Source organism: Elaeis guineensis, chromosome 4 (assembly GCF_000442705.2).
Source record: "Elaeis guineensis isolate ETL-2024a chromosome 4, EG11, whole genome shotgun sequence".
NCBI classification, from domain to species: Eukaryota; Viridiplantae; Streptophyta; class Magnoliopsida; order Arecales; family Arecaceae; genus Elaeis; species Elaeis guineensis.
The window spans coordinates 3,308,647-3,380,735 of NC_025996.2; the positions used below are offsets into that span (position 1 = coordinate 3,308,647).

Here is a 72,089-nt window from a genome sequence, read left to right on the forward strand (position 1 = left end):
TGACCTCCAGTTTTTCCACCACCGCGACGATCGCCACTATCACCACAGCCTCGACTACCATGCCTAGGCTAATTTGGATGACCATGGAGATCTCAGTAAAATGCCTTGGTGTGCCCAGGCTTCTTGCAATGAAAGCATACCTTCTCATCCAACTGCTGTGGCTGCACAGTAAGAGCAGATCTCATAGAGCTGCTAGATTTGGAGGTCACTCGCCATCATATCTCTTCGCTCAAAACAGTATAGAAGACTTGACCCAAACTAAGCAACATATCTCTGGCTAGAAGCTGGACTCTAATCGACTCAAATTCTGGATTCAGGCCATACAGGAAGTTCTGAACCTGTTATACCTCTAAATACATTTGGAACCCATCAACATTAACAAAGTATTGTGGAAAAAAAGTTCTATAATGATCTATTTTAGACTAGAGATACTTCAACTCGGTGGCATACTCTGTGACAGATAATTTCCCTTAACGGAGCTGACACAATTAAGAACGTATCTCACATGCTTGGATGAAATTCTGCTTTTGTGAGAATATTTGGGCCACCATCTCCCAGACCTCATGCACAGTCTCCAGTAGCTGCACACTCCTGGCCACACTCTGTATCATGGTATTGAGAAGAAACGCTAGAACAATAGAGTTCTCCATTCTCTATTGAGTCATATCCTGCTCACCATTAGCAGACTTTCTCTTCATGCCGGTGAGATATCCTTCTAAGCCTCGCCCTTGAATAAGCAGGTGAGTACTCCTCTCCCATTGCAAATATGTTGCTGGGCCATCAAGTTTTATAACTACCTAAAGAGCATTCAGTGACCCACTATCTCTTGATGAATCACTAGATTAAGTGGCCACTGTAATAAGCCAAATTAGTAGACTTTCAAGGTCATGCATAGTAATTGGGTTGGACATCTCCCAAAAAAATCACTTATAATCTCATCGACACACTATCGATCAGTCACCACAAACTTCTCAACTATAAACTGTCAAGCATCCAGCCATAAAATTGAATAATTTTTTTTTTTTTGAAAAAAAAATTGAACTAGAAATAGCAGAAAAGACAAAAGGGGCTAGCATTTCCTTTCTTACCGATAACATGGTTTCCTTCCTTGCTGATGAAAATCACCCGTGAACCACAGGATTGCCAGTGCCGGAGGGCACAGGGAGGAAAGGAGAGGGAACGACGGTGGGGCGCTCGAAGAGAGGCAGCGGCAGGAGAGGCTCGAGATGGAAGGGAACGGCAGCAGCAGCGGAGGCTCGAGGTGAAGGGGGCCACGGAGGTCACCGGGGGGGGCACGAGAGGCGCAAGATGCGGCGTGGGGTAGTGTCGATCTGCGATAGATAGGGCTGGGCAAGAGGTGCTTGGGGTGCGAGAGGCACTTGGGGTGAATGGCGACGAGCGGAACGACGATGGGCATTTGGGGTGGTCGGACGCATGGTGCCAGGGAAAGAAGGACGGCGACGGGCGGGGTGGGTTGACAGAAGGTGCAAAGGGGTGGTGTGGGAGTTGTAGGTGGGGTGCGGGAGTCAGAGCCAAGGAAGGGAAGGAGTTGGTGGCGCCGGAGTTGAGGAAGGGAAGAAAGGGGTTGGTGGCGCCAGATGAGGGAAGAGGAAGGGAAAGAAAGAAGGGAAGGAGGAAAAAAAATTTATGGATTAGAAGCCGGAAGCTCTGATACCACGATGAACATGGAGAGAAGGATTTATTTTTTCTCATTAAGAGGATATACAAGAGGGCTATAAATATAAATATATAGATCTAAATATAGAAAAAAAATAATAAAAATATATCAAAAAATAATATTCTAAGATCTTTAATTAGATATATTTTTAATTAGGTCCAATCTTTCTAACAGAATCATCATGTTTATGGTTGGTGGTCCAATAATTCAATTTGATTTTCAAGATGTTTAATCAAATTTTTATGGATTTTTCATTAGAGGTGGTTGCAGTTTTTTGTCTATTTTTTGGATTTTTAGTTATAGTCCCGGTTTGTTTCCTTTTATTTTTGTTTTGGTCTTCTATTTATAGTCATTTTTCTCAGACTTCTCTATGTAAGGCGGTCTAAGGTTTCCTTTCTAATAGACCTTAATTAATTATTAAGGTCTCCAACACAAATGAACCAAAATGTCGTAGAACATCATGTTCCTTGCACACCATGGAAGAATTGTTTGCAGCCGAAATCTTCTCTTTAAATTGGGTTGGCCTTCTTGACGAATTGAATACTAAATATATTTTACAATTATATAGGGCAGAATATTGGTGAGAGGATTGTCACAATGTTATAATTAATACGAGTTAATGTTGCAATTTATTGTTGGATATTCCATATATGGTCATAGATTTTATATATGATTGAAGACTTCTACATATGTATACATGTGATTGAAGACTTCTTCTACAGCCATGAAAATGATAGCTTTTGATTATGAAGGGGAAACAAAAATCTTACTTCCGAAAACTGTGCTTTACTTCTAAAGAATTTTTTTTAAAAAAAAATCATATGTCAAATCAAGTGTTTTATTCTTCATTTGTTTCCGTAGTCACTAAAAGACTATCAGATTAGTAAAATAAGGAGGCATCTTTCTCATTAAAAATAGAGGAGATATGTTTGCTCCTCGGCCCACATTAACCTTGTGCTAAATGAAAAGCTAGAAGGTAAAATGACAATGCTCCAACGGGCACCCAATTTCTTTTTTCCACATCTTACAATCCTTAACTTGTTTTTGAAACTTAAATCATAATGAGTAATAAATTCCTTTATTTTTTTCTGGAAATAGTGATGAATGAAAACACTTCAGACACATTGATGGTGGTAGCAATATTAATAGCAACTGTTATATTTTCCTTCCCAGAGGATTTGTGCAGGATGACGGGCATCCAAGCCCTTTCATCACCAACAACACTAGCACTGAAATTGGAGCAAAAAATAAGCACGAACCTGAGCAAGCAATTCTTGGCGACAAACTTTTTCGTTTCTTGGTGTTTGACATGGTAGGATTATTCACATCACTAAGTATAATTTTGCTCTTGATCTGCATGGTCCTAGAGAAGAGGAGGAGGTTGATGAAGTCCTTAAAATGGGTTATGTGGATTGCTGTCTTCTACACAGCGTTTGCATTCACAAATGCCCTCTACGAAATGTTTCCGAATTCTTCACCCCTTCACAGCATTTTCACTTTCGGTTGGGATGCGATCTTGGTAAACATGATGGCTTGGTTATGCATTGATTCACCATCTATTTGCTAAGGAAAGCTGGATGGCTAAAAAAGAAGCATTGTGATGGATGAAGTAATAACATACGGATGGGAGCTGCCACGGCTGTCAACTAAACTGTTGTATTTGTTGGTGCCTCTGTAATGTTAGTTCTTACTGTTGTGGTCCCTGTTGGTGGTCTTGTTCTCGAAGTTCAGAGCCACGTAGGTTATTATGTTGCAATATGGAGAAATCAAATCGTACTTAATCCCTTTGAAGGTCCAGTAGTGTATGTACCATACGCAACATCATTGAACATAAAACCCTGTTGCATTATCATTCCATCACTTTATAAGATTGCAAAACGTACCCATCTTTTAGATTATTACAATATATTCCTCATACTACCTAAAAAGTATCTAAGTCGAACATTGCGCACTATTCTTCTAGCATATGCACTTATACATATATTGAGTTACCATTTTACCGAGCCGGTAAAGCTCTCCGTACCTGACTAATTGATCACGAATAGAATCCAACATTTACCAAGATTTGGAGAATTAGAGAGTATATGAAAGAGGGCTACCCACAATTCCATGATCTATTGTTATGCTGCAATAACTTAAAACAACGTGGATTTGCATTTGGAAGAGGGCTACCCGAGTCTATGAAACTTTGTGTATTTCTTTTTTTTTTATTATTATTATACTACAATAACTGCTCTCCTATGTAATCTGTCTAAGTTATGTGTATCGCTGCCTTCTACATAGCAATTGCATCTGTAAATGCCCCTATGTTATCTGTCCTCAGCCTTCCACCATGACCAATGTTTTCATGCCTGGCCACGATAGACCGTGAAGAATGGGGAAGATAACGTTCATGTGGTACCTGACGGAACTGCCCAAAGAGTTCTGACAGTCTGATTGCTATCATAGTGATTGCAGTTCACACTGCTACAGCCCTTATAAATATGGCAATAATTTGTATGTATGTATCTATGTATCAACAACAAAATTATGACAAGCAATCACTCTTAAGCCAAAATTTTCTCCTTTCTTCAAATTTAAAAGCTCCCTTTCAAAACTTGCAAGCTGATTTTAGACTCGATTAGATTCCCAAAGAATGCACAAATTTTGCCTACTGAGTTCTCTTAAAATAATATTGCAGTTCCTTATCATGTCAGTCTAATCCCAATTGGCTTGCATAGGGGCATATCCAGGCACAGCACTACGAGGCAACGAGTTCAATCTCTTCAGCCTGCCTTACTCTGATTGTCATGTGGCCATTAAGCTGTTGCAATCGATAGGATTGAGGCCAGGTCACTGGTACCCCATGTTTAAGAAACAAGTTTCCACCTCCTTCATTACTTCACTAAAGAGTATACATAGCTTAGATACAATGCAAGTGTAAAAAATAAGTCCAAAACAATATATAATTCGCCCATGGGACACATCACTGCACATCAAGATTCACTATCTTCATACCAGACCCTATATCGATACCATCCTATTACAATATCGATATGCGGTATGGTACAATAAGACAGTATTGGTACAGAGCAGTATGATGTATCAGTATAGGATCAGTATGGTATGGTATGCCCTGTACTAAGCAGTACGGGACAGTACAACAAACACAGACTACGCATATATCATTACCTAGAACCTCCTTCTGATGCATGATCCATCTTAGTCAACACTATAATATCCTTTACAAACCTTCCCAAGTCAAATTACAACTTATGAATGGCATACCCACATATATGCTATTCTTCATGTTAGATCATATGCATCTCTCGAATTTAATTCTTGTTAATTTAGCAACAAATTTTAGTGTCTGTTCCTGGTATCTAGATATATTAAGCCTTAACCCACTCAACATCAAAGATTACCATGGACAAGAATAGTACTCTAATTATTGTATAGAGGGCAACAGCATTTTAAAATGTTGTACAACTTACAAGAATCGCACGCTAATTATTTTATAGAGGGCAACAGCATTTTAAACTGTTGCAACAAGAAATTCATTGATGGAGACCTATCATCATCATTTATAGCACACATTTGAGTATTTGACTATGCTCCTGGTATACAGATTTACTGCTAGGAACTAGACTACATGAAGCTGCAGGAACTGACCTCCAAGCCTCCAAGAGAAAGTTCCTCAGCTATTTGAGTTCTGCAATTTTATTCTGATAAAAAGCTTTTCAATAATACCTCATAATGATTGAAAAATAAGTTCCTTCAAACCAAAATAGTTATAGCATCACTGGGGCAAGAAAGTTACCATTCTTCTCTTCAAATGTTTAGAAATTCCCAGATACTAGATCTCTAGCTATCATATATTATCTAAACTTTCCACAATGTTCATGACATGCTTCAATCTAAAAACTAATATTGATGCAGTTGTAGATATAAGCTCATAAGAATAATGAAAAGTTCAACCAAAGCCAGGAAAAATACAGAATATATATGTGGGTATATGGAATACAATACAACTAACACAATCCAACTGAAGAAAGAACAGGAAAATGCTGACCCATCATTTCAGAAGAGATCTTGCTAGATGCTCTCTTGCTGTAGCGAGGGCTTGAGATATCGTCTGGCAGGAGAAGATGAGACAAAATAGAAAGCATTTCAAGTAAGTGTAGAAGATACTGAATTAGGGTAGGGTTCAGATTACAAAAAATGATAGATCAATTCTCTGAACTGATCCAACAAATTACCTGCTCGGAAAATGGAACAGCACCATCAACAGCATTAGTTGCAACCTTTCCAGCAATGGTGTTTGCATCTGTTTCCAAGATAATCCTGAAATTGGGCAGAAAAAACTGAGTCTAGACACTATTCATATGCTTAACAGTTTCCAGATTGATGTGACAAGGATGATGAGATAAGCTATAAAATCAATCTTTTATTATCAATTTAGTTTATAATCACATGTTTGTCATCTATTCAAATATATAGCTCTTTGGACATGCACGCACAACGCTATCCACCATGAGCAAGTAAAATGGGTCTTGATTTGGCCTATTTGCTATGGTTATTCTTGCCAAGAACAGGATGATTTGTGAGAACTGTTTCAGGAACCTAAATAGATGAATGAGCATTTTCTGTGGACAAAGACAAGCAGCAGTTTATTGTGTGTGTGTGTGTGTGTGAGAGAGAGAGAGAGAGAGAGAGAGCGAGTAGGAAACTCCTGGAGGAAAAGAGATGGCTAGTTAAATTGCTGGAAATGAACCCTTATTTACCTAAAGCAGGAGCGGATTCTGTCACAGCTGTGAGGACTGCAGGTTTCTAAAATAATATAGAATAAGGAGTCACTCAGAAAGCAGGTGCAGGAATGAGTTTCCACAGAGAATACAAAGCTGGTACATATCCTAGTAGAAATTTGCAACTACTCACAATGAGCCAATGTATGCCGTCTTAGTACCCTACCCTGTATTGGTACCAATCTATTATTGTATTTGTATGCAATACAGGTGCGGTTAGGCATACCAACACTCGGTACACCGCCAATACCACATACCAGTTTAATACCGGTATGCTACGGTACCATTGGTATGCACCGGTACTGACCAGTACAGCATTCCTTGGTACTATGAACACATCACCATCTTAGCCATATCAACAGTGTAGAAATTCATTCACAGCTAATAGAGGTTTGATCCCAACCTTAACTTTGCAAAATCAACCTAGCTAAATTGAACAGAATTGCCACTGAACAACAATTTCCATCATATAGTACCAAGCTAATATCTACCGACTGGAACAAGCAATCTATGTAAAGCAGTAATTCAGAAACAGCCAACTAATCTTTCCATGGTAACCAAACCCTCCCCAAGAATTAGCTGTAAGGATGGTAATTGCATCAAAACACCCTGCTCTTTCCATGAAACAACCAATGCCAATGCTTAACTTCTATCATACCCCTTATTTAGTTCACTTTCCTTACAAGCCAGACAGATGTAAAACTACGCAAAGTAACAAGGTCTCAAAGCATAACATCCATACCCTCCATCAACAATTTCATCAATGCAAAGAAGTATCAAGTCCAAGTTCTCAAGAGCGGTCCTCTTCTCTACATCATTCCTGGAAAAAAGGACTTTCAAAGCAGGATAAAATTGGCAAAAGAATCAAAAGCAGGATATACAGCAAGTGATTACCAAACAGACCTGAGAAGAAGTCCAACTGCATCAAAGAAGCCCTGAAGAACAGATGCTAAGATGAGCTCATTCTCATCATCTCCCGCGGTGACAAAAAAGTGCAGGTCATGAACAAACTTATAGACAACAACGTAACCGTCAAACATTGTTATCTCCACTGCATATGACAAACAATATCCATATAATACATCAATATGAATATCAGCCCCCAGGTTATCTCCTTGAAAAGGTAGAAATTTAGCAGAATACAGCAAACACCGATCCGAAGTTTTCACACAATGCTTCCAGACTGTAAAGTATCAGTCGTAAAGACTAAGTATGTCATATCAAAGGCATTTTAGAGGCCAGCACCGAAAATAAAAAAAATGGCTATTACAGTTTCTCTATATAATTTTATCAAAAGCATTTGAAGAAAACATAGTTTGGGAGGCTTTCATAAGATGACTTCTTCAGCTCCTTGCATAGACACCGGAATTACATCAAGGATTAGGATTATGAAGAGAGTATATTTACTTCGGAAAAAAGTAACAACAAAAATTTGTGTTACATATGAACAGATCAGAATTCATAGTTCAACAGATCAGCAGGCTTAATCAGTTGTTCTACTTACATCCACCAATGCTATCTGTAAATCTGAACATACAGTACTTCTATATGTACTCATACATTGAAAGAGTATATTAATCATTCATCCCTTTAATCAGTAACCATGCAGACGAGATTGTGATGATACATAGTGATGTTGATGCATACCAATGCTCTCCCACTTTAAACCTATGGCATTTCACAGCTTGTAGAGTAGATTACCTAAGCACCTATCAACCAGCAATAAGCACAACATATAGATACTTAGGATGCTAAATTTTAGAGATTAGTAAAAGTTACACCTTGTCTGCCTAAAAGTGATAATACAATTAAAAAAGATCAAGGCACTAACCTCAGCATGTGAACTGTTAATATCGAATTGTGTAGCAGCCCTTAATTAGTATAAGGGGATGGGCATGATTTGAACTACTCCAATTGTTGGTATATGGAGCAAGAATGAAAAGAACAAGATTATTTATGTACTTAGAATCTACAAGATTACTTTTTTTTGCTTGTATTACCATTTTAAAAAAATAATATTCATACAATGCGAAGGGAAGCTATGGTTTTATTCTGGCAATGTCAAACAGGACATGTTTTATGAACTTTGATTCTCAGCTTTAGCTAAACTCAGTAATAGAATGATTAAAACTAAGGTCTTATGCAACTTGTACAAGCCAATTTTTTGGCAACCACATTCAAAAGTACATTTAAAGTACCAACATAGTTTTGGATCATGTACATAACAATAATAACATTCTTAATTGCGATTTTCACAGAGCAATGCATTTATTAATCTAATTTAATTCTTAAGCATCAAATTGGATATGTATCACCTTCCGAGCGTGCATTTGTCTTCAGAGTTTTAGCAAACACAGATTTCTCAAATGCTAGCTTTGCACTGTGGGTGGCCAATCATCTGAGAAGTATTTGACAGCCACACGTTTCCCTTCAGAGTCTAAAAGTAGAATGTTCTTCACTGAAGGGCAAGATTCCTGTGTAGCAAAACATACTGGATTACCATCTCAAGGGAGAAGTAACAAATGAAATTAGCATATGTTTAAATGTGTTTCAGTAAGATTATTGCCATATATTTTGAAGAAAGGAAACCTTCACAGATGCTGTCCTTTATTGCTGTACTGTAACATGCTTTATTCTACAATGTTGCATCAAAACAATCATATATAGGCAGAATCTCAAAATATGTTTTATCGCATTGTCTACAAATGAATACACCATGATGTCTAGTGCTAGCCAGCTAAAGTTACATATGCTCCAAGGACCCAAATACCCAGCTTTTGTTCTGGCCACATAATTCATTTCCCAAGTTGCAAAAGATCAAGAAGCTCGATGCATGCTGCACTACTACTAAGCACAGAATTTGAGAATGAAGGAAAGACACCCAAAAAAAAAAAATCTAAACTTATTGAACACAACATAAAATAGAAGATGGCCCTTCTTAGATGGTAGAAATTCTGCTTGACAAGCAAATATTTTAGTTCCATCTGAAAACAGATAGAGAATACAGCCCATACTTTTCTTTTAGTTCGCTGTAAAAGCCTCAAGTAACAGTTCACATTATTGGATCCAAGTTAATCAAGAAGCCTGAAATTGGTCTACCCAATTATGAAATTATAACTGTTCTAAAAGTGAAGTATGAGTGAGTAAAGGAAACGATAATTCACTGCAAATTGCAAGACAAAATAATAAAAATGTTTAACCTACTGGTCAACGCTATAAGGTTGACATCATCATCATCCAAACCTTTCCCCATAAAACATGGAATTAAGCAAATTTTTACAAAGAGTCAGCCGGACAAGAACCTTGTATAATCGTGCCAAATTTCTGGCAAAGCAAAATTAGGCAGGAGAAGGACCTGCCAAGAAATCTTATTGCTTTGTTTCAACTCATGCAATCAAGATGCAGGTGTACAAAATTTTTATGGACTTGGATAGAATTTAAACTAGGAAAAGATGATAAAATGGCAGCTCAATAGGGCTCCCGGCTCCCACCATACCAAGTCTAAGGATGGTCAAATTATGTGGCCTTACCCCATGTTCAGACCCATGACCTCCAAGTCACAATAGAGCAACCTTACTGTTGTGCTAAGGCTCACCCTATTTAAACTAGAAAAGTTGATAAATTTTTAGACATCAAACTGTGAACATCTGAAAAGTATGAGATTGTCAAATGGAATATTCATAAATTATATTTTTTTGAAAGATATCCTGCACAAATTTCAAGTTTTCCAAATTAAATATTGAAATCCCTATTAAATTTAGATTAACTATAAAATCATCAAAATCAAACATGCATGATCATATGGTAGATCTAGAAATTGGAAGGGTAAAAAAGGTGTAAAATATTCAGACATGGTACAAGAGTCTTTAAATGGGGGATCCTCAAGCATGAGGTTGTAATTTTCATCAAGCCAAGCAGACTTGAGATGCACCATCAGACTAACAGAATGATCGAGAATAGCTATCGCACATAGCAAACTTGATCTCAAATGTCAACAATTCATTTAAAGGAATTGACTTGGTAAATATTACAAAGGAAGTGCTGATTTCTATGAGTAAGTTATTGACACAATGACAGGTATTTAGACCCCTATAGATGTTCACTAGAGTATAGATGGTGTAAGAGTAGGGACTAGAATCCAAATGTCACTAAATTATGGCGTTGAACTATGCTCCAACTCCAATTTCTTATGCCAAATAATATTGTGGAAAACAAATAATCCTTTCCCCCATATAAGCTCACTTTTACTTTAAATCCCATAAGCTCACTCTTACTTTAAATCCTGGCTTCTAAGGGAGAGTACCATGTAGGTTGTGGCCCTGGGATCAAGATTTGGACAGATGGATGGTGTACGTAATATTTTCTCCTATTGTAGCGTTCATATTTGTTTGTTATTTATTGGAAGGCCAGGATGGTTTTGGGGTGGGGGACGGGGAAGCTGGTAGACTCTCAATTTTAGAATGACCAGAAAGTAAAGTTGAAGTGCATTGCTTCTAATCAGAGCAGACAGGGTTCTGCAGTTCTTTTCGCAATAATAATAAAATTGGTAGCTAGCATATGAACTCGAATTGCCACCTGAAATGCAACCCTTTTTATCTGATCTGAATTGGGTTGTAGTACTAATGATTGAAATCATCTCAACCACAGAAACAATTTCAACTGAACGATACATCATGTCTTTTGCCATATATTATAAACATTAATCTCCTCATGACATGAAAACCTACAGACCAAAGAAAACAGAATAGAAGCTAATGGTCTTTGATCAGCCATTATTGAACAAAATTCCAACACAGGATTCAAAAATAAGCATTAAAATCCTTGAAATAAAGTATAAGAAACACGGAAATTGCTAGTGAACTTAGTAAATTTACAGTGTCAAACCTTGGAGTAATCTTTGTACTCATGCCCCATGATCTTCGATTCTGGAAAGGAAAAATAATAAACATAAAACAGTATTCAGAATCAACACCGAAATTATACAAATATCGACCAGATTCTCCATGCCTACAGTGGAAATCAAAAAACCCTATGGAAAAAGAGAAAAGAATTGCAGATCGAAACCGTAGATCCGTATCCATTAACTACACTGGTATGGATCTGCAAGAATCAGATCAAAAATGTTCCCGATCGAATAAAATCCAAGAAAGTCGAACAAAACGTTAAACAATAATCGAGAACGCGAGACCTAAAACGATGATTCTAACATATAAGAACAAGAAAGAGAGAGATGCGTACATTGAATTCAAGGGTTTCCTCGAGATCCAGGCGCTTCCTTCCAATGAGAGAGAGAGAAGAGGCCGAGGAATGGAAGATGAGGCAGGCCGCTGAAAACGGATCCAATAGGGATAATGGGCAGTGTGAGAAGGCGGATCTGAACCGGCGAGTTGGGTTCGGTTTAGATTGGATTTCTCCGCATTTGGTTCAATTTTGGTTTGAAATTTTTTAAAACCAAATAAATTGATTTGATTTTGATTTAAGTTACAAAAAAAATCAACTTAAACCAATCCAATCCATATATATAATAATCAAATTTAGAATGGATAAATCTGACTAGAATATCAATCACACTCGAACCAAGCTCCAGCAATGGTGCTCGATGGTTGGATTTGTGAAGAAATTTGTTCAGATGGGAAAGATAGTATGTAAAAGTTGATGCAGGACTCAACGAAACTGGCATCTTTTAATCGCAATATGTTAAAGTTGTCGGTCAAACATCAACAGCTATAGAATCATGATTTGGTGTGTTTGTGTGTATGAAGTAATGATTTAATCCAAAAATCCCAGCCATCAAACCTTCTTTCTTCGTCCTTCCTCTCTTTTTCTTTCTCTTTCAACTCAATAGACCGAATCAAACCAAACCAAAATTTTCCGATCAACTTGAATTGGTTTTGTTTGCAAGTCAATTCGATTTCAGTTTTAATTCTAGAAAATTTGGTTCGATTTCAAAATATCTGAAAATCGATCTTGTTGGTGCAAAAATCCGCTTGCGCCGGAGAAGCTGGAGTAGAGGGAGTCGCGGTCGCCGCCGGGACCTGCAAAAGAAGTCTAAACCGGAGGTGGGGGTGCTCCGGCAAGACCCTCAGACGCTCAAGTCAGTTCTCTGCCTCAACAAAAATAGAGTGCTCGAACGAAAATTTTAGCAGAGTTTCTAGGTAAAAAATGAGAGCTTAGAAAATAACGTATCTGGGATCCCCCTTTTATAAACGGAGGGAGCAACAGACTGATAGCGATGTCTGTAATCGTTTGGTCGTGGGCCGCCCATAGTCAGAAAAAATTTATTGCGAAGGGTAGTGGAGCGGAATCGTGGCTATCGCCGTGGCTAGCCACGTGGAATCAGTTGTGAGGAATGGAGCGGCGTCCGTTGTCGTGACTCGTCAGAGAGTGGTGGAATCGTACCGGATCCATCGCAGGGGGTGGAGCAGAATCGTGGCCGTTAGCATGGCCTGTCAGGAAGTAATGGAGCTGCGTAGGGTCTGCCGCAGGGAGTGGAGCAGAATCGTGGCCGTTATTATGGCCTGCCAGGAAGTAATGGAGCTGCGTAGGGTCTGCCGCAGGGAGTGGAGCAGAATCGTGGCCGTTATTATGACCTACCAGGAAGTAATAGAGCTGCGTAGGGTCTGCCGTCGGGAGTGGAGCAGAATCGTGGCTGTTATTATGGCCTGCCAGGAAGCCCAGACTTGTCGGTCGAAGTTCGATCGGAATCGGAAGCGAGGTCCGACACTTGAAGGAGCTCGGACGAGGCCTTCCCACAGTCGGGGTACAAGGCGGAGTTCGACTCTTGTGGGGGTCTGGACGAGGTCTGTCTGCAGCCGAAGTCGGGGATGAGGTCCGGCTCCCGTAGGGATCCGGGCGAAGTCTTCCCTGTGGTTGAAGTTGGGAACGGAGCCCGGCTCCCGTAGGAGTCCGGACGGAGTCTTCCTTGCAGCTGATGTTGGTGACGGAGCCCGGCTCCCGTAGGAGTCCGGGCGGAGTCTTCCTTGCGGTCGAAGTTGGGGACGGAGCCCGGCTCCCATAGGAGTCCGGGCGGAGTCTTTCTCGCAGTTGAAGTTGGGGACGGAGCCCGGCTCCCGTAGGAGTCCGGGCGGAGTCTTCCTTGCAGCTGATGTTGGTGACGGAGCCCGACTCCCGTAGGAGTCCGGGCGGAGTCTTCCTTGCAGTCGAAGTTGGGGACGGAGCCCGGCTCCCGTAGGAGTCCGGGCGGAGTCTTCCTTGCAGCTGATGTTGGTGACGGAGCCCGGCTCCCGTAGGAGTCCGGGCGGAGTCTTCCTTGCAGCTGATGTTGGTGACGGAGCTCGGCTCCCGTAGGAGTCCGGGCGGAGTCTTCTTTGCGGTCGAAGTTGGGGACGGAGCCCGGCTCCCATAGGAGTCCGGGCGGAGTCTTCCTTGCAGCTGATGTTGGTGACAGAGCCCGGCTCCCGTAGGAGTCCGGGCGAAGTCTTCCTTGCGGTCTAAGTTAGGGACGAAGCCCGGCTCCCGTAGGAGTCCGGGTGGAGTCTTCCTTGCAGCTGATGTTGGTGACGGAGCCTGACTCCCGTAGGAGTCCGGGCGGAGTCTTCCTTGCGGTCGAAGTTGGGGACGGAGCCCAGCTCCCGTAGGAGTCCGGGCGGAGTCTTCCTTGTGGCTGATGTTGGTGACGGAGCTCGGCTCCCGTAGGAGTCCGGGCGGAGTCTTCCTTGCAGCTGATGTTGGTGATGGAGCCCGGCTCCCGTAGGAGTCCGGACGGAGTCTTCCTTGCAGCTGATGTTGGTGATGGAGCCCGGCTCCCGTAGGAGTTCGGGCGGAGTCTTCCTTGCAGCTGATGTTGGAGACGGAGCCCGACTCCCGTAGGAGTCCGGGCGGAGTCTTCCTTGCAGTCGAAGTTGGGGACGGAGCCCGGCTCCCGTAGGAGTCCGAGCGGAGTCTTCCTTGCAGCTGATGTTGGTGACGGAGCCTGGCTCCCGTAGGAGTCCGGGCGAAGTCTTCCTTGCGGTCTAAGTTGGGGACGGAGCCCGGCTCCCGTAGGAGTCCAGGCGGAGTCTTTCTTGCAGCTGATGTTGGTGACGGAGCCCGGCTCCCGTAGGAGTCCGGGCGGAGTCTTCCTTGCGGTCGAAGTTGGAGACGGAGCCCGGCTCCCGTAGGAGTCCGGGCGGAGTCTTCCTTGCGGCTGATGTTGGTGACGGAGCCCGGCTCCCGTTGGAGTCCGAGCGGAGTCTTCCTTGCAGCTGATGTTGGTGATGGAGCCCGGCTCCCGTAGGAGTCCGGGCGGAGTCTTCCTTGCAGCTGATGTTGGTGACGGAGCCCAGCTCCCGTAGGAGTCCGGGCGGAGTCTTCCTTGCGGTCGAAGTTGGAGATGGAGCCTGGCTCCCGTAGGAGTCCGAGCGGAGTCTTCCTTGCGGTCGAAGTTGGGGACGGAACCCGGCTCTCGTAGGAGTCCGGGCGGAGTCTTCCTTGCGGCTGATGTTGGTGACGGAGCCCGGCTCCTGTAGGAGTCCGGGCGGAGTCTTCCTTGCGGTCTAAGTTGGGGATGGAGCCTGGCTCCCGTAGGTGTCCGGGCGGAGTCTTCCTTGCAGCTGATGTTGGTGACGGAGCCCGGCTCCCGTAGGAGTCCGGGCGGAGTCTTCCTTGCGGTCGAAGTTGGAGACGGATCCTGGCTCCTGTAGGAGTCCGGGCGGAGTCTTCCTTGCGGCTGATGTTGGTGATGGAGCCCGGCTCCCGTAGGAGTCCGGGCGGAGTCTTTCTTGCAGCTGATGTTGGTGACGGAGCCCGGCTCCCGTAGGAGTCCGGGCGGAGTCTTCCTTGCAGCTGATGTTGGTGACGGAGCTCGGCTCCCGTAGGAGTCCGGGCGGAGTATTCCTTGCAGTCGAAGTTGGGGACGGAGTCCGGCTCTCGTAGGAGTCCGGGTGGAGTCTTCCTTGCAGCTGATGTTGGTGACGGAGCCCGGGTCCCGTAGGAGTCCGGGCGGAGTCTTCCTTGCGATCGAAGTTGGGGACAGAGCCGGCTCCCGTAGGAGTCCGGGCGGAGTCTTCCTTGCGGTCGAAGTTGGGGATGGAGCTCGACTCCCGTAGGAGTCCGGGCGGAGTCTTCCTTGCGGCTGATGTTGGTGACGAAGCCCGGCTCCCGTAGGAGTCCGGGCGGAGTCTTCCTTGCGGTCTAAGTTGGGGACGGAGCCCAGCTCCCGTAGGAGTCCGGGCGGAGTCTTCCTTGCGGTCAAAGTTGGGGATGGAGCCCGGCTCCCGTAGGAGTCCGGGCGGAGTCTTCCTTGCAGCTGATGTTGGGGACGGAGCCCGGCTCCCGTAGGAGTCCGGACGGAGTCTTCCTTGCGGTCGAAGTTGGGGATGGAGCCCAGCTCCCGTAGAAGTCCGGACGGAGTCTTCCTTGCGGTCGAAGTTGGGGACGGAGCCCGGCTCCCGTAGGAGTCCGGGCGGAGTCTTCCTTGCGGCTGATGTTGGTGACGGAGCCCGGCTCCTGTAGGAGTCTGGGCGGAGTCTTCCTTGCGGTCTAAGTTGGGGACGGAGCCCGGCTCCCGTAGGAGTCCGGGCGGAGTCTTCCATGCAGCTGATGTTGGTGACGGAGCCCGGCTCCCGTAGGAGTCCGAGCGGAGTCTTCCTTGCGATCGAAGTTGGGGACGGAGCCCGGCTCCCGTAGGAGTCCGGGCGGAGTCTTCCTTGCAGTCGGAGTTGCAGGGGACTCACGAGGGTTAATTCCGTCAGAAACTCCGGCTGAGGGTGTTTTATACCCAACACCAGTCCCCCTACTTTCGAGTTTGAATTTTGAATGAAGGAAGTACAGAAAGATCGTCGTGGCCGGAGTTCTCCCCTCGATGTTCGCACGCGACCGTCCTCAGATGTGCTGGCATTTAATGCGCACATGCTGGAGCCTTTTTTCGATTAGGATAACCCGAGGAGCCTTTTCGAAACTCCCATCGGGATGTGATCCCAAGCATCGTGCCATGAAAGTTTGCGAACGGCCAACTCCAGGTCACGACGAGCGGGACACGTGGTGGGCATTGGTTGGCCTAAGGGCACCTGCCATCATAATTGCGCCAGACTCCGTCGCCTATTTAAACCTCCCACCCTTCCTCCGAGGGCTTTACTTCGCCTAAAGGATGATACTTTTCTTTCGTCGGAGAGCTTAGCCACTCAGCCACTCCATCGGTGCCCCTGCCGACTCCGAGCATCCTCCACGCTGGTCTTTGCCGTCTCCAGCCCCCCGATTCCTCTCTAAGGGGTTCCCCCGCCAGGGCCTCCGCCCCGGAGGCTAACCTCAAGAGGATGCCACGGACTTGGAAGAGCGCCAGGCGGAGAACTGTAGTCTGCGAGTTCTCCGGTCGTCGAGCGGCCGCTGAAGGTTCCCATCGCTTCAAATGGGGCTCCAGGGAGAATTTCTTCAATAACAGGGATTTAATAACGGGGACAATCGGTGAAGGCGTTCTGCCTGAGAATTTTGGAGTAGCAAGACGGGGTGACACCGGTCGAGAAGGCAGAGCTGTCGTCACAAGCTGTGGCGGGATCCTTGATGTCGTCGGGACCGAGGGACCAGAAGCGGTCGGCGCCGACGGTGGGGCAGTAAAACTTGTCGCGGGGACGGTGGAAGTAGCGCATGCCGACCTTTCCAGAATACTTTGGACGGTGGTTGTCATGGAGCATTCGGTGATGGCGCATATCTCCGGCGCCATTGCTGCCTCCGGGGTAACTTCGGTTCTTCTTGAAACAGGTCTTCGTCGTCGCTGCCGTTGCCCTTACTACCTCCTGGAATCTATCCTATCCTTTTCCCCCTAGGATTGGAATTTCGAAGGTGGAGCAGAACAAGACGGGGCGAGAGCCGATAGGCTTATCACACGCACTGGAAAATGCGGTTGGAAAGGACAAAAATGGGAAGAGAAGTTTGCAGCTTGAAGTGGCCTCCGGTGTATCCCTTCCAAGCCGTGCTCTCGGGCCTTGTAATAATGTATTCTTTTCTGGCCCTCCGGGTCTTGTAACGTACATCTTGTTAGTCGAAAAATGAGAAGATAATTTTGATACCTCGTTCGTACTTTACGTCGAATCGTTGTCTGCTGAATTTTTTTCTTTGCCGTTGTTATTGTTGTATTCCCTTCTCCTCTTCACTCTTTTTTTTTTGTGGGGCTGCGGGGGTTCGGCTCCCGCAGGTGGAGTCGAGGCAAGGTCTGGCTCCCATGGGAGTTCGAACAGGGTCTGCCCGTAATTAAAGTCAGAGGCGAAGTCCGGCTCCTGTAGGAGTCCGGACGGAGCTTACCAGCAGTTGAAGTTGGCGACGAAGTCCGGCTCCCATAGGAGTCCGGACGGAGCTTACCAGCAGTTGAAGTTGGTGACGAAGCCCGGCTCTCGTAGGAGTCCGGACGGAGCTTACCAGCAGTTGAAGTTGGCGACGAAGCCCAGCTCCCGTAGGAGTCCAGACGGAGCTTACCAGTAGTTGAAGTTGGCGACGAAGTCCGGCTCCCGTAGGAGTCTGGACGGAGCTTTATCGTGAAGGGGCCGCTGGGGAAGATCCCCCTTTTTCTTACCTGGTCTCGAATGACCAGACCTTAATCGATGTCGGGGCGGGGTTCTTTCTCTATCTCTATCGTAACAAGGTTCAGCTCTGGTTAGGGCGAGGCTCGCCTCTTGCCCCTAACACGGCTGTAGGGGCACACTAGGGCGTCGCTGGGCCACTTCCCCCCATCCGATCTAAAGGGTACCGGGCCTTCGACTTTGCTCAAGTTAGGGCGAGGTTCTCCTCCTGTCCCCAACAGGACTGTGGAGGTGCATATGGGCGTTGCAGGGCCTCTCCCCCCATCCGGTCTAAAGAAAACCGGGCCTTCGACTTTACTCAAGTTAGGGCAAGGTTCCCCTCCTGTCCCTAACAGGGCTGTGGGGGTGCATATGAGCGTTGCAGGGCCTCTCCCCCCATCCAATCTAAAGAAAATCGGGCCTTCGACTTTGCTCAAGTTAGGGTGAGGTTCTCCTCCTGTCCCTAACAGGGCTGTGGGGGCGCATATGAGCGTTGCCGGACCTCCCATCCGGTCTAAAGGGAACCGAACCTTCGACTTTGCTCAAGTTAGGGTGAGGTCCTCCTCCTGTCCCTAACAGGGCTGTGGGGGTGCATATGGGCGTTGCTGGGCCTCTCCCCCCATCCGATCTAAAGAGAATCGGGCCTTCGACTTTGCTCAAGTTAAGGCGAGGTCCTCCTCCTGTCCCTAATAGGGCTGTGGGGGTGCATATGGGCATTGCTGGGCCTCTCCTCCCATCCGGTCTAAAGAGAACTGGACCTTCGATTTTGCTCAAGTTAGGGCGAGGTCCTCCTCCTGTCCCTAACAGGGCTGTGGGGGCGCATATGGGCATTGCTGGACCTCTCCCCCATCTGGTTTAAAGGGAACCGGTTCTTCGATTTTGCCGAGATGAGGTTTCTCTCTTGCTTCTGATATAATTTGTTTGGATTGTCCTGTAGATGTAGGATAGTGCCAAAGACATGTAGATATACAACTTTTAGTTAAAATGAAGTTATTGGTAGTACATTCGTAAGTTCTCCGAGCTCCATGGTCGTGGGAGATCGTCTCCTCCGAGCTTCCTAAGATAATAAGTTCCGGGCCGAACTACTTCTTTGACCTCATACGGGCCTTCCCAGTTTGGGGCGAGCTTTCCTCGATCCTGAGGTTGTGAGACAGCGGCTCGTCGAAGCACTAGATCTCCTACTCTAAAGACTTTGTTCCTGATCCGGGAGTTGTAATAGCGAGCGACTTTCTGTCTGTAGGCTGCCATTCGAACCTGAGCTATCTCCCGCCTTTCTTCCAGCAGGTCGAGGTGGGCTTTAAGGCCTTGCGAATTTTGATGTTCGTCGAATGCCACGACTCGTGCCGACGGGAGTTTAAGCTCAATTGGGATGACGGCCTCCGTATCGAAGGCCAAAGCAAAGGGGGTCTCCTCCGTGGGCAGCCTCTGGGCAGTTCGATACGCCCACAACACATGATAAAGTTCGTCCGCCCAAGTTTTCTTCGCTTTCTCGAGCCTTGTCTTAATTTCCTGCAGAAGGGTTCTGTTTGTTACTTCAGCTTCGCCGTTCGCCTGAGGATGGGCTACTGATGTGAAGTTGTGGAAGATGTTCAGATCTTCGCAGAATCCGATGAATTTTGCTCTCATGAATTGCCATCCATTATCAGTGATTAGGGCCCTAGGCAGACCGAACCTGCACACAATTGACTTCCAGACGAAATTTTGTACTTTTGCTTCTGTGATTTTTGTCAGTGGTTCGGCTTCAACCCATTTGGTGAAGTAGTCGATCACTACAAGAAGAAACTTTCTCTGCCCAGACGCCATGGGAAAGGGGCCAAGAATGTCCATCCCCCACTGCGCAAAAGGCCATGGGGCACTCAAGGGTGTGAGCTCGGTGGTGGGCTATCTCTGGATGTTTACATATCTCTGGCATCAATCACACTTTTTGACATATTCAATCGAATCATGGTGCATTGTCAGCCAGTAATATCCTTGGCAGAGCAACTTGTGAGATAAAGATCTAGCCCCCAGATGGTTTCCGCAGATCTCTTCATGCACTTCCCATAAAGTGTAGTCGGCTTCCGAAGGCCGGAGACATTTTAAGAGGGACAAAGAGTAAGATCTCTTGTACAATTTGCCCTCATAGAGGATATATCGGGAGGCTTGATTTCGGAGCTTTCGAGCTTTTTTCGCCTCCTGGGGGAGAACCCCGTCCCTGAGGAATGTTATCAGTGGGTCGATCCAGCAGGGTTCGTAGTTAATTTCCATAACGGGCCGTGATTCTTCCATACTCGGGCACTTGAGCACTTCAAAGAGAATACTCTTGGGTAATTCGGCTGGAGCCAGCATTGCCAGCTTGGAGAGAAGGTCGGCCCTGGTATTTTTTAACCTCGAAATCTGCCTGATATCAAAGCTGCCGAAGGCGGGGACGAGCTCTTTTATCTTTTCAAGATATTTAGCCATGCTGTCCTCCCGCACCTCATAGTTTTCGTTGACTTGTCCCACTATTAGCTGAGAGTCGCTGTGGACCCAGAGCCAGTCTACTCTCAGCTCTTTGACGATCCTCAGTCCTGCGATTAGAGCTTCATATTTCGCTCCGTTGTTCGTTGTGGAAAACTCGAAGCACAGAGCGTACTCTGCGACAATTCCCTCCGAACTGATCAAGATCAGGCCCGCACCTGCACCTGACATGTTGGAGGAGCCGTCCACATAGAGGGCCCAAAAATAATCAGAGGGATCTGCTTTTTCCTTGGGGGAGTTCGGCCGGGGTTTCAGGTTGTCAATTTCGTCATGTTCAGGTTCGGCCTCCTCTGGGATAGTATACTCCACTATGAAATCCATCAATATCTGGGCCTTCACTGTCGGCCTGGGTCGATAGTTGATGTCGAACTCTGTGAGCTCGATCGCCCATTTTGCCATTCTCCCGGAGGCATCCGTCCGATGCAGAATCACCTTGATCGGTTGGTCAGTGAGCAGCGTTATGGTGTGCCCTTGAAAGTAGGGTCGGAGCTTTCGGGCTGCAATCAACAGGGCGTAGGTCAGTTTTTCTAATTTGGTATACCTGGTCTCGACGTCTCTTAACACGCGACTGACGTAGTAGATTGGCCGTTGGACTTTTGCTTCTTCTTTGACGAGGACTGCCGCGAGAGCCACAGGAGAGACGGCCAGATATAAAAACAGTTCCTCCCTGGGCTCCGGCCTTGCCAGCAGCGGGGGTGAGCCGAGGTAGCTCCTCAGTTCTTCGAACGCCCGTTGGCACTCAGAGATCCAACAGAAGTTCTTCGGCTGCTTGAGGATTTGAAAGAAGGATAGGCACCATTCGGCCGACCTTGCGACAAAGCGATTCAGAGCTGCTACCCTCCCTGTAAGGCACTGAACCTCCTTTACCGACTTCGGGGCGGCCATCTCCTGGATGGTGCGAATTTTTTCTGGATTGGCCTCAATCCTGTGCCCCGACACCATAAAGCCCAGGAACTTTCCCGAGGCTACTCCGAAAGCGCATTTGGTCAGGTTCAACTTTATTCTATATTTTCGAAGAGCGTCGAAGGTCTCCTCGAGGTCGGCGACGTGATCCATGGAAGATTTGCTTTTTACGAGCATATCGTCCACATAGACCTCCATGTTGCGGCCGATCTGCTCCTTGAAGATTTTGTTCACCAACCGTTGGTAGGTTGCGCCTGCATTTTTTAGGCCGAAAGGCATGACCCTGTAACAGTAAAGGCCATGGTTAGTAATAAAAGCGGTCTTTTCTTCATCTTCCGGCGCCATCCTGATTTGATTATAACCGGAGAATGCATCCATAAAGGTAAGGAGCTCATGGCCAGAGGTCGCATCCATCAGTTGATCGATTCTGGAAAAGGGGTAGCTGTCCTTCGGGCAGACCTTATTCAGCTTTTTGAAGTCTATGCACATCCTCCACTTGCCGTTTGCCTTTTTGACTAGGACGACGTTGGAAATCCAATCGGGATAATTGACTTCCCTAATGAATCCGACCTTGAGGAGTTTGTCTACTTCTTCGGCTATCGCCTTCTGCCTCTCTGGTGCATGACCTCGAATTTTCTCTTTCATCGGTCGATACTTTGGATCGACGGCCAGACGGTGCTCCATGACTTCCGCGTCAATCCCCGGTATGTCTGCTAGAACTCAAGCGAAAACATCCGCATTCCTTCGTAGAAAATCGACGAGACGCGTCCGCACCTCCTCTCCCAGGTTGGAGCCGATCATCACCACATGCTCCACGTTCCCGTCGTTCAGAGGGATCGACACCAGATCTTCGATTGGGCCGCCCCTCTCTTCAGTGAGGTCGTCGCGGACATCCAACCCGTCAACTGGATAGGGGTCAGACCGATCGCTTCTTTGTAAGGCTATGTTGTAGCAATGTCTGGCCAGGGCTTGGTCTCCTCGAACCTCCCCGATCCCCTGGCTGGTGGAAAATTTTAACTTCAAATGGTAGGTCGATACGATGGCTCAGAGAGCATTGAGGTCGGATCGACCGAGGATTGCGTTGTAGGCCGATGGCGCCTTCACCACTAGAAAATTCACCAGAGCCCTGGATTGCCATGGATATCGACCCACGGTCACAGCCAAAGCTATGATTCCCTCTGTAGGAACAGCATCACCAGTAAACTCTACCAGAGGTGAGCTAATCGGCCTCAAATGGCCGTCAAGAATGGACATTCTTGAAAAAGAGTCGTAGAACAAAATATTGGCCGAACTTTCATTGTCGACAAGGACGCGACGGACGTCGTAATTTGCTATATTTAGAAAAACTACAACTGCGTCGTTGTGAGGGAATTGAACTCCCTGAGCGTCTTCTTCAGTAAAGGTTATGGGCTCCTCGATCTTTTGTCGCTTGGGGGGTACGGCCAGTGCGTCGGTTGCTTCTTACCGGGATCCTTCTGAGATGGTGTTGGTGAAATCCGTCGAAAGCTGATCGCCCGACCGCTCCCTGCTGGCGACCATTGCCGGAGGATATGGGGCCTGGGAAATCAGAGGCGAGATCGGGACCCGAGACATGGCGGCGGGGGCCGTGGGTCGCCGCATGGATGCTTCACGAGAAGACATTGGGCGCGGATCCAGTGGGAGGAAGGAGGAGCGGATGTCGGAGAAGATAACCAGAGGCGGTTCCTTTGAGCGCTCCTTTAAGAACAAGGATACTGCGAAGACACAGCTGCCCTTCCTCTAGCGCCAATCCTGTTGGTGCAAAAATCCGCTTGCGTCGGAGAAGCTGGAGTCGAGGGAGTCGTGATCGCTGTCGGGACCTGCAAAAGAAGTCTAAACCGGAGGTGGGGATGCTCCGGCAAGACCCTCCGATGCTCAAGTCAGTTCTCTGCCTCAACAAGAATGGAGTGCTGGAACGAAAATTTTAGCAGAGTTTCTAGGTAAAAAATGAGAGCTTAGAAAATAACGTATTTGGGGTCCCCCCTTTTATAGGCGGAGGGAGTAACAGACTGATAGCGATGTCTGTAACCGTCTGATCGTGGGCCGCCCATAGTTAGAAAAAATTTATTGCGAAGGGTAGTGGAGCGGAATCGTGGCTATCACCGTGGCTCGCCATGTGGAATCAGTTGTGGGGAGTGGAGCGGCGTCCGTTGTCGTGACTCGTCAGGGAGTGGTGGAATCGCATCGGATCCGTCGCAGGGGGTGGAGCAGAATCGTGGCTGTTAGCATGGCCTGCCAGGAAGTAATGGAGCTGCGTAGGGTCTGCCGCAGGGAGTGGAGCAGAATTGTGGTCATTATTATGGCCTGCCAGGAAGTAATGGAGCTGCGTAGGGTCTGCCGCAGGGAGTGGAGCAGAATCGTGGCCGTTATTATGGCCTGCCAGGAAGTAATGGAGCTGCGTAGGGTCTGCCGTCAGGAGTGGAGCAGAATCATGGCTATTATTATGGCCTGCCAGGAAGCCCAGACTTGTCGGTCGAAGTTCGATCAGAATCGGAAGCGAGGTCCGGCACCTGTAGGAGCTCGGACGAGGCCTTCCCACAGTCGGGGTAGAAGGCGAAGTTCGGCTCTCGTGGGGGTCTGGACGAGGTCTGTCTGCAGCCGGAGTCGGGGACGAGGCCCGGCTCCCGTAGGGGTCCGGGCGAAGTCTTCCCTGCGGTTGAAGTTGGGAATGGAGCCCGGCTCCCGTAGGAGTCCGGGCGGAGTCTTCCTTGCAGCTGATGTTGGTGACGGAGCCCGGCTCCCGTAGGAGTCTGGGTGGAGTCTTCCTTGCGGTCGAAGTTGGGGACGGAGCCCAACTCCCGTAGGATTCCAGGCGGAGTCTTCCTTGCGGCTGATGTTGGTGACGGAGCACGGCTCCCATAGAAGTCCGGGCGGAGTCTTCCTTGCAGCTGATGTTGGTGACGGAGCCCGACTCCCGTAGGAGTCCGGGCGGAGTCTTCCTTGCAGCTGATGTTGGTGACGGAGCCCGGCTCCCGTAGGAGTCCGGGCGGAGTCTTCCTTGCAGCTGATGTTGGTGACGGAGCCCGGCTCCCGTAGGAGTCCGGGCGGAGTCTTCCTTGCAGTCGAAGTTGGGGACGGAGCCCGGCTCCCGTAGGAGTCCGGGTGGAGTCTTCCTTGCAGCTGATGTTGGTGACGGAGCCCGATTTTCGTAGGAGTCCGGGCGAAGTCTTCCTTGCGGTCTAAGTTGGGGACGGAGCCCGGCTCCCGTAGGAGTCCGGGCGGAGTCTTCCTTGCAACTGATGTTGGTGATGGAGCCCGGCTCCCGTAGGAGTCCAGGCGGAGTCTTCCTTGCAGTCGAAGTTGGAGACGGAGCCCGGCTCCCGTGGGAGTCCGGGCGGAGTCTTTCTTGCGGCTGATGTTGGTGACGGAGCCCGGCTCCCATTGGAGTCCGGGTGGAGTCTTCCTTGCAGCTGATGTTGGTGACGGAGCCCGGCTCCCGTAGGAGTCCGGGCGGAGTCTTCCTTGCAGCTGATGTTGGTGACGGAGCCTGGCTCCCGTAGGAGTCCGGGCGGAGTCTTCCTTGCGGTCGAAGTTGGGGACGAAGCCCGGCTCCCGTAGGAGTCCGGGCGGAGTCTTCCTTGCGGCTGATGTTGGTGACGGAGCCTGACTCCCGTAGGAGTCCGGACGGAGTCTTCCTTGCGGTCTAAGTTGGGGACGGAGCCCGGCTCCCGTAGGAGTCCGGGCGGAGTCTTCCTTGCAGCTGATGTTGGTGACGGAGCCCGGCTCCCGTAGGAGTTCGGGTGGAGTCTTCCTTGCGGTCGAAGTTGGGGATGGAACCCGGCTCCCGTAGGAGTCCGGGCGGAGTCTTCCTTGCTGCTGATGTTGGTGATGGAGACCGGCTCCCGTAGGAGTCCGGGCGGAGTCTTCCTTGCAGCTGATGTTGGTGATGGAGCCCGACTCCCGTAGGAGTCCGGGCGGAGTCTTCCTTGCAGCTGATGTTGGTGACGGACCCCGGCTCCCGTAGGAGTCCGGACGGAGTCTTCCTTGCGATCGAAGTTGGGGACGGAGCCCGGCTCCCGTAGGAGTCCGGGCGGAGTCTTCCTTGCAGCTGATGTTGGTGACGGAGCCCGGCTCCTGTAGGAGTCCGGGCGGAGTCTTCCTTGCGGTCGAAGTTGGGGACGGAGCCCGGCTCCCGTAGGAGTCCGGGCGGAGTCTTCCTTGCGGTCTAAGTTGGGGACGGAGCCCGACTCCCGTAGGAGTCCGGGCGGAGTCTTCCTTGCGGTCGATGTTGGGGACGGAGCCCGGCTCCCGTAGGAGTCCGGGTGGAGTCTTCCTTACGGTCGAAGTTGGGGACGGAGTCCGGCTCCCGTAGGAGTCCGGGCGGAGTCTTCCTTGCGGTCGAAGTTGGGGATGGACCCCGGCTCCCGTAGGAGTCCGAGAGGAGTCTTCCTTGCGGCTGATGTTGGTGACGGAGCCCGGCTCCCGTATGAGTCCGGGCGGAGTCTTCCTTGCGGTCTAAGTTGGGGACGGAGCCCGGCTCCCGTAGGAGTCCGGGCAGAGTCTTCCTTGCAGCTGATGTTGGTGACGGAGCCCGGCTCCCGTAGGAGTCCGGGCGGAGTCTTCCTTGCGGTCGAAGTTGGGGACAGAGCCCGGCTCCCGTAGGAGTCCGGGCGGAGTCTTCCTTGCAGTCGGAGTTGGAGGGGACTCGCGAGGGTTAATTCCGTCGGAAACTCCGGCTGAGGGTGTTTTATACCCAACAGGTCCGAATTGAATCATGCACACCCTTAGAAGCAACATCCATTCGGATATAGATGCGGGTTGGGCTGTAAGGACTCAAATCCAGTCTATAGTTGAACCAGATCAAAAACGTTGAATCCAAGCAGAGTTTTATTTTATTTTATTTTTTAGAAATTGCATCTTATCAGATTTAATGTTAACTTTATCAATTCATTTCTTTTTTGGATCAGATTGGGTAAAGAATAATTCAAACACAAATTATAATGCATATTAAAGTGATTATCTAATCATATTATGTGCATACATCGAACATGTAAATGTTACCAAGATTATATTTTTCATTAATTTCTTATATGCAATGATGTTTTTGAGATACATAACATACTAGTTTTGAATTGGTTTGGGTTCAGAATTGGATCCAAAATGTAATCCATTTTCGAAATGGATCATGGGTTTGAATCTGAACATAATCTAAATAACTTTGCTTTGAGTTGGACCAGATTAATTTCAAATCAGTTTCAGATTGGAAGCAGGTCAATCCAATCAAATTTATCTTTATATCTTATTTAGATAGATGTGGATGCAAATGGGATATTAAGTTTAGGGATATAAATGTACACATAAATTAGATAGCTCGATTTTGTGAACCACCAAATCAAATTTATCATTGTAACAAAAATAAATTAAATCAAAAGCATGTTGATATCATTCTTTTTATTCACAAGAGCATATATAAACTTATTTGTGTGTGTGTGTGTTATATATAATATTTATATTTTATATGGACTACTTATTATGTAATTATATTTTATCATTTTAGTTCATATGTTTGTGTAGCATCCAAATTGATCAATGGTTGAGTTCTCGATCTTAGAAATAGTAATCTCACAAAGAACTTGTTAAATCATTTTCCTTGCCTTGAAATTTTTAGTCAGCTTGATGTAACCCGATTAATGAGATGCACAGAATTTCGTTTAAGACTGGGTTGGGTTCAGTTGAGTTGGGTAAGAGAAACCTTAATCAAGACAGGGGTGAGTTAGATTAAAGTTGCCAGATTTAGAAGTAAGGTTGGTTAAGAGTTCATCTGCAGCCTCACCCCACTCAAGTTGCATGACAAGTGGTCCCCTTGCTTGCTTGAACACACGGTAAAAGAATAATGATGCAGATATTCAGCATATGATGTCATATGTACATCGCATACCCAAGGACAACGAGCACTGATGGATGGCTATGATCCATTATATACACTGATTCAAGTTCTCTGTGATAGCCTGTAATCTGATTCCTTTTTCTTTTCTTTTTTGATTCTTATGATTTCCTTCAAAATTATTGTCATAACAATTTCTTTCCATGATCATCATCAAAGTTACCCGGTTATCATTCACCAAAATCTGCTAATTTTTTTTGGTGCATACATTGGCTTGAAGCAGAAAAGAGTCTGGTGCAAGGTTAGATACAATAATCTGGACTGAAAATCTAAAATCCCAACTACTAAATATGACAGACACTATCGAACACATAGCTCAATGAAAGCTCAAAGATGCACATAACACCAATCTTCTGGAAGTCTCTGTTTGTCATTAGGCAAGGAAATTTCAGAACTCAGGCCATTCCTGCAACCTGTAACTTCCTGCCAAGGCTAGTCTTGAGAATCCAACCTCGACTCCACCATCTCGGAAATGCTACTCCCGCAGCATCGGCCTCCAAAATAGATGTAAATTCCAGCAGATGATTAGCCAAAGAGTGCATACAAATGGCACCCAACATTATCCTGCTAGCCATATAATCAGCAACAAAATTAGCTCGACGATAAATACGTTTAACAATAAAGACTTGAGATATTCTCTTCCATGCCATATTATCACTAAAGATTGGTTGATCTTTAATCCTGTTTGTGTGCACGTTTGAAGAGATCCAAGATATCACCATGTTAGAATCTCGCTCAAGCCATACTTGTTGGGCTTTTAATTTCATACAGCTGCCTTGACTCCCAACCAGAGCTTTTAATTCTGCAAATGGTACTGACCGATGTAGCAAGGGTTTAGTATACCATCATGGTCTCTAATGACACATCCTGCTGCTGACTCCGTAGCAGTAATTGATACATCAAACTTGATTTTCAGCACTCCCATGGGAGGGGGACGGTCATCCAAACAGGGTCCTTGATGGTATGTGAAGGGATGGAATAGTGGCTGTCCATTGCCCTAACAGAGGTTGAGAATGAAGCTGTACCTATTGGTCATCCAAGGTACAGTTCATGCATCCAGCCATTCTAACTACTTGTGTTGGCACCATGTTGGTATGTCGGAAAATTCTAACATTTCTTGTAGTCCAAATTTGCCATGCCACACAAGCAACTAGGGCCTTCAATCTCTGTGATACCTTGATATTGGAGAGAAATTGTTCCAACATCAATAAAGATATAGGATAGAAGGCTACCCCATGCGTTTTGCACATGGCATTCCAACAATCCTTGCATTAGAATATTCAATAATTGCATGACTGCAATCTTCCACTTCTGAACTACACACATCACATGCCTGATTTTGGTGTGCAACAATAGCCCTCCTAACCAACAGCTCTTTGCAAGGCAATCATCTCCATGAGAGGCACCACCAAAGGGTTTTCACTCTCGTTGGAATTCCTAACTTCCAAAATGCAAGCAAATGAATGGTATATATTAAAATTCCAAGAACGAGTGAGGCATACAATTCCTCCGTCCCTTAAAAGGAAAAACCTAGCAGGTACTACCTCGTGCGTAGACGTGAGTGTAGTCTACATCCATGCAGCTGGGTTTTCCACTGGGCAGCATGGATCCACAGTACTCCACCCACTCTGCTGCACAGAGAATTGATGGTGAATGGAAGGAGTACGAGCGTAGAGGCAAGGTGTGTCGGAAGAGCTTCCCATCTGGTCGGTCGCTGAGCAGCCATATGAGGTCCCATGTCCACACAATGACGGTTAGGAGGAGGCAGTGGCAGAGTGGGAGGAGGAAGCACGGGGTGAGGAAAACGTTCCACGATGGAGAGATGTCTCGGAGGTGGGCTTGGTGGGAGTATAGGAGTGAGGCAAGGATCACCACTATGAGGTCGTTGGGGAGGCCAGCTATTAGGGTCTGGGCCTCGCTGGGTAGGGGCTAGGGTTCCGACATTAGTAGAGGAGGAGGAGGAGGTCATGGGTGGAAGATCGGATCCGAAAGTGCAGTTCCGTGTCTTTTCAATTCTGACCTCCCCACGCCCTTCTCCGCCTCCGATCATCGCCACTACCACCCTAAGGGTTCGAACTCAACCCTTCCCAACTCCTCCTTCTTGGATCCATTGACGGAAAGAGAGGAATTATTCCAGAAAAACAATGATGATACCAGTAGATTTTGCATCCGTTCCTTCACAGATTTAACAAAATCATAGGCACATACTTATGTGTCGATGCTGAAGATTGATGGAGAATTCAGGTGATGCACAATTCTTCTTTGGGACCCTGATGAAGCCTAGGGTGGGATCATCTTAGCCCTTTGAAGCTTTTTTTTAAGCGTATCATTATTTTTTTTAAAAAATTAAAATAAAAAAATATTAACATTAAATTAGAAAAGATTTTGAACTATCTAAGCCTCCATTTGACACGTCGGCGTTTAAAAGCAAAGGGAGGGAGCCGTGTGGATCGCCCAAGCTTCCATATTCGAGCCAAACTCTCACAACTCATTAATTGGAGATACACTCACCAAGATTCTGATCAAAACTATCATTTATCATTATATTGTTATATTTTTATTCGATCTCGAGCCCGAAGATGTTGTAGTCATTGATAGTAGTGATGGCCGACAGTCGATATTGTCAACTTTACTATTGAAAGAGTTGGAGGGTGTGCGAGAAGAGGATTGAAAGAGAAGAAGAATGAGAGATAGAAAAATTTAAAGAATAAATCAAAATAAAAATAATAAAAAATTATAAATTTATGAAGGAGCTTTACAAAATCAAAGTTGTTGATTATCATAAGATTTATCTGAAAAAAAATAATCACATACCGTGCATCGCACGGGGTTCTAAACTAGTGTAAAAAGAAAGTCAATACTTTTATAAATAAGTACATTGGATAAATTCCAAAATATTGAGAACGTGATTGCCCCATCCAACCAGTTGTTTTTGCACATAGTTTTATACTCGTCATCAATCTCTTCTTCTTTTTTTTTGCCTTTTTACCTATGCTAACATTCATGATATCTTGACTTGAATATCAAGTGAGACACTCAATACTAAGAAAACAGAGACTTAACTAGACATGTCAAAATCCCTAACCTTTTCATGTCAAATGAGTACATCTATAAAAGTTACTGCACAAGATCACCAACTTACCATGCTCGGATGGACCGTACATACTAGTCAGTCAGTAGACTGTAGGTTCCATGAGAAATTATGATGTCAAAATATTGATGTAGAGAATCCTGTCTTATAAAGTTATACTAAAGCATCAATAAAAGTTTAATCACCCTTGAAGCATGACTTTTTTTTTTTTTTTGATGCTAGAGGGGTCATTCATTCTGATATGGAATATAAAGGGCCGGACTGAAATGGAAGGTGAATGGTCCTTGTATTTTGTCCAAATTATGGCATTTGCCACTTGTTCTTGAACTTTTCACCAACTATAACCAATCCTTATAAGAGAAATTAGGACTAACAAGCAAGTACAAAAATTAAAAGATTATCCAAACTTTCACACCGCAGACATACATTATGCGCGTTTCCCCTTCATTTCTTTTCTGCTGCCAATCACCATGCATCCCCAGCTCTCCTCCAAGCTCTAGGGTGAGACATCAATTCCAAAGTCCAAATCAGGAAATTCCTATCATGATCATGTAATATTATTATGTTACATGATCTATATATTATGGTTATTTATTAAATGCTCTTTATAACGTGGATGTGCTCCACGGATGCCAGTTCTATTCACCATCAATTCTCTGTACGGCAGAGTGGGTGGAGTCCTGTGGATCCATGCTGCCCAGTGGGAAACCCAGCTGCATGGATGTAGACTACACTCACGTCTACGCACGAGGTAGTATCTGCTAGGTTTTTCCTTTGAGGGACGGAGGAATTGTATGCCTCACTCGTTCTTGGAATTTTAATATATACCATTCATTTGCTTGCATTTGGAAGTTAGGAATTCCAATGAGAGTGAAAACCCTTTGGTGGTGCCTCTCATGGAGATGATTGCCTTGCAAAGAGCTGTTGGTTAGGAGGGTTATTGTTGCACACCAAAATCAGGCATGTGATGTGTGTAGTTCAGAAGTGGAAGATTGCAGTCATGTAATTATTGAATGTTCTCATGCAAGGATTGTTGGAATGCCATGTGCAAAACGCATGGGGTAGCCTTCTATCCTATATCTTTATTGATGTTGGAACAATTTCTCTCCAATATCAAGGTATCATAGAGATTGAAGTCCCTAGTTGCTTGTGTGGCATGGCAAATTTGGACTACAAGAAATGTTAGAATTTTCCGACATACCAACATGGTGCCAACACAAGTAGTTAGAATGGCTGGATGCATGAACTGTGACTTGGATGACCAATAGTTAAGTCTCTGTTTTCTTAGTATTCGAGTGTCTCACTTGATATTCAAGTCAAGATATCATGAATGTTAGCATAGGTAAAAACAAAAAAAAAAAAAGAGACCGATGACGAGTTAAAAACTATGTGCTAAAACCAACGGGTTGGATGGGGCAATCACATTCTCAATACTTTGGAATTTATCCAATGTACTTATTTATAAAAGCATTGGCTTTCCTTTTACACTAGCTTAGAACCCCGTGCAATGCACGGCATGTGATTATTTTTTTTCAGATAAATCTTATGATAATCAACAACTTTGATTCCGTAAAGCTCTTTCATAAATTCATAATTTTTTATTATTTTTATTTTTAATTATTTTTTAAATTTTTCTATCTCTCATTCTCCTTCTCTTTCAATCCTCTCCTCGCACACTCTCCAACTCTTTCAATAGTAAAGTTGACAATATCGACTGTCGGCCACCACTACCATCAATGGCCACAGCATCTTCGAGCTCGAGATGGAACAAAAATATAGCAATATAATGATAAATGATAGTTTTGATCAGAATCTTGATGAGTGTACCTCCAATTAATAAGTTGTGAGAGTTTGACTCGAATAGGGAAGTTTGGGCGATCCACACGGCTCCCTCCCTTTGCTTTTAAACGCCCACGTGTCAAATGGAGGCTTGGATAGTTCAAAATCTTTTCTAATTTAATATTAATATTTTTTTATTTTAATTTTTTTTTAAAAATAATGATACGCTTTCAAAAAGCTTCAAAGGGCTAAGATGATCCCACCCTAGGCTTTGTTAGGGTCCTAAAGAAGAATTGTGCATCACCTGAATTCTCCATCAATCTCCAGTATCAACACATAAATATGTGCCTCTGATTTTATTAAATCTGCGAAGGAACGGATGCAGAATCTACTGATATCATCATTTTTTTCTGGAACAATTCCTCTTTTTCCGTCAATGGATCCAAAAAGGAGCAGGGAAGGGTTGAGTCCGAAACCTTAGGGTGGTAGTGGTGGTGATCGAAGATGGAGAAGAGCGTTGGGAGGTCAAAATTGAAAAGACATGGAACTGCACTTCCGGATCTAATCTTCAACCCATGGCCTCCTCCTCCTTCTCTACCAACGTCGAAACCCTATCCTCCACAGGACGAGGCCCAGACCCTAATAGCTGGCCTCCCCAACAACCTCATAGTGGTGATCCTTATCTCACTCCCATACTCCCACCAAGCCCATCTCTGAGACATCTCTCCATCGTGAAATGTTTTCCTCACCCGACGCTTCCTCCTCCCACTCTGCTGTTGCCTCCTCCTAACCGTCGTCATGTGGATGTGGAACCTCATATGATTGCTCAGCGACCGACCAGACAGGAAGCTCTTCTGGCACACCTTGCCTCTGTGCTCGATCTCCTTCCATCTAAAAAATACAGTAATCCTACTGTTCCTCCACTGCCGTGAGGGCCAATGGTGGTTTGGCTTGCCCCGATGATCTTGTGAGGAAGCAGCGGCGAGTGCGGTGAGGGAGCGGCGGTAGGTACAATGAAGGCACGAGGGGCAGTTTTCGGTGGCCTTTCTCACTGCCAGAAATCCTTCACCTCCGCCAACGCCTCCACCGCCATTGTCATCCTCCGTCGTCATCTCTGCCTCCATCGATGCCTCCATCGCCGTTATCCCTGCCTCCATGGATGCCTCCGCCATTATTATCCCCACCTCTATCGGTGAAAAATGATGGACGGAGTGTGTCTCCATCAGTGGCCTGATTGAGCTCTCACCCACCTCCTCCCGACTTTTTTATGGTGCGTTTGCTCCCGACTTTTTTTTTTGTACACACGTGGTAGACAGAGATGGCGGACGAAGATGCAGGGACACAATTGCTTTATTTTATAATATATATATATATATATATATATATATATATATGATTCCCAATGTTTTTTCATTCTAAATCATATACAAAATAAAGCCCGAAATGTGGCCTCCACCCCTGCCCTCGATTGGATAAACCCCACATATCAAACCCTAAAACAGGACAAAAAAAAAAATCCCACATCCTCTAAATGTTAAAAAATAAAATAAAATAAAAATTAAATTCCCCCATAAAATCCACGCCCACCACCAAATCGACTCCTCGAGCCATAGCCCGGCATGAAACAACAAACACTCGACAGCAAGCGAGCGAGAGAATGCCGCCGCTCCGCCTCCTCATCCTCCTCTTGCCCTGCATTCTCCAACCATCCTCTGCCAAAGCACCGTCACCAGACGGTCAGACTGCAGCAGACGAGCAAGCGGCTCTCTTTCTCTTAAATCCACCCTCTCTGACCCCGATGCCGCCCTCGCTGGTTGGAACGCCTCCGCCAACCCCGACCACTGCTCCTGGCCTGGCGTCGCCTATGACCACGCTCCTCTTCGCCGCATCATTTTTTTCTTTTGTACACACGTGGCAAACAGAGACATGCCCATGCGGCGTACAGAGACGCAAGGATGCATTTGCTCCGTTTTATAATATATATATATATGATTTGGGCAGGCTCCATTAATTATCACACAATCCAAAACCCATGCCCCATTGTTCGCCTTTTATCCCACAAGTCTCTAGTTGTCATCCTTATTTGTGGAAGGTCATATTCCATTTGGAAGCCCAACGGAACAGATAAGAGAAAAGAAGAAAATTAAAAGGAAAAAAAAGAAGGTATTACTTTCCTACTGGTATTAGGCCCACACAAATTTAGAGGTAGCAAATAGATCAGATCGGATCATATATGGATCAGATTGGATACAGAATGGTTTAAAAATTTGCTGACTCAAAATTGATAAATATATTAAATAGATCAAAATTTTTATCTGAATACGATATATTTACTAAATAGATTATCCGATCATATCCATATAATCCATTTATGAAACAAGTTAAGTCAGATTAAATGAGTTAAATGGACTAAATAGATTACATGATTATGTTTAATAGATCAGAAAGACTAAGCAAATTTTAAACAAGTTAAACATACTTTAAATATATTAAATAAATTTAATTATAATTTAATCTATTTATTAAATGGATCAAATGGGTCAAAAGTTTAAATCTGAATACAATCTATTTAATAAACATGTTTGGATGGGTTGATACATTTATAACCTAAATTGTTTATCTTAGACCCAGCTTAAAGCAAGTTTTTCATGGGTCGGATTGATGGGCTGATCATAAATTACAACCCTTACATGCAATACATACTTATGGTAAAAGAACGTAAATGCCAGATTTTAAATTATATGTTATGTATCTTGCATAAAATGAATAGTTATGAGAGTGAGACTAGCAAGGAAAAAGGAAATGTAGAGGAAAGAAAGCTAAGTACTATCCTATTTATTCTTTATAAAAAAAGGAAGATATTTGATGACTAGCTTTAGCTAAAATATGGCATTCAATTGAAGAGGGATCAGTAATTTTGAAAACACGCAAGGCACCTTTTCTTTCCTCTCCTATTATCTCTGCTTTTAAGGAGATTAGAAAAGTGGGCCTGAAGAGAGGTCTCCTCTCCTTATCTGGGTTCAAAAAACTCGTTTCAAATGGTGCAAAGGAAGTATTGCCCACAAGTTCTACCCACATATGAGAGGTTGAAATGGGCTAGGAGTAACTTTGTCAAGAAAAGTCGACCAAAAAAAAAGAAAAGTCCAAGCCAGGTTGCAGTTTACCTGTCACGCCTTTCCGTGTGTCAGATCTGCAGCAGCCAAACTTCCAAACGTGAACAACTGACAAATAAAAATCAATTCATTTATCTTAAATATAAAATTTATGAATATATATATATATATTTCCGGATTGGATTTGCGACGGGTTTTAGCATTGCCCGCTTCATTTGGACTGAACCGGCTTGGGTATCCGATGGGAAAAAAAAAAAAAAAAAGGTAAATTGCCCCCCTTACACGGCCTACGGTGATATCTCACACCTTTTCCACCAATCCTTGGGTCTATATAGACCCTGTCCGCAGTCCCAGAGGGCCAACTCACACATAATCTTTTGTTGTTTTCTACTAGAAAAAAATATATATGGAAGGAGGAGAAGGAAGGAGGCAAGGCCACCCCCGGCTGAGAGGAGGGAGGAGGAGGGAGAAGGGAGACTACAGCCATGGATTCTCTCCTTCCCAGATCCAATCGCTGGCTGCCATGTGCGAGGCTTTCGTACCATCTCTTCCAATGGAAGAGTTCCACGTCACAAGCGGCAAGGAGGACCCACCCACCAAGAGCCTCCAGGCGTTCTACCGGGCTTCCGGGTCTGAATTCCCAATGCCAGATGAGGTGCTCTTTTTTCCCCCAAAGTATTTCTCTGCACAAATGCTTTTGAGGTGCTTCTTGTTTTGCATTTTTTCTTCTTTCCTTTTCCTCTTTGAATACATCATGCATGGATAATCGTGGGTCAGTATGTAATGACTGTTTTTTTATCATACTTGTTATGTTTCTTAGTTAAGCAAATTGATCTATTACTTTCTTCTTCTCTTTCTTCTCCTTTCTGTGAGATTTTTCATAAGAAATTATGACATTCATCATGATGCTTTTGGTTTGCTTTGATATTTTTTTGATTAAGCTCGTCTGCAGTAATTATTATACTAATAAATAATCGCCAGTTGCACTTCAGCATTTCTGCACGATCACATAGACAAGAATTTAACCGTTTCTTTCTCCTTTGAGCACATTAATCATCTTGCATTACCTCCATATACAATTTTCATACAAAATTATAAGTGATGCTACTAGATTTTAAAGTCAATACAGGGATGTATTTGAAAAGGATATAATTAGATTTATACTAATTTATATGGTCACTGTTGTTTATTGAGTTCATTTGTTTATCTGCTGCAGTTGTTATCAAGGAGTCTAAATAACTTTCTTAATTTCTTTGCTAATACCAGAACCTTCTTCTGTCATAGGTTTTCCTGTACTGGGGACCATAGTGTCTGTCCCAGTGTAATGTTTTATTCTTTTTCAAGGAAAACCCACTGTGCTTTCAAAAAATTAGCAAGTATTTTCTCATTTCCTATTTCTGTTTGCTGTTCTATTTTATTATCTATTTATATCTGTCATTTTGCTCTTTTTTTTTTTTAATATCAGATATAATTTAATTCTTTTTCTTCTTCTTCTTCTTCTTCTGAACAGGTTGCAGAGTTAATGGTCAAGAGAGGCTTGAAAGAGGCTTTACTTTTGGTCAAATTGGTATTATGGCTCCTTGCTACCAAGCTGGGCACACTTGTTCTCTGTAGGTCTCTGAGCCTATGTGGGCGATTCCCATTCATCAACAAGTTCTCAGACATGCCTATTGAGAAGAGGGAAGAGGCTTTTAAGAGATGGAACAAGGAAAATTTTTTTACACCTTTAAGGTTGGTTTTTGTAATGGTCAAGGTCTTCTGCCTCTACATCTTTTACTCCATGGTAAATTTCCTGCAACTCCTTTTAACTTTGTTTTCCTCTGAAGAAAGCGGTACATTAGTCTTTGACATTCAAATACCAATTCTACCATATTTTATCTTTCATGGCTGCAGTTGATGTGTCCTTGGAATTTAAAATTGTGTTATTTTGTTTTTTCTTCTATGTTCTAGAATTCAAGGTTTTTATTATCTTTTGGGATTCTTCCTTTATTCTTGTCCTTCTTTCATTAGGGCATTGACCAATCCGGGTTCAAGAGTGCAATCACCAAATCCAAAACAAACTGAAATAATAAAGAATAAATTTGAATAAGTATATTAAAGCTTAAGAAGAAAAAACACACAAAAAAAAAGTTATATGGGATAAAATTGGGTTCACATAGTTTTTCATATAACTCATACAGGGTTCTAATAATGCTGGAAACAGCCAAAAAAAAGCGTGCGCTTTCAGAATTGCAATAATTCAACAGAGTCGTACCATAATTGATATGGGACAAAATTGTTGGTGATGGTTATGGTCATGACTTAATTTCTGTCGAAGTAGGTACAAATTCACACCAGCCTTCAAGGATATGTCGTTCCAAAAGGGGCACATATTTGGAAGTTTTCTAGCAACTTTATTATTACTGCGATGCAGCACACATGTTTTCTATGAACCAGATTTTTGCCTAACTTTAATCATGTTAAAATGACCTAATTTTCGCATTCTCTAGATAAATTGAGAAATTAGGGTGGTTTTGTTTATTGGAACATGATGCCTGTCATGCATTTGGAATGTGTAGTCTAATTGTGATGAAACAAAAAAAATCTTCCCTTGCCATTATCCAGAAAGCAAGGGCGAATACAGTTTATGCTTCCGTATAGCTAAAGCATCGAACACTGATGGAAGTATAGAGATCACATTTGTTTGTTGTATTATCTGTGTTTTATTTTACTACTAAGATCGTTACATCATCACTTAACTATTTTGATTTTGTGTGTTACTTTGTCTTTTTCAATTATCATTTTCTTGTGATACTTGATGTGGACTGATAGGAACCTGTAACTTCTTCAACTATCAATTTTAATGTTCTAAATTGCCTTCTATATCAGAAAAACCAAAACCAAAATATTGAACAAATGCTTGCTTACAACTAATATGACCTCTATGCTCATGATGTAAAGGATTACCCAATTAGCAATTATCCTTTCTATTTCGCCCCACTTAAAACTCACTTTATCTATAATAAAGTCAAATCTATGGAGTCAGAGAAAACTTGTGTGTTCAGAAGAAACAAATGCGAACTTACACTAGATCTAGGCTGTCCTACATCGTAATAGCAATAAACTACAATAAAGTATTTTTGGAGCTAATTAGGAGAAGCAGTACTATCAACTTATAGTTTCCTGGTCTTATTTATATTTGACAGCAGTAACTGAAGACTTGCAGCTAATACTCTCAATTAGCAGATTCATTATTTTTCTTTTACTTGTTCTTCTTCAAGAGAACTTCTTATATACAGTCTCTTGTGGAGGATAAAGATGAGATCTGACATAGATCCGTTCTCCTTCTTCGCTACAGACTAATGAAAACTCAGAGAACCAGTCATGGAATGCAATTGGCTATAGCTTACCCATTGTGGAAAAGCCACTAAAATCTCAAACAGAGAGGCCTCTTGAGAAGGGTGTCATAGAAACAATGGATCAAACCGATTCATCCCTTCTCCAGTCCCTCAGTAAGAAAGGTCTGGCAGTCTCCCAAGACCCAATCCAAAACTTGTACGACATTAAATGTGATGTCGCCATAGTTGGTTCCGGCTGCGGCGGTGGCGTTGCTGCTGCAGTGCTCGCAAGCGCCGGTCACAAAGTTGTAGTCATCGAGAAAGGCAACTACTTCACATCAGAAGACTACACCTCCATCGAAGCCCCATCCATGAACGAAATGTACGAGTGCGGTGGAATCCTTAGCACAACCGACGGGAAGATGTTGCTCATGGCCGGATCCACTGTCGGGGGTGGCTCTGCTGTGAACTGGTCAGCTTGCATCAAGACACCAGACTACGTCCTCAAGGAATGGGCAGAAGAACACCAGCTTCCTCTCTTTGGGAGCACAGACTATCTCTCAGCAATGGACACAGTCTGTAAAAGACTTGGAGTACGGAGAACTGCACTGAAGAAGGATTTCAGAACAAGGTTCTTCGCAAAGGCTGTCGGAATCTCGGTCTTCAAGTAGATTCCGTGCCAAGAAATGCTTCAGAGAGCCATTTCTGCGGCAGCTGCAGCTATGGTTGTCGAGAAGGAGACAAACGTGGGACCGATACTACTTGGTTGGTCGATGCTGTTAACTGTGGCGCCGTGATCATAACCGGATGCAAAGCTGAGAGATTTATATTGGAAGAGAACGAGCCAGGGAAGAAGAAGAAGAAGTGCGTGGGATTGATTGCCAAGTCTCTGAGCAGCATGGTTACGAAGAAACTAAAAATCCAAGCCAAAGTAACCATTTCAGCATGCGGTTCTCTCCTGACACCCCCACTGATGATTTCCAGCGGGCTAACAAATCCAAACATTGGCAAGAACCTCCACCTTCACCCAGTAGTTTTCGCATGGGGCTACTTCCCGGATTCGGGATCGGACGAGCTCAAAGGTAGAGCTTTCGAGGGAGGGATCATCACGTCGTTGCACAAAGTGAAAGCAGCGGAGGATTCGGATTCGAGCTTGCGGGCAATCATCGAGACGCCGGGGTTGGGGCCTGCGGCCTTCGCCGCGCTGGTCCCGTGGGTGTCGGGACTGGAGACGAAGGAGAGGATGACGAGATACAGCCGGACGGCGGTTCTCTTCGCATTGGTAAGAGATCGCGGCTCGGCGAAGGTGGAGAGGGAGGGGAGGGTGAACTATCGGTTCGATCGTTCGGACAGGGAGAATTTGAGGGTGGGATTGCGGAGGGCGCTGCGGATTTTGGTGGCGGCGGGTGCGGTGGAAGTGGGGACCCACCGGAGCGACGGGCAGAGGATAAAATGCAAGGGGATGAAGGAGGAGGAGTTGGAGGAGTTTTTGGATGGGATTCGCACGGTGGGAGGTCCGATGTCCAAGAGTGAATTGTGGACCATGTATGCCTCAGCTCATCAGATGGGGAGCTGCAGGATGGGAGTGAGCGAGGAGGAGGGTGGGGTGGATGAGAAGGGGGAGAGTTGGGAGGCACAGGGGCTGTTTGTGTGTGATGGGAGTGTGCTCCCCACTGCTGTTGGGATTAATCCTCTGATCACCATCCAGTCCACTGCCTACTGTCTCTCCAAGGGGATTGCAGAGTCCTTGAAGAGAGGGTCGAATGAGAGAGAGAGAGAGAGTTATTATGGATTGATTTGGTTATCTATGATCTATATATTATAAATTTGAAATATCTATCATGGTTACCGTCTCTTATTATTACCCTCCAAAATATTGAACCTTTTGGGTTTTATATATTCTGTTCGACATTTCTCTCTATTTTACTGTCTTTTTTTAATATATTCTATTTTACATTTCTCTTTGAACATTCAAATTTACTAAGGTGGAGTCATGCCAAACAGGATAGAGGATTAGAGGTTGCAATGGGAAAATCAAAACTGCTTTGAACTTTCAGAATCATTACTCTACTGCTATTCAGTTGGTAAGGAATCCTCGGATGTTTGTGCTGGATGATGACTTCTCTAACATCGTCGGCCACTTAGGACACAAAGGACCTAGGGAACATTTTGATCTTTTGACCAATTATATTACCCGACCATAGATGGATTCTCTTTTGTCTGGGTGTTATGAAAGTGAACTTTGATGGGGTTGTAAGAGGATGGACAGCTGCTGCTGGTTTTGTCCTAAGAGACTGTAATACTAACTTGATCCATATAGCTGCTTGTCCATTATTATTATACACAGTGTCATGTGCTGAATTAGTTGCAGTTTGGAAAGGTACCAACCATGCTGTCGAGAAGTATTAGTCGTCTCACTTATGGGTTGAAGGTGATTCACGAGTTATTATTTCACCGCTTAATACGTTACACGACTGCAAGCCTATTTCCAATCCTTTGCTCCAGGATATCGCAGTGTGGAAGACCGCTTTATTTGCTTCTACAGTGGCTCATTCTCGTAGAGATGGTAATGCTGCAGCTGATTGGGCCGCTTGTGGATGTACGGAAAATTTTGAGTACGCTTCTTACACTGCAGCTCCCAGAGATCTTCAATTTTTGCTGTCGGGTAAAATGCATATATAACCGTGCGGTGTTACTTGTGTTTTTGGCTTTAAAACCTCTTTGTTATCACCCCAAAAAAAAAAAAAAACTATAAACTAGAAAATCTAGAACTTTTTAAAAAATAAAGTAATCATGCATCGGATTATCTCAAAACAAATCGTGATATGTATCTTCTTCTCCTTTCAAAAAAAAAAAAAAAAAGACGTACTGCATCAGATCATCTCAAAACAAATCGTGATATGTATCTTCTTCTCCTTCCAAAAAAAAAAAAAAACGTATTGTCCATAATTGAGTAGATCATGTCCAATTCAGATTTTCATTCTGTAACAGTTATATTTTGAATTTGATATTATAAAATTCACACACCACTTTTGAGGGCAACTCCAGCTAAAATAAAATCCTCAGCTGCTTGTCCAAGCGGCAAGAAAGGGTAACATCAGGACTAGAGCTCGAGGGTATACCTTGCATCGGTGGTATCGCTTCTCTTGTACCCAGTGAACGCCAGTAAAAGTGGATACCACATTAAAGACAAGGCCACGTCTCGAATAATGTTGTGCGGATTTGGGTTGTATCTTTCGTGAAAGGACGATTGATCTTCTTTCGCATTTTGTACAATTTTAAAGTACAATGAAAGTTTTGTAATCTGTGCTGCGGATGGAAGAAAAAGATTCATCACATTTTCAAAATTATGCAAAATATAATTTAATGGTTGACATTGGAGAAGAATATCAACCATTTTTTCATGCAAAGGATACCATTCGAACTTGTGTCGAGGAGCACCCACAGTTGATTTCTTATGAAATTATATAGACCGGACCAGGTCAGTCAAGCAGGGGTGTGGATGAAACATGCCATTGGAGTGCCTTGCGACAGGTCATTTTAGAACATCTTTTTGGCACCTTTTGTTGGTGGTGCCCAGCTGCTTTTGCTTCACGAGGCAGCTACGAAGAATAGTGGATCCACTTTGCTTCGCGAGGTGGCTATGAAGAAAGTGGTTCTGTTGTGAATTGTGGCATATTCTCGGTATTTCGTCATTATTGGTATAATGGAAAGCCTCATTATGTACGTTAGCGGCTCAAGTAGTGTTGCATTCTACTTCTTTGTGGGCTCATTTGGTTTTAGCAAAATATCTCGGGATCTTAGATTTCTTACGGTACCTCTCACCATTGTTTGTCTATCCGGCGTCAAATCTGTTCTTGTGGACCATTAGTTCAGTCTCAATTTCGGTGGGTTCTTGGGGAAGGGCAAACTGTTCAAGTTCAATGGGACCTTGGTTATCTTCCATTCCTATCATTCAGTGGCTTATTTATATTAATTAACATGAGGTGTCATTTCAGCTTCTTACATCTGGGATGAAGCCAAGTGGCAGGCTTTATTCTCAACTAAAATGATGACCACCATACGATGCATGCCTCTTTCATATCATGGTTGGTCTGATCAGTTAATTGGGGGTCATACCAAGTTGCCTAAGCAGCCTAACATAACATTGTCTGATATGCCTTTATTGTTTATGTTTGCACAGCTCCCAAGGAGAGGGATAAGTTGCAATTGGGTTTGGAAGTTGCAGGTGCCTCCTCAGGTGTGGCATTTGTATTGGAGAAGGCTGCCCTATAAGATGGTGCTAGCAAGACATGGTATCATTCCTTATGAAGATAGGTGGGATCTGACCTTTGTCAGCTAGTTGAGGAGGATTGTGGCCATGCTGTGATTGGTTGCTCATGCGCGAAGACTTCTTGGCAGGTGTCGACAGTGATAAGCAGCACGGATTTTTTGCCGTCTTTGCTGGCGTCGATAGCTTGCGTATCAAACGCCATGGTGGAGCACGATGGTAGAAGACTTGCTGCTTGTGTTGCCTGATTAATCAGGCCTGAACGCAATGAGAGGCTGTTTTCACCAGTCCTCTTGGCAGCTGGTGCTACCAGCTCGTGTTTTCTACGGATGCTGGATTAAACCAACTTGAAACTTGCCTTGCTACTCCGTTATGGTACTGCTAGCCAGCATGTGCTGTTTTTCAAAACTCCTAAATTGATGTTGTGGCGGCCTCCTTCCACTGGAGTTTTAAAGTTACTGTGCTCCACCTTTATTTACATGTTTTTTTCCTTTAGTTTCCGGTGTTTCTTCAGGGAATGGATTGACACAGGTTTCCAGATCTGTTGGCCCTCCTGCTACATCTGCTATGCTTCTAGCGTGTTCTGTATTGGGCCTTCCATTGCTCGCTAGTTCGACTGCTCGACCTCCCTTCTTTTTTTTTGAAATTTTTTGTGCACTACAAGCAATATAGAAAATTCGATGTAGAATGCACCATCTTATCTGATTGATCCATATAGTCATAATTTTCCAAAATATATTTAACGTCTGCTGGCCAGATTTTTCATTTAAAAATTTTATATAACGAAATTATCCATGTTCTTTGAAAAAACTATGACATTTTATACTCATATTATGACATCCTACATCCAAAAAGTCATAATTTTTATCCATAAGATGTCATAATATAATGCAGGATGTCATAATATAATATAGGATGTCATAATATGTACAGAATGTCATAATTTTTTTCAAAAAATAAAAATATTTTCGTCATTCAAAATTTTCAAAGAAAAAAACCAACCTACAGGCATTAAATGCAATTTAAAAAATGATTGAACAAAAATATTTTTTCATATTATAACAACACCATAAATTTAAAATTATTTTTTAATACATTAATATTTCAATATAAATAACATTCTAATCAAAATAATATCATTTTATTAAAACCGACCCGCTCCGATTTAAAAACAATTTTATTTACTAACAAACATGAATCAATCCAAATTTATTTTTTATATATCAAAAATCAATCAAACCAAATCGAATAAAATTTTAAACTAAATCTGTAGTTTGATTTGATTTCACCGATTTGAATGATTCAGATTTAATTTTTGCTCACTCTTAATTATGCCTAATTATATCATAAAATATCATAATTTTTTTAAAAAAAATATTTTCATCATATAAAATTTTTAAATAAAAAAATAATTTATAAATATTAAATATATATTAAAAAATAATCATTATGTAAAATGCTCCGCATTGAATTTTTTACATGCTCGCGGTGCACAAAGAATTCTTCTAAAAAACAGAGCTGACACAGGGCTAGCCCACCAGCCACGTGGATCGGGTGCCGGCTGACAGGGGTGCTGGTATTTTCAGGAAGCGTCAGCCTTTGCTAATCACTTAAAAAATAAATAAAATCACACAACCACCACGCGGCCCAAATGACTTCTATCAATGTCCACATGACCGCCAACGCTGCTCAAAAGTCTTGAGGCCGTTGCGAATTCCGTCGGACGTCAGAGCCATTGCATATCACATTCTTTTTATAGTTTCCTTTTTCTCTCCTCTTTTTTTTTCTTTCTCCTTCTTTTCTTCTTCTTTTTATTCTTCTTCTTCTTCTTTTTCAGTGATGCGGTCCAAATTTCAAAGTTCAGTGATGCACGTCCGAAACATGCAACGTTGTACCAATGCCGTTTCCCTCATCTTTCAACATGAAGAAAAATAGTTATATTTGAAAAAAAAAATAATTATATTTGGAGGAGAAAAAAAAGTTGCATGACCAATAACATTAACGCCTCCGTCGGTCAGCTTTGACAATTCGTAGAACCAGACCACCTTATTTCAAAGGGTTTGCATCCAAGGTCCAGACCACAGGCGAAAATCCTTGAAAGAATAAAATTCCGTTGCTTAAAAATGTAGCGAGTGCTCCTGGAAAATCATCAGAGCATCGGGTTTCTTTCTTATCATAAAGAAATCAGGAATTGTATAGGTCTTAAAAATTCTTAGCTTGACGCAGCTATTACAGCTTTTTCTGCAGCATCATCCAAATCTTCTGCCGTGATCAAGGTCATCCCACTCTCCTACAAATTATAACACCATCACTGTCAATGTTATATTGGTTTCTTTACAAGAGACAACAGAACATAAAGGACAAAAGAAAGTAGATAACAAAAAGATCAAAACTCGTAGTCGGGTACCTTGAGAATTCTCTTCCCCTGATCAACATTGGTGCCTTCTAAACGAACCACCACAGGTACTTTCAGTGAAACCTGGCAGTTACAGGGGAAAAAATGGTTTAGGTCACTAAGGATGCAAAAATAAGTATGAAAACAAAGATTTATTCATGTCTCAGAAACGAGGAAAGTAAATTAAAAAAAATAAATGAACATAAATGAAGTAATTCAACTAGCCTCTGGTATCAACTAAGGTTATCCAGTGACACGTATACATGAACAAGTTCAAGCTATATTTTATTTTCTTATATTGTTGTCGGAGGATGGCTCCTTCAGAAGGGTACACTTCCTCATCGTGGAATTTACTTCAAGTGCAGCAGATACATTGAATAATCTTAAGGTCCAGTTTTGGATGGAAAACTAATAAAAATAAAGATCAAGTACAAATTCATTGATACAAGAATTGCCGGGAAGAATTAGGAGCATGAAGAAATAGGTAAAATAATTTCTTTTTACTTTAAAAATTAGATTATGATCCTCTCAGTTTGCATTTCTTATGATGAAAAGTAGTCCACGGGAAGCTAGTCCACGGGAAGCCATTATGACCCGTGACTTTAACAACATTTTGAGGATTTCTCGATCATGAAGTCAATAAAAAGATGGCAACTGACAAAATGGTCATTCAAGAGCAAAATAGACAAGGAACGAGCTCACATCAAGGGAAGTACTCAAGCTTTTAAAAGCAAGGTCGTGGGTAGAAGTTGCAAAGATAGGAAAATGATCATAGTAGCCAGTGGATATATTAACTCAATCTTGAAAAGTTTATCTTTCAAAAGAAAAATGATAAAGCAATTAGCATTCCTCAAAATCAATCACTAGTTTCAGAATCTGCATCTTGCATAATCAATACTGTTGATTAACGTTTCAAATAAAGGAACAAGTTTCTACAACAATCATTTGAATAAAGACAAGCATATTTTAGTATGAGCATATGTTAGGCTGCCTTCTGATCTCAAGGACTGCACAGCTTCAATAATAAGCAAGCTTCAATAATAAGCACGCTCTCACAGTTATAGATCTCCTTGGCATTAAGGAAAGCAAAATATTAGTGGAAAAGGAGGGGGGGGGCGGGTGTGTGACAGAAAAGATACCTGTCTGGCTGCATTGACAATTCCACTTGCTATCACATCACATTTCATGATTCCACCGAATATGTTGACCAAAATCGCCTTCACTTTATCATCAGATGTTAATATTTTGAATGCTTCCACCACCTGAAGAACAACTTACCAAGTTAGACATATCAGTAGGAAATGAATCTTAAATGCATAAGCATGCCTACAATTAACAGAAAGATGAAGCATATACACATTGATGTGAATTATCGTCAAGAAATATTAATCTACAAATATTTGTTTCTTTATTTATCTACCAAGGATAGACATTTAAAACATTGATTAGGTGGCTTTGCAGCTAAAAAACTACAGACGTTGAACCAAAATTTGCACCTGGCCTTCTGATGCATTGCCACCAACATCAAGAAAATTGGCAGGAGTACCACCATGCAATTTTATTATATCCATTGTAGCCATAGCCAGTCCTGCACCATTAACCATACATCCAATTTCTCCATCCAATCCAATATAGTTCAGATCTGCTTTCGCAGCAGCAACCTGAAAAAGAAAAGAGAATTTACGCAAGGAATAAAAGGCTATAATACATTTTTTTAACAAGCACTGATCCTAAATTAGCAACCCAGAATTTTTAAGCTTCTACATGTAGAAAGACTAAATGTTTAGTTCAATCATATCTATCAAGCATTTTTTTTGTAAACAGTTTAACAACTTCACATCAAAATGTCTAGAACATGTGTTACACCTCTCTAGGATCTTCTTGGGATGAATCACGGAGAGCAAATATCTCCTTCCGACGGAAAGCAGCATTGTCATCAAAGTTCAACTTTGCATCAGCTGCTACTAGCTGGTTATCAGATGTCTCAGCAATTGGATTTATCTAACCAGAAAAAGTATTCAAATATTAAAATAGGAATAATAGCTAAAGAATCAAAAGAGCACTAAAATTGACAAAATTCACAAAGAATTTTGCAGCCAAGTCAAAACTCTATGACCAACTTACCTCCAACAATGTGCAATCACATTCACAAAAGAGTTTGTAAAGCTTCTTCACTTGTTCTATGCAAGCATTTCTATCTGCCACCTTAGGTGCTAAACCATCAACAACTTTAGCTGCATCTTCATCTGTGATTCCCTTGAAAACATCAATTGGGACCTTGCCATTGGAAGAAACAAGGTTTAGTATATCACCATACCAACCTAGAACCACTAAATTGTGAAATTAAAAAAATCTATACAGAAATAACAAACCAACCCTACTAATCATCTCAGAAGGGTCCTCTCTGATAAACATGAATAGAAATGAAGATGACCTTAATGATCATGTCCGGAAATTTTTCCGCGAGGTCTTCAATGCTAGTTCCGCCCTTTCTACAAGCTATGATGAGCTGCAAAATAATGATAACAAGTCAGATAAGAGCAGATCTGTATCTTTACTGGAGAAGGCAGCCTTAATATGAAGACCACATGAAAATAAATAAACAAGTGACCAATTGAAAAGAATAAACAATTCCATCCATATAGATTATTTAACATTATCAGTTCGATTTGTATACATGTACATTTACGATGTTTGTTAATTTTCCCACAAAATCCACCTAGGTGCCCGCCTAGGTAGCCACCATTATGACTCAGAACTAGGCAATGCCTCAGCAGCGCACATAATGCACTTGACTTCCAAAATACTACTTAAGCCAAAGTTCATGATTGCTATAACCAATGCAATCAAACAACTAGCCACAATGAACTCAAACATCAAAAATAGCAAATCAAAGATTTCAAGTTGAGTATAAGGAAGTACACAGAAAGAATAATATTTAGCCATTGACAAACCATAGCTGTTTCATCTATGAGATTATGTAATATGGAATAAATGCAATAATCAATCCATTACCTAATAAATAGTTAATGCTCAGCACAAGAAGAGACTAAGATTGCCCTTGCATGAACCCTCTTTCAGCTCCATATGGCTCACATCTATTGTTGTACACCAGATTTTTTTTTTTTTTTTTTTTTAAATTAGTTTGTCCATACTATGTTTCTTTCTCCAAAGGGACAGGAAGTTAGAATAAAATTACCAGCAAACAATTCTCAGATGCCTATACATGCTTTGAACAAACCACATTCCCGAAACTGTTCTGAAAAACAAGTTTTTTTTTAGGAAACATGATTTGCAGAAAAATTTGCATTAAGGCAGCATAAAGTTTCCATGGGAAGTGATTTCTTTTTATATATATATATATATATTTTCTTCAGAACTAAAAATCAAAAAAATATATATATATATTTGACACCCTTACCAACTTAAAAATTATCTACTTTTGACAAAATCATATACGCTGCTTATTTTTGTCTATCCATGAGGAGTTTCATGTAATGGAAACCTAAAATATGATATTTAGTTTTAATTATTTGAATGTTGTTTCCAAATTGTAATTCAACATGAACAAGTAAAAACTACAATGGCATGCACCAGTGTAGTGTGTCCATGATCAAACAGCCCACTACGTGCCATATGGCACAAACACAAACCAGCATGGCCAGGACTCAAGACCATGTTTTAAAAGATATAAAATCTTTTCATCAGCTTGTCCCTGCATTCACAATAAAGCTATTTGTGTCACAAGATCTAATGGAATACAGACTTTCATAATGTCCTTGATTTCAATCTTCCTAAAATAAAGATGGATTAACTGTATAGACCCTAATTATGCATGAGAATGCATGTGTGCCTATGTCCTTGTGTATGTAGGGGGTGTGCATGTATGTGATGTGTGCAAGAGAGAGAGGGTGAGTGGGGGAGAGGGGGGGGGATGAATTAAGTAAGCAAAGCACCTAGGATTTCAAAATTTTGCATTGATGTTTTTTCTTTTTTTCAGAATTTGGATCATGAAACGTGGTTCTGATTGGAGACAATATAGAAGTGCTTCTCTTGAACATTCACTTACAGAAAGGGAAAAAATATTGATAACTCTGAGTTAAAAAAGAAATATGTAGCAAAAATCAAACAAGAATCAAAAGTAAATACCCGCTGACAAATGCCACATGTAGGTCAATAGATGTAAATGTGTTATATATCATGCAACAGACAACTAACATGGTACCGGAAACCTAGAACATGATTGGAGGACATACCGGACCAGCAGTTTTACGGTCAAGGGTGATAGCGAAGTACATCTCATTAACAAGTGATAGCTTCTCACACAAGTACGCCTGTGACAAAATAAGGTGTTATTAACAAATTTAATGCCAACAAAATACCTAAAAACAATTTCAGTTGAATGGATTAACTTCTGTGATCTATTGAGAACACAGCATAAATACATGACACTGTGAGCTTGAGATTCCACCCACAGGTTCTAGCAAAGAAATTCAAATATGTTTGATATTCACAAATATGAATCTGGTATAATGATTAATCACGATCATGACCAGATCCCGATACCAACATACATATTACAATTTGAAAATTTGAAATCAAGACTAAAGTCCCTTCAGTTCATCTAGTTATCTATAAGACTTGCTTGCAGACCTCAGAAGTTGGGGCTTGAATCTTCCTTGGGTCCCTTTGTTTTTCTTTCCCTTTTTTCCTTTTTTACTTTTTCTCTTTTTCTTTTGTGTATGGTGTTGGGGGGTGCATGGGGTGTGGGGGCATTCTTAGCAATACTAGACCAGGTTCATCACTCATGAGTAGGCTAGCATTCTAGGCAATTAATTGTTCAAATCTTGAAATAAATTATTTATTTCTGTCAAATGCTTAACACTCCAAATAAAGCTGTATGTACCAGCCACGACTTTCTCATCTTTTCTTTTTAATCTGTTTGTTCTCCGATATTTTTTAATTGGTCAGAAATTTAACAGATAGAAGTTCACACTTTCCAAGACTTAGGAGGATAGATCTATTGATTTATGTATGATATATCTATGATTGCAGAAATTACATCTGAATTTATAAGACCTGGAAAGTCCAAAAATTACTTGAAGAAATACTCACATAGCTAGGAAATGCTACCACATGAACCGAGAACCTTTCTTTTAACTCAAAACTTGAGAACGGATCCAAAAGTGACACTAATTACCCAAAATAAATAAATAAATGACCCCAGAATGACACTAAAGAGATAAACGAAGGATAAATATAGTCTTTATGATCAGTTTTGTCTATTTCCATCGAAACTCACTGAGACAACCGAAAATGGCTTAGCAGACCAAAGCTTGTAGTTGTAGGTTTCAGCCAAAATTGTCCACGATCAGAAATAGCCGATTTCAGCTGCAATGAATTGGTTTTAGGCTGAAATTAGAACCTTGAAATGCAAATAGAACTAAATGAGGGGAAGGGTATGAAACATTGAATAGCTTCCATGTCCTCTGAAACTTATTCAGAAACACTAATACAGACAAGTAGGGGTTGACACTAATTCATAAATAAAGTCCACATGATATGTTTACTCGCGTTTCCATTTTATTTTCTCAGTTTTATATTTCTAACTAATATTTGCTTTTCCTCCTATTTAGTCATGTTTTGTATCTCCTCAGTTCAATTTATTTATGTAATTATTTATTTTTCCTTTTTTTACATTTTACTTTAGTTTTGCTTCTGATTTAAATTTCATATATCTTCTATTACTTAATATTTTTCCCAAAGTGCATTGCACATGTCCATTGGCTTAGTACAACCCAACTGGATAAGGAGGATCTAAAACCATAGGATCAACTGTGCTCCACAATTCAGCATGTAGTCCCTTTTTTCTTAACATCCAAATAATAGAGTTTTGCTTTCGCTTGTTATAAATTCTTGGAAGAAACAAATGCATATACAACAACAATGGAAGATAATACGAAGCCAAAACCTCAAAATAATATGTTTCACATGTCCCAACTGACAGTTGTTAGAGGAAGTTGATTTATAGTAAAGGAAGAATGTTTTATATAACTACATTTTAAAACCTAGTTTATGGAACCAAATTTTTTTATGCATCCTGATCCACATTATTGATATTTGCATGCATCCTTTTGTCATAGACAATTTTACTATAACAGTTAAAGTTGCAAGAACTTGTTTATGTGCACTTCGCAACATCTTTCATAAAAGTTTTGTATGATAATCGAGCCCTAGTGCCCAAACATCAGCTAGCAAAAGAATACTGTGTCTTGTATGCAGTCTAATTCAAATTGAGGCAACTTAGTTGGGTACTTGGTTTTAGTTGGTTGTTATAGATTTTCACTAATGTAGCCCAAACTTGAGTTCTTCTAGGATGAATGATGGTTACAAGAGAAAAAGGAATCTAGTGCGATGTTATCAATATAAGCCATTCAGCCACATCTAAAGATACAGTAAACTTAAATTATTTGATGCATTCCACCACTAAAGCTTACGAGTCTTAGATTTACATACCAAAACCATACTTTATGAACCTTAACACATACTCTATGAATTCTTTTTCATCACGTATTCCTATTAACTGCAGTAGTACCTATTATCATTCATTCACAGTGGCTAGAATAATAAATCTATAGACAAAGTAGCATAAAAAAGTTGATTGCATCCAAATCAAGAACTTACAAGAACATAACTGGCATGTTACAGTTATACATTGTATTTCCAATGAGGCTGAAGATTTGATGAACCAAAAACGAGTAAGCTCTAGGTGAGCATCTTACTTTCCAACTGCTGACAGGTACATAGGAATGGATTCAAACTAAGTACAGTTTTATGCAACACTTAAATAATGTCAAATGAACATAGAATCAGAGAGATTAAAACAGCTTCAATATAGACTTAATCCACCTCTAAAGCAGGGCTATGAATAAGACTATGAACTCGGGAAGTGTATGTCCCATGTAACGTATAATTAGAAATTTAGAATGTATAGACAATGATATGAAAGTGTAACAAAGTAAAAGAGCTTGAATATAGACTTAATCCACCTCTAAAGCAGGGCTATGAATAAGACTATGAACTTCAGGAAGTGTATGTTCCATGCAACATATAATTAGGAATTTAGAATATATAGACAATAATATGAAAAACTGTAACAAAGAGACACTATATTTTCACTGATCATCAAGCCTAATGTAAGAATAGAAAAGTTGACATGGAAATATCAAATTTAAGGTAAGGAATTGACTAAAATACAAAATTGTCTGGTTTAAGGAATTGACTAAAATACAAAATTGTCTAACCAGAAGTATTCCCTAACCTTGTTCACAATCTTTCCTTGAGGACCAGTTTGTTTGGTGACCAGAATCTGGCCAAGCATTTTACCTGCAAAGAATGAGTGAATTCAGTTGAAACATACAATAATCCTGAAATGGGAATTAGATGGCTATAATATGAAATATATTCCAATAACTGTTCATAATCATTTTAGAAAAGCAAGCTCAGTAAACATCCAATATTGACAAATCAAAAAATGTTCAATAAGTGAAATTTTAAATATACATGCCCAAGAGGAGTCTACTTCAGTACATTCACCAGAAGCAAAAGCATTTAAAATTATAACTTAGTTGTCATGGATTCCTATCTTATATAGTACTTGGCGGTCACAGTATGAATTTGTGTTGGAATCCAGCATACACAAGATGTTGGATTGGAGATGTCGAAGAAAAAGAGTCAGAAACAAATATATGATACAATTTCCATAGATTTTTGAAAGAGATGTTGAATGGATCATAACTCAGATTTCATATTTTTGGGCAGGGGGGCCGCGGAGGATGGGCGATTTCAGTGTGTTTTACCTTGCTGTTATAGAAAAGAAATAAAGCAAGACACTTGGTCATTAAAGGCCAAATTTCTGAAAAGATATGCTTAGTTTTATGGAATCTTACATAAAGGTGAAAGATGTATCTCCTCCCTGCCAAGTGGCACTATGTCATGACAAGCCCCTCACTTTCTCAAAACTTGCCTTTCTTGGGAATTTTCTATGAGAACGTTAAGGGAGGTTAAGTTGAGATCCAGTCCTTGAACATTCCCATATTTTGAATTGATCATACACCGTGATCTCTAAAGTAGAGAGCATGCAAATGGCGTATGGTTGGTAGGTTACGTACAACACAAGTTGAAATTGCATATTTTCAATGAACAAAAACTAGAGTAGGCCTACTGTGAGTTTAGAGTTATATTTGTTAGAACAAACTCTAGGTTAACAAAATAATTTGTTGTAACATTCATAGATGGTCTATCCATAAAGAGCAAGTACAAAACAGAACAAGATGTATCTAACAATAGCTGAATCTGAGCCCAACTTAACTCATTCCATCCACTTGCATACAACAGTCTAAGCAAGGGAAGATTTTTTTTTTCTTTTTGTGGAGATTTAAATAATTTAAGATTGGATAGTTAACTTAAACTCTGGCTTCATTTTCAAGAAACATGCTAAATTCATATGAGAGTGATTAAGAATAAAGTGACATGAGCAGTACAATTACATACTGAAGGGCATAGTTATCAAAACATTATTAGTTTGTCTTTTTACTCCTATTCCATGTGTAGTGAATGCATGCCATTAGAATATCTTATCTACATTCTCTATGCATAAAAAGAAAGGGCAGTTGCATCAAATATATTTCATTCTTCTTCTTATTCTTCATACAGGTGCATTTGCCTGGAGATCTTATTGTATAATATGGCATATGTCTTACCAGGCTTCAGCACCATTATACACATCCCATATCCTGTGGGCAATTTATCCAACTAGAATCAATCATCATCTCTATGCATCATGACCCATCAACAAGTAAGTTGCAAAACTCAACATTGCATAGAAAGATGTATTAATACAAACAGTTCTTCTGTACAAAAATTTTAAAGTGCGTTTCTTGCAAAATTATTTCCAAAACAAAGTAATTGTATTATTAATTTGGTCATAGTGTCTTTCTGTTGATACATATCATTTACAACAATGCATAACATAGTTGTATTTGTTGCATATATAAAACATGTAGTTTTATGCATAATATTTTTTCTCTTATGATCTTATCATAGAGCTGTCCAAAAAATTACATGTTAAAATTTGTCACACGTTTTCGTATGCTTTAGAATATGCATCTATAGGGGTTGAGAACTGAATATGGTAGCACTAGTGCATCCAGCATAATGTACATTGCAAGTCCCACCCAGAATGAACACAATATACAACATTCCTGTCCTGGATATGTGGTACCTAAAATGTACTCTTTCTTTTTGAGTAGCAATTCCCAGATAACTTCTAATAGGTAGTAGTTTTATCACTAAAAGAATGTGGCAGAGAGTTGGCCCATTTAAAAAATGTAGAAAAGTGATTCTGGCTATTCTTTATGCATATGAATGAAGATTCCAAAAGGCAACAGATATTGAATTTCGTATCATCAGCCAGCAGCCTAATCTGAGGTGCTTACACATACAATATGATAAATCCTATCCCTGAATTTTCTTCTATAAGGGTTCCTGATCTTTATATTCCATTACCTCCAAACAGGATCATATTCGTAAGCCTTTTCCAATATCAGAAACAAACTATCAGGTTGTCTAATTTATAGATCCAGACAGGCAGGCTTAAATGGTCATACCATCTTTCCACAATTATGCTGACAATAAATGTATGATTAAACAGAAAAATGGAATACAATCATCCCTCATACCAGCCATATCTTCCACCTCTTCAGTTTTAACAATGTGCACTCCACCCTTAAGTCCACTCTTGAAGGTTCCCAAACCTCGGCCACCAGCAAGAATTTGACTTTTCACCACCACCTGCAGCAACAACATTGGCATTCTTTGAGATTGAAAGATTAGTTCGGTTAGGGTAACTGATATGTTGAGTATTGATGCAAGAAAACCTAACATGACATCAGTGGATCCAGTAAGCCATTCAACATACCAAAACAGATAAATGCAAAGAGGCATCATGGACAAAAGTACTGGTAACACCATGGCAAATATACAGCACATCTCAGTATTGTCAGGGGCAGAGCATTTAGAAATGCTGCCTTGTCCCACATCAAATACTCATATTCTAAAGCTGGCATGACAACAGTGGCAAACCATATCTGGCAACACCAAATGACGCTACGGAGTTTCATATGTCTTGCAAATAAGATGATGTCTTGTCCAAATTACTTAATGCCGATTACATATTTGTCATCATTTTTCTTCAACTTTTGATTTCATTATTTACTGATGCATCATTAAAAGACTACCATAAGAAATATGCATTTTCTGTCCTTGCAGAGATTTGTATAAAGAACTCACAGTATACAAATGATAGGGAAATGTTTCAAGAATCACCATGAATGGCATTAAGAAAGTGTCGTCACTAAGAAGGACAGAAGTGGCCGCTATCATTTAAAAGAAAAAGAAACCCTACATAGAACCGATCAAGAATCTGATATGCTATATACTAAAGAACAAATATACCTCCTTTTCACTGTAGAAAACATCTTTGATGGCCTTTTTCACCTCCTCAGCAGAGCCAACGGCAACTCCCCTTGGAACATTTATTCCATGCTTTGACATCAATTCAGCGCCCTGCACGATACCAGTATTAGATTCCCAACGGAAAAACAGATCCAACTTAAATATGGAGGTCATTAAAAGAATACAAAGCACTGAAAGAATGAAAGATCGAAAGAAAGAAAGCAGTGAAAATATGTCAAGGAAAATGAAATTAAAAAAATATGAATTCTTTGAACGATAGAGAAAATTCTCAAACAAGACCCAGATCGAATAAACATAAAAGCCAATAGGCATAAGAAAATCTTACATCTCTCTCCTTTTTATCTGATAATAGCCCAGACCATCGAAGTAAGATCTAAAGAAAAACCAAAGAAAGGAAACACAAGGAGAGAAGAAATCTTGACCTGGTATTCATGGATGTTGAGGCGCCGCAGCTGTTGCTGCTGCCATCTACTGGCAAGCGAGAGAGACCGGGACACGAGCTTTCCGACCGATCCCCTGACCATACTTCCCAAGTGCAAACCCAAGAATTGTCTAAAACCTAGCGGAAGGAATAGGATTATAGGAAGAATAGAGAACGGAAGGGAGAAAAGATGCAGCCCCTTTTTCTCTTCCCCCCGTCTGTTTATTATTAAGTCCTCAGATGTTGGAAGAAAGCAAGGGGTTTTAGCTTTCGCTGTACCGCCGGTGCAGCTGAAATTGAAGTACGCACTGGGCAGGCGCTCGAACGCGGCTGCCTGGGCCGGTCAGATGTCAGAAGCATGCCGGAAAATAAAAATAAACGAAATAAAAAAAATATATTAATCATACGATAATATATATATATATATAATTAAATTTAAATTTAATAAAATTATCTATCTAAATTTTAGATAAAAAATTTTTCTCATTTAAAATATAACTTAAAAATAACTATCTAGATGAAGTGAAGTGATCCAACTATCATTGTAGTTACAAAATAATATTATACTATTATATAAAGTAGGATTTTACTATGGTGCTTCAAAAAAAATTTTAATCTTTTTATTATTTATTTATTTCTGACTGTTAGATTAAAAATAGATTATCGGATTTCAATCAGTTGATATGCAAATATATATAGCTGATGCGATAAATATTTCAAAATTTAAAGTTATTTCATACCACAATTATTTTTTTTATTATCTTTTCAAAAAGCCTACTCTGTTTTTAGGAGGGCGATTTGTAGCAGCACGAGATGGGCAGAAGCTGCAATGCCCTGGGGTGGGGGGCCGATTTGTGATGGCGCAAAGAAGCCGGGGGCCGATGGAGGTGGGTTTGTGAGGCGGCGCAAAAGCCACGAGAGAGGTAGTGGTGGTGGTGTGGGGAGCAGCGCAAAAGATGAGGGTGGGTGTGTGCGGGGGAGAGCGACATGGGGTGGGAGGGCAGCGCAAAAGCAAAAGCTTAAGGGGTGTGGGAAGTGGCACAGAAGGCACATGCAGGGGCAGAAGTGGGCACATGTGGGGGAGGGCGACATGGGATAGGGGGCCGAGTAACCTGGGATTGGGGGGGCAAGTTTGTAGCGGCACGAAGAAGCGATGGGGGAGATGGAGGGGTATGGTGTTGGGGAGCGGTGCACAAGCCGGGGGTGGGCTCGCATAGGAGAGGGCAGTGCGGGGTGGGGGGCAGTTTGCGGCAGCACGGAGAAACCACAACCGACGGGGGTGGGGTTGTGGGCCAGCGTAAAAGTCGAGGACAGGCTTGGGGGGGATGCAGGGTGCTGGGGAGCGGTGTAGAAGGTAGAAGCGGGCGCACACGATGGAGGGCAGTGTGGATAGAGGAGCTATAGGTGCTGGCAGGCATCAGAGGTGGCCACTGTAGTAGACGCAAGTGAACGACTCGCCGACACACAAGGGGGTGGGGGGACCATGAGTGGAGGGAGACAAAGGACTTGCGGGCAGAGAGAAGCAGAGGTGCCGCGGGTGGGGCCAAAGGGTGGGGTTGGTGCGGAGAAGCTGCGGGCAGTACCGTCGGGGGGATGCAGGAGGCAGTAGGGAGGTGGACGAAGGAGGAGGAGGAGGATGGAGGTGGCGTGCGGCAGTAAGGAGCCAAATGGCAGGCAGCGACTAGGAGAAACAACGAAGAAGAAGAAAAATTAAAAAATAATTAAATACTATTTTTTTAAAATAAAATATAGAAAAATGATAGTAGTGTAATGTCTTAAATGTCTTTAATGATGAAATAATATTAATGGAGCACCATAACAAAATCCTATAAAATAATACTATATTACTATAAAATAATACTACACTATAATAAAAGTAATATTTTATTATTATAAAATAATACTATACTATTATAAAGTTATACTTCAATTTAAGCAACACTGTATTATTATAAAGTAATACTACAATAAAAGAATACTACACTATGATAATGTAATGCTACCTTATTGTAAATAAGTACTACATTAAATAATACAATAAAGTAATATTGCATTATTATAAAGGTATACTATATTAATATAATGTAATACTATCTTATTATAAAAGAATATTGTACTATGATAATGTAATACGGTAATATTTTAAAGGATACATGGGTATAAGAATAATTTCAGTCAAAATAGATAGTTGCTTTTAACTTATGTTTGGAATGGATAGATACTTTTACAGAAAATTTATTTGGAGAGTTGCTTTTAAGTTAAAAGTAGAGCTGAGAATTTATCTCTAATTTTTTATAAAAAAAATATGTTCTGAATTTTGCACACCACTGTCCACTTGTGATGTGACCAATCATTTTGGAGCACATATAACCAACATGTACTATAGTTTCTAGATAATAATATTCTCTTTTTATAAAGTAGATATTAATATCCAGTGATATGGTTCCATATGGGATGTAGACTTGATAATTATTTAGGAGACTTTGGTCAACATCAAAGATGATATAGATGAAGATGATGAGATCATCGCATTTAGTTACACCAGAATGATCCTATATACTAATGATTTCAAATCACCCCTACTTCTCTTATCACCCCCAATCTAGTGATGAGATAGATATCTATCTTTGAGGTCGAGAATCCAATATCATCTCAGACAATAACCTTGGACTGAAATATAAGGATAAGAATATCCATTAGTCTAGTAAAAAATTTGGTATATCAATAAACCATTAATATATTATATCAATATTATATATATTATATTATATTATATTATATTTGATATTATATATTATATTTATAATATATATTACATGATAATATATTATTAATCATATTATTGTCATATATGATTTAATGATAATTTAAATTAGAATACAAATATCTTATTGTAATTTATATTTAAATAAATATTTAGTATATTACTTCAATTTATCTTATTTTTCTAATCAAAATAACTATTTGTATTAATAAATAATATATTATAGGTATAAATAAAAATATTAATTTTATAATAATAATTAATATATTTTTATAGGTTTAATAACTTATAGGATTTATGAATATATTTTTATAGAATCTATTAATTATTAATATATTAATAAATATAATAATATTTTATTTATAATATATTATATATGATTAATAAATATATTTTTATGGAATATATTATGTATAATTTTGATATTATATAATCAATGATTTTGAATTTTTATAGAATACTAAATATATTATTCATAGATATTTAAAATTTTTTAATTTTTTAATTATAATCTATCAAATATTATAATTATAAATTATTAATAATTAAATTATTATAGAATTCGAACCAACAATAATCATGGATCATCGTGATCTCTTTTACATCACCAAATACTGCGTATGTATAGGCTCAATACAAAATATATGATAATGGTTGCATCTGCACGTGAATCATAATAATGTTTTTTTTGGTGAATCATAATAATGTTTGATGGACAATGATTTGATGGATTGATCGTGGATGTGTCTGTGTTGGACGCACCTGTTTAAGTCACAGCCGAGTAACTGCGTGACATAATTCCATATATAGATTAAATTATTATTTCATATGAAATTAATAATCCATAACATATATTGGATGATTTTAAAAATAATATCTTAAACTTTTTCAGAACGAAAGGTATCCCAGTCATTCGATCTTGTGAAAAAAAATTGAAGAAAAAAAACTAAAATAAAAAATAAAAAAATAAAAAAATCAATAAAAAAAATAAAAATAAAAAAATAAAGAGAAAAAAATAATAAGAGATGAGAAAATGAGGATGAAAGAGAGCAATCAGTGTCTGTAGATCGGATGTTCAGTGGCGTGGGTGGGATAATGGGCTGCTCTGTCGGTGGAGAAATTAGGATGTCCCATCTCATGCGATTGAAAGCAAGATTTATAAGTATTTATGTAACAGAACTTTTTGCCATATAAATAATGATACCGTCACACTTCTGGCTTTTCATTTTCTTCTCTTAAGTGGCATTGAATCCATAAAAATATTACTAACAATATTACTAATTAAACCCAGAAGAAAAAGATGGAGGACGAAAGAGTACACGAAAGAAGTTTGATCATCAGCAAGTTTTGCAAAGTACAAATTGCAAAATAAATCTTAATTTGATGCCCGAGGAACCTTGTTAAATTCATTGGTTAGGCAAAGGGTTGATGTATGTTCCCTGATTTGCACTCGAATGCAAAACGACAATATGTAACCAGCTGGATATGCCTTCATATCAAACAATAAAACCATGTCACTGTCGAACTTTATGTCCAATGCGTGCACACCCAAATTACAAAATAAATGCGCGCCATAGCAGCGTGGCAGAAACTCTGTGATGAAGTCATTAGTCATTGGATGTTATGTGGGAGGAATTGTCTGAGATGCGATGCTCAAGTAATGCTTGGTGGCCATCTACAGAATGGCCAACCACGAGAAGTGATTGGATTGTTTCCTGAGATGAAAATCCGGCAGCTCTTCCGTGTTAAGAGAAAACGGTAAAATAATTCTTATACCGAATACAGATCTATTTATAGAGTTCATCAATAATCCAAATCAATCTGATCTATCATCAAATCGGTGTTACTCCACAGTAATCTAATGATTCTGAAAAAAAAATCTTTCAACGCATCTCTTTTGATTAAGCCATGTAGGTTTGATCCGTATGATAGCTGAAGTGACTAATAGCATAGTACCACGTGATATACATGTATTTGGGCATAACCATTTAGATAATAATGAGCTTTCGATTATCTAAGTCCTCATAATTGTTGGATCCAACGGATCGTTTGCAAAAAGCGACGTGTTGCTTTGAATCATTAAAAAATTAATACCGTAACGGCATATTTATTATTGACGGTAGAATACTTCAGATCTGAAAAATAAGAAACATGTGTTGGCACAGCTAACCGATCTCTGATCACATGACATCATCAGAAGGGTTAGTATATCTTTATTCTGAAAATTATATTGATCAAGTCTATTTCAAGTTTAGGTCGGCGAAATGCCGATCAGATTTAACTTTCAGTTTGATTGAATACTAATATGAGTTGATCTAGATTGACTCTTGACGGAACATTATGATCACCGCAATCTTCTATCGATATGCAAATAGGGACATCAGTCCTGAACCGATGTAATTCAGAATCATATATACTGAATCAATTACTGTTCAGTTTTGCTATAGCTATCTTTCAGTTATGTTACAGCTAATCTTCACGTAGATGAACGACTCATGATCTTCATATAACTGGCTATTCTGTTATAACAAACTAACGACGTAACAGATTCTCAACGGCCTAACAAATTCTCCTAACAGTCTAACGGTCTGAGCAAGCCCACTTAATATAAAGAATGACATGATACTCTCTGAAAGATAAATTAGAACTCATAGAGCCATGACTCTGCTGAATTTATTTAGCTTTCCCTTATTGAAAAGAATTGAGTTTTCATTCTTTCCACCCAAATTCTCTCTTCTTACCTTCCAATTCTCTACTTTCCACTATCTGTTCTTAAGGTCCTGATCGACTTAAACATCGGAAGGTTTTAAACTGGAGGGTACCCCATCAGTTTTAGGACTTCTTTTACAGATCCTCTCGCGGTCTACGTCGGTCTGACTTTTAGCAGCTCTCCAGTTAGGTTCAATACCGACCTCATCATCTTTCCTCCTGGGCCTTGCAGCAACACTAACCATATTACTAATTAAATCTGGAAGAAAAAAATGGAGAACTAAAGAGTACTCGAAAAAAAGTTCGATCATCAGCAAGTTTTGCAAAGTACAAATTGCAAAATAAATCTTAATTTGATGCTTGAGGAACCTTGTTAATTTTACTGGTTAGGCTAAGGTTTGATGTATGTTCCCTGATTTGCACTCGAATGCAAAACAACAAAATGTAACCAGCTTAATGTGCCTTCATACCAAACAATAAAATCATGTCACCGCCAAACTTTGTGTCCAATGCGTGCACATCCAAATTACAAAACAAATGTTGTCGCAGCGTGGCAGAAATGCTTTGATGAAGTTATTAGTCATTGGATGCGATGATCAATTAATGCTTGGCAGTCATCTACATAAGGGGCAACCGTAAGAAGTAATTGGATTGTTTTCTGAGATGAAGGGACTTGGCTCTGAGCCTGATGAATTCGTTTTTGTCAGCATTTTTGGTGCATGTGCTTCTTTGGAGAGCATAGATTTAGGCAAGCAATTGCATTCTGTTGTAGTCGAGAGCAATCTTGATCAGGTCAGTCATTTTTTGTGGTCAATGCAAGATATGGACAGGTATTATTTCCAGAGGAGCTTAGAATACGGTTAGAATGTGATACAATATTCTTGCTGTTTCGGAAAATGCTCAATTATAAAACACAGTCAGATGGGGCCACATTTGCTAGTGTTTTAAGTGTTTGTGCTCACCTAACTGCTAGTGTTTTAAGAGGTTGGTGCTCCATCACTTAGCTGCTTCGCGAGATGGCAAGGAGGTCGACAGCCTATTTTAGTATGCGAGCAGTGTTCTCATAGACAAGTATTTAAAATGTGCACGATAAGCGCTTCCCTTCAAGCCTTTAAAATTTTTTTTGGGAGGGAAGTCTTTAAAGAATTGAAATGTAAAGAAGACATAGTCTTATGGAACACTATGTGTTGCGGCCAATCACCTCATCGTCCGATCGTCGGAGAATGTGCACCTGCAAAATGAGAAGTCCACACTGATCGGAGGTGGCTCCGGCGGAGACCCTCCGACGGTCAAGTCAGAGAGGTGACTGGGCAACAGTGAAATGAAGACAGAGAGCTCAATCGAGAGAGAGAGAGGAGGGAGCAAGCCTGTGGTTTCGAAGAGGTCCCTCTGCACTGTTGCCTTCCCCGATATTTATAGTGGAGCGTGGTATGGCGCCGTCATTAATGGCGCGGACAATTGAGGAATTGTCAACTCACTGTAGACTGTCAGAATCGCCGTGAAAGTGTCACATCGCCGTGGGGCTGTCAAATCGCTAGGGTTGACAATGCCCTAGGCGGGATAATGCCCTTAGGTGGCGGTGCCGCATGTCGCTGTCAGGGCTGACAGGCTCTGGCGGCTGTACGGCGATCGGAGGAGTCGACCGACCCTAGGTCGGTGGCCAGTTGTGTGGCGTCGGGTAGAGATTCGGGCCCCTCCGATGGTCAGCCAGGCATGTTGCGAGAGTCGGCCATCAGACTTCCTGGTTCAGTCGGTCGGGAGAGTGGAAAAGGTCTGCCCGACCGACATATCTTCCGTCGGTAAAGGACCGTTAATCGGCCGGTGATGGCGTTCGGTCGATCGGTCGGTCGGCCAGTCGGTCGGTCGGTCGGCCAGTCGGTCGGTCGGTCGGCCAGTCGGTAGGCCGGTCGGCCAGTCGGTCGGAGTCGTCCGTCGGGGTCGTCCGTCGGAGTCGTCCGTCGGAGTCGGTCGGGGTCGTCCGTCGGAGTTGGTCGGTCGGTCGGTGGTCGGTATATCCCAACAGTTGCCCCCCCCACTCCTGAGCCCGATGTCGTGTTGGCTCGCGTGAACACGTGGGCGACGGCTTCGGACGAAAGGAGTGATTTTTCGTCTTTTCTTGCCCCGACTCTGACGATCACATCAACGAACGATCCAATATCGGTCATCCCGACTGTAGGTCGAGCATGCACGTCGGGTCGGAGGTCGGCCAACCTCCGAACGTTGCTCGTCGACATGATCATTCCGCAGAATCTGATAGTCGAGTAGCGTCCGACATATTCGGATAGGATAACGATGGCAAGTCAAATATCCATTGTCCAGTCCTTGGTCGGACGTATGCGTCGGGATGTATGATAAACGGTGGCAAGCCGAATATCCTTCGATCGGTCGTGACCAGATCGGTATGTCGCGAATGCGACTGCGGTCGTCTTGGCATTTTGCCTTTCTTAGTCGAAGCTAAGTCGGCAAGTTAGCCAGCCGCATTAGTCGAAGCCCTTTGCCTTCCGAGGTGGGGGCCATCGTAGATATTCCGCTCCTTCGATCTCCATCGTAGAATCCGATATGTCCTCGACGATCGAGACGTAGATTGAGCAATTGGTTCGGCGATTCATCGATCAGGCCGACGACGGAGTCATAGATTCGGCGATCGGCAATCGAGCCATGTTGGTCGGGGCCTTTTGCCTTCAAAGGCTGAGGCCGTCGATTTCGGCGATCGGTGATCGAGTCATGTTGGTCGGGGCCTTTTGCCTTCAGAGGCCGAGGCCATCGGTTTGACGATCGACGATCGACCGTGTTGGTCGGGACCTTTTGCCTTCAAAGGCTGAGGCCGTCGATTTCGACGATCGGTGATCGAGTCATGTTGATTCGGCGATCGACGATCGGCCGTGTTGGTCGGGGCCTTTTACCTTCAAAGGTTGAGGCCGTCGATTTCGACAATCGATGATCGAGCCATTGATTCGGCGATCGACGATCAGCCATGTTGGTCGGGGCCTTTTGCCTTCAAAGGCTGAGGCCGTCGATTTCGACGATCGATGATCGAGCCATTGATTCGGTGATCGACGATCGGCCATGTCGGTCGGGGCCTTTTGCCTTCAAAGGCTGAGGCCGTCGATTTCGGCGATCGGTGATCGAGCCGTTGATTCGGCGATCGACGATCGACCATGTTGGTCGGAGCCTTTTGCCTTCAAAGGCTGAGGCCGTCGATTTCGGCGATCGGTGATCGAGTCATGTTAATTCGGCGATCGACGATCGACCGTGTTGGTCGGGGCCTTTTGCTTTCAAAGGCTGAGGCCGTCGTAGATTCTCCGCTCCTTCGATCTCTATCAGGATCTGCGCACGAGGAGCGGGGAGAGGGGTGTAGGAGTCATACCTGCGATGCGTCGGTCTCGGACTCCATTGTCGGGGCAAGACCCATCTATCGGTGGAGGGCCTGTTGGGTTCAGCATGGGCCCGACCTTTCTTCTATTTTTCTTTTCGGCCCGTGCCTTAAGTCAGGCGCCGGTCGGAAGTTCCTTCGTCCGCGCGCATGTACTTGTACGCGCGCTCCAGCAGTTCGGCGTATGTTCGGGGGAGGGTTTTGTCCTGGGAGTAGGTGAACCGGGATGTCCTTAGCCCCCGTTTCATGGCCGAGATGGCCATGTCTCCGTTGAGGTCCCGGACCTCAAGCGTGGCCGCATTGAATCGCGTCTCTCTGCTTGAGGGAGAAAAGACTGTCCGAGGTTCGTGGCGGCTTCCGACTGGTGCTGAAATGGATCACGAAGGAATGTTCGAGCTGTCCGAAGGAGTGGATACTTCCCGAATGGAGGCCGGAGTACCAGGCCCTGGCAGCTTTGCGGAGCGTGGCGGGGAAGCCGATGCAAAGGAGAGCGTCGGTTGCCCCTTGAATCGTCATGAGAGCTTTGTAGCTTTCCAGATGGTCGATTGGGTCGGTGGAGCCGTCGTAAGACTCCACGTGCGGCATCTTGAACCGACTGGGGATCGATTCGTCGAGGATGAGTCGGAAGAGAGGTTGGGCGGTCTGGAAGTCGACGTCGTTTGAAGACTTCTGCCCGTCCACCTGCAGCTGCGCGAGCCGACGGTCGATTTTCTCGAACCTGCGTTCGTAGTCGTCTGTCCGTCGGTGCTGGAAAACCCCAGGAGTGGAGTCTCCAGAAGAGTCCGAGAGAGAGGCGGACGGCGTTCGCGGTCGCTTCTCCTTCCTCGCCCGCTCCAGCAGGGAAGGAGAGAGCTGCTGGGACTGTCAGGCATCGCGCCGTGGCCGCCCCTCCTCCTCTCCACGGGAGCGCTGTTGCGGGCGCTCGCGCGGAGGCGACGGGGATCGGCGCGGGCGTCGGCGGCTGCTCCTTGAGGGCATTGGACGGGCCGCCGGTTGTTGCTGGAGGCTCTTGACTGCGTCCGTCAGTACGGTCATCTGTCGTACGATGGCCGCGATCTGCGCCTCCGTGGTCACCGTGGGATGTGGGGAGCTGGGCTCCGCCGTCGATGGTGGCGGGGAGGCCTCTTCCCGATGGGAAGAGCTCCTCGCCGACCCGATGATCCTCGATCGTTGGGCTCTTGTCTTCGTCATCGTCCCCCTACCTGGTGCGCCAATCTGTTGCGGCCAATTGCCTCGTCGTCCGATCGCCGGGGAACGTGCACCTGCAAAATGAAGTCCACACTGATCGGAGGCAGCTCCGGCGGGGACCCTCCGACGGTCAAGTCAGAGAGGTGACTGGGCAACAGTGAAATGAAGACAGAGAGCTCAATCGAGAGAGAGAGAGAGGGGGGAGCAAGCCTGTGGTTTCGAAGAGGTCCCTCTGCACTGTTGCCTTCCCCGATTTTATAGTGGAGCATGGTATGGCGCCGTCATTAATGGCGCGGACAATTGAGGAATTGTCAACTCACTGTAGACTGTCAGAGTCGCCGTGAAAGTGTCACATCGTCGTGGGGCTGTCAAATCGCTAGGGTTGACAATGCCCTAGGCGGGATAATGCCCTTAGGTGGCGGTGCCGCATGTCGCTGTCAGGGCTGACAAGCTCTGGCGGCTGTACGGCGATCGGAGGAGTCGACCGACCCTAGGTCGGTGGCCAGCTGTGTGGCGCCGGGTGGAGATTCGGGCCCCTCCGATGATCAGCCGGGCATGTTGCGAGAGTCGGCCATCAGACTTCCTGGTTCAGTCGGTCGGGAGAGTGGAAAAGGTCGCCCGACCGACATATCCTCCGTCGGTAAAGGACCGTTAATCGGCCGGTGATGGCGTTCGGTCGATCGATCGGTCGGCCAGTCGGTCGGTCGGTCGGTCGGCCAGTCGGCCGGTCTATCGGTCGGTCGGCCAGTCGGTCGGTCGGTCGGCCAATCGGTAGGCCGGTCGGCCAGTCGGTCGGAGTCGTCCGTCGGGGTCGTCCGTCGGAGTCGTCCGTCGGAGTCGGTCGGGATCGTCCGTCGGAGTCGTCCGTCGGAGTCGGTCGGGATCGTCCGTCAGAGTTGGTCGATCGATCGGCGGTCGGTATATCCCAACACTATGATTGTTGAATTAGCAAAGAATGGGTATGCTGTAGAAGCACTCATTCTCTTCCTAGTGATGGAAGAACCACAAGCCTGATGATGTCACATTCCTCGGCATTAATTCTTACAGCTCGTAGTCACGCGAGGCTGGTCTCTGAAGGACATGTCTTCTTTGTCTCAATGACCAAGTATGGAATGATTCCAAGAGTAGTAGTTGATCACTGTGCTTGCATGATAGATATCATTGGCCCTGATTGTTTTCTTAAAGAGGCCGGGGAGTTGATCGACGAGCTAACATGTACCCTCTGAACCTGATGGTCCCTTCAGCTAGCACAATTCACGAGGATGGGATGAGGAGCTTGTGGAATTGGCACGACATGATTCTTCTCCTTATGTGTTGCTTTCCACTATGTATGGAAAAAATATTCGTTGCAACGGTTTGCTGCATCTAACTAGTCCTGTGATAAGGCAGTGACGAGAGAAGTCACGGGAGAAAGGGGAGTGAGGGAGCCGCCTCGGTGTAGTTGGATTAGGTGGGAAATGCAATAAGTTTATTGGCAAATTTCATCCTGATGCTGTTAATTAACATCTACAAAAGTCTGGTCGATTTGACAGCAGTAATGAATGATGATGGCTGTGTTGCTGACTTGATCCGCCTGCATGAAGAATATGGATGGTGTCCTCTTGTTTGCCCTTTCACAAAACTCCATATGTAAATTAAGAACCCAGGACATGCATGTCATTTGGCCTTAAGAGTCACCAACCCCACCCACACAAAAAAAAAAAAAAAAAACAAAAAGAAAAAAGAAAAGGACAATTGATCACATCCTCCATCAAGCCTCTTCTCCGAACTTTGCAAGTTTGACAAAACTTATATTCTTTTGAAGAAATGTAATTCTTGACCTATTTTTGCACCGTGATTATCCTAAAGCTGATTGTATTTTCCGTAGTTTGCTTATCCTAGATGTAGTCATATGAATTCAATGAGAAGTCTTTTATAAAGACACAGAGCGAGCAATTCAATATGAAAATAGAGCACACATATGAAGCAAAAGACTATTATGAATGAGGAATTTTAATAATACCAAATCATAACTTGCGTAACAACTTTTGTGGATAAGAAGATAAGCACACATCAGATTACAGAGAGGATTAATGTTATCCTTTGGAAGATAAATACGTCCTTGACAGGGAAACCGTACGTAGGAGCCATGCACGCAGCGGGTCAGACTTCCTAACCACCTCCGCCGCGGCAACCTCCAAACGGCAGACCGGTCCACCATTTCCTAATCTGTACTCCATCCACTCCTTGGCCGTTGGATCAGTGGTATTGCGTTGGAGCTGGATGGATCATCCAACACGTGGTGGACTCGGCCTTGGTCCAAGCTGACTCGGACGGTTATCCTTTGCGCCGGGAAATTGGAAATATAAACCACGGAACAAAAGAAAATAAAAAACGTAGGCTTTAGATCAGGTTTGAAATTTATTATATATCATTTCCATGCATTTTCAAACGAGTATAAAGGTGTATGAGGATGGTATTATTATTTAGTTTCGCCAATTTGATATAATTTTTAATCTGATGAACTATACCATTTTGGCGAAACTACTGTGTTCTGGACAAATGCTTTGAGACACTTGTAAGCCGTTTTATAAGGAAAAAATTATTAACCATTATGCTCGTTCTTCACTAATAATAACCTTCGGATGAACTTATCAAAGGCTTTTAGTTTAGCTGGTTGGTACCGTCCTCTTTGGTTGAAACTTAAATTGTGGTGAATGCGACCTGTTCTGAAAACACGTTTAACATGGACAGACTTTAATGTGCGCGGTATAGATCATCGCATCTAAAATTGTCTTATCTTTTCTTTTCAAAAAAAAAAAAACGTCTTCAATTACTCTGAAAAAGAGATCCCAACCACTCGTTGCTATCAGATGGTCCATGCCCTTGTACTATTCTGAGGCGTACAAATCTACATGCCAAAATTCGTATCGAAGGAAGATAGGAAACAAGTAGCATCTGGGTCAAGCACGCCAAGCTCAGGATCCAAGCAGAAATTTTTCTTTTCTTTTTGGCGTGTCACCCAATGCCTCCCCTGTTTCCCTCTCTATATAAACTCTAAACCAGGTGGATTCCCGGGCCACAATCTTTCCCACTCCTTATTCTAATCCACCTTCGATAAGTTGGTTCTGAAGCATGGGGAAGAACAAAACGCGGATGTTGGCACTTGCTTTGTTTCTTCAGCTGCTCTGCTCGGTTGCGGGGCTGGACCGGAGCCAGTTCCCTTCATCGTTTCTCTTTGGAACTTCGACTTCTTCTTACCAGGTAATATCCATTAACCTGCATCTTTTGGTGGTCTAGGCATTTTAAGTGGCTTCAGAGGACAGCCAGATCGGTATTTCTCTGTTTTTAGCAGTTTTTATATTCATCTAATCGTATTCATTATTGTTTATTATTGTTCATATTAACGAGTAACACTCACGGTAACAACCCCCATTAATTTCATCCCTAAAACATCTAATTTTGGGTTAATTAACTGGGCAGATAAAAGTCATTATTTTCATTATATTCATCTTTTTTTCTTTTTTGAAGGCAATATTTTCATTTTAACCGTCAATAATGGTCTTGGAGGGTTTCTTTCTTCTTCTTTTTTTTGTCAGTATGTACCATGACAAAGGACTAGGTAGGCAGAAATCTAGTGCATAAGAATTGAATATCTTTTTATGAAAATATTTGTTGGCATCCATTCACAGACTGACTAGCCCCCTACCTCCTAGAAAACTTTTCATGCTCGGAGACTTGGAGTAGAAGCAAGCAATAGCACATACCGCTTTTTTATCTTTTTTTTTTTTTTTTTTTTTGTGTGTGTGTGTGTGTGTAACAAGACCGAAATTGCGATAAAAGAGTAAATGCTAAGAAGCTGGAAGTGAAGATTTTCTTTTTACTGCAAAAAAGATTAATAGGCTCATCAAAATGATAATTTTTCAATTTTCTTTATTTAATGGATTTAATTTGGGTGGTAAAAGAGTTGTTAATCACTCAAGCTCTTAAAAGATTATTCAAGGAGAGATTTGAAAAAATGGAACATTCTTTTTAGGGCGTGCCATAGAAACAGATCTGAGGAGGCCAAGGAGCTGACGCAATCTAAGTGCACTTCCAGGAGGGAAAGATCGTAAAAAGAAAAGATTTAGTGTCCAAACCTGCCACCAGAAAAAGTTTCAGGCTCGTGAAAAGATTTAACGTCCAATCTCTTTTTGACCCATAGCGGTATTTGACAGTGACACCGTATTGAAACAATCTCTCTATGTGTCTATCTGTTTGACAACATATTAGCAGCAACATTAAATTCTTATGGGGACCGTTGTCGTGTTTAGGGGGCTATGCCTATCGGGCTCCCCGCCTGGTTCTATTGGACGCTAATACTGGTCGGTGAAAAGAGTATCACATCAATGGACGTGACATCATATCCTTTTACCAGAACCTTAATTTCAAATATTATATTTATTTGCTACGTCAGGTCCCGGAAAGTGTGATGAAAACTATAGACTTATGGGAGAGCGATAGGAAAGGCACCAGAAGTTACTGAGATATTGGACGCCTACCAATTTCACGGAGGCTTATGTGGATCCCGCAGTCATTTTCTTCGCATGCCTCTCAAATGCAATGCAGACAAGCTAAATATGATAAATTATAGATCCAAAATCAAGCTTACCGCATAACTATCAATTGTTTGAGTTGGTAAAATCTTTTATTTTTGTCTCATTCTTACTTTGTTATCCATCTATCCTTCCTTTCTTTCAATATGAAATTATTAGGTGAATCAGGTTCACTATGGATGTAGGATGAAATCATCATAACACTATTATATATAAAAAAATAAAGAAAAAGAATAAAAAAAAATTAATTTCATCCAAAGCACGCGGTGGATCTGATCCATGTAGGAATTTTTATGTTTCAATATCTAAAGAACGATCTACCATGGTATGTATTACTTCTGATGGCTCGGCCTAGTACAAAGCAACGTGAAACTCCAAAATATACTCAACATCTCATGCTTGTTATGCAGTATAGATTGTAATCGTGTATAACAGCCAGCTGAAGTTGATATTGACTATTATAATGGTTATAATAGTCTTTATTTGCTTGTCTAACCTATATCCCATGGGAAAGGATTCTCAGCAATAAGAAACAATAAACTTATTTGTCTGATCAGCATTCACTAGACAAAAAAGTTGAATTTAATATTTTTTATTTAGATAAGAAGTAGCAGCCATTATTTAATTAATAGAAATTGTAACTTTACATTCTCATTTTTTTTTTTTAATATATGCAATACAGTAGATGCCAAAATCATTAGAATGGTCATTAATATTACAGTGGCTGTTATTCTGAATCATGAAATTCATATTTTTTAATCGAAAAGATTACCTGGATGGGGCTAGCCTAGGCTTGCTTTAGCCAGAACAAGCTAAATGCACAAAAACCAGACTGCTGGGTTCCTGGTGTGATGACAAATAATGAATACATATATAAAAGAATTTACAGATATATTTAAAGAGTTCAGTGAATTCTAGGGCCAATATTTGATATATCTCATAACTTGTTCAAAATCCTTTTGGTGACTCATAATTATCTTTCAGATTGAAGGTGCATACCTAGAAGGTAACAAAAGCTTAAGCAATTGGGATGTATTCACTCATATACCAGGTAAGTTATTTACTTCTCCACATTTCAGTAATGCTTGTAGTGCTTAATTCATCTTCAGAGAATGGATAAAAAGGATTTTGGAAAAAAAGAAAGGATATAAAGCTTCTAGCTTAGGGCTTTGGCACAGTGTTCCACAAAATCCAAGTACTACGCGAACCAAAATTACTTGAACAGGACTTTATGTCATGTGTGCCTCACCTCAAATGCCCAAGCAGAGGTACACGTATTTCATCCATTCATTGAATCCATATGC

General features: G+C 42.4%; 4 protein-coding genes across 4 annotated transcripts in view; 2 read left to right on the top strand and 2 right to left on the bottom strand.

Moving 5' to 3' along the window:
- Positions 1 to 5,509: 5,509 nt before the first annotated feature.
- On the bottom strand, positions 5,510 to 11,853 carry LOC105044233 (coatomer subunit zeta-2). The gene is given in 8 exon segments (XM_019849722.3): positions 5,510 to 5,792; positions 5,917 to 6,001; positions 7,205 to 7,282; positions 7,366 to 7,513; positions 8,778 to 8,849; positions 8,852 to 8,936; positions 11,347 to 11,387; positions 11,701 to 11,853. Coding segments are annotated over 7 exon segments (558 nt in total). The 5' UTR covers positions 11,377 to 11,387; positions 11,701 to 11,853; the 3' UTR covers positions 5,510 to 5,732.
- A 23,723-nt stretch (positions 11,854 to 35,576) lies between these two features.
- Positions 35,577 to 40,413, top strand: LOC105044232 (long-chain-alcohol oxidase FAO2). The gene is given in 4 exon segments (XM_010922056.4): positions 35,577 to 35,893; positions 36,749 to 37,021; positions 38,576 to 39,146; positions 39,149 to 40,413. Coding segments are annotated over 4 exon segments (2,325 nt in total). The 5' UTR covers positions 35,577 to 35,644; the 3' UTR covers positions 40,381 to 40,413.
- Positions 40,414 to 44,806: 4,393 nt separating this feature from the next.
- Positions 44,807 to 56,487, bottom strand: LOC105044231 (succinate--CoA ligase [ADP-forming] subunit beta, mitochondrial). Its single transcript, XM_073255315.1, has 13 exons — positions 56,179 to 56,487; positions 55,736 to 55,846; positions 54,961 to 55,072; positions 52,542 to 52,606; positions 49,477 to 49,554; positions 47,655 to 47,729; positions 47,345 to 47,497; positions 47,087 to 47,221; positions 46,717 to 46,881; positions 46,360 to 46,482; positions 45,233 to 45,304; positions 45,059 to 45,115; positions 44,807 to 44,963 (listed from the first exon to the last, which is right to left on the bottom strand). The coding sequence occupies exons 1-13, from the start codon at positions 56,278 to 56,280 to the stop codon at positions 44,943 to 44,945; spliced, it is 1,269 nt and encodes a 422-aa protein (XP_073111416.1). The 5' UTR covers positions 56,281 to 56,487; the 3' UTR covers positions 44,807 to 44,942.
- A 12,667-nt stretch (positions 56,488 to 69,154) lies between these two features.
- LOC105044229 (beta-glucosidase 18) overlaps positions 69,155 to 72,089 on the top strand; it is a 7,104-nt gene continuing 4,169 nt past the window's right edge. The window contains exons 1-2 of the mRNA XM_010922054.4: positions 69,155 to 69,454; positions 71,770 to 71,836. Of these exons, the coding sequence (XP_010920356.2) occupies positions 69,326 to 69,454; positions 71,770 to 71,836 (196 nt within the window). The 5' untranslated portion in view covers positions 69,155 to 69,325. The remainder of the gene's footprint in view (positions 69,455 to 71,769; positions 71,837 to 72,089) is intronic.

Excerpts from the sequence above, each read along its gene's own strand:
- LOC105044231 (XM_073255315.1), bottom strand. The coding sequence starts at position 56,280 with ATGGTCAGGGGATCGGTCGGAAAGCTCGTGTCCCGGTCTCTCTCGCTT. Across the intron at positions 55,847-56,178 it reads TCAACATCCATGAATACCAG|GGCGCTGAATTGATGTCAAA; the intron begins GTCAAGATTTCT and ends GGTATCGTGCAG. Across the intron at positions 55,073-55,735 it reads TTTTCTACAGTGAAAAGGAG|GTGGTGGTGAAAAGTCAAAT; the intron begins GTATATTTGTTC and ends TTGTTGCTGCAG.